At 31.5% G+C, this 72,089-nt stretch overlaps 2 protein-coding genes and 1 pseudogene across 2 annotated transcripts; 2 read left to right on the top strand and 1 right to left on the bottom strand.

Moving 5' to 3' along the window:
• Nucleotides 1-27,412: 27,412 nt before the first annotated feature.
• LOC124935853 lies at nt 27,413-34,147 on the bottom strand (annotated as a pseudogene).
• Nucleotides 34,148-58,978: 24,831 nt separating this feature from the next.
• LOC124922213 (MTOR-associated protein MEAK7) lies at nt 58,979-63,052 on the top strand. The gene is made up of 6 exons (XM_047462946.1): nt 58,979-59,118; nt 59,193-59,403; nt 59,476-59,561; nt 61,359-61,772; nt 61,855-62,038; nt 62,633-63,052. The coding sequence occupies exons 1-6, from the start codon at nt 59,066-59,068 to the stop codon at nt 62,939-62,941; spliced, it is 1,257 nt and encodes a 418-aa protein (XP_047318902.1). The 5' UTR covers nt 58,979-59,065; the 3' UTR covers nt 62,942-63,052.
• A 2,820-nt stretch (nt 63,053-65,872) lies between these two features.
• LOC124935863 (secoisolariciresinol dehydrogenase-like) lies at nt 65,873-68,371 on the top strand. The gene is made up of 2 exons (XM_047476299.1): nt 65,873-65,894; nt 67,707-68,371. The coding sequence occupies exons 1-2, from the start codon at nt 65,873-65,875 to the stop codon at nt 68,369-68,371; spliced, it is 687 nt and encodes a 228-aa protein (XP_047332255.1).
• Nucleotides 68,372-72,089: the final 3,718 nt, after the last annotated feature.

The raw sequence follows: 72,089 nt of genomic DNA on the forward strand, positions 1-72,089 counted from the left end.
AAAACGAACATTAGGTTAGAGGCAAATATTATGTTAGCACATTGACGGAAGATATTAACATTTTAACATAAACAACGAAATGGGCCTCAAAGGAGGATATTTTCTATTTATTTCGTTGAGAGATGGGATTTGTAACACTATGAAGAAAATTTTCTAAACTTCTTGGATTTTGTCATTTATTTATAAACAATTTTGCCTAAAACTTATCAACATATTCATATTTTAGTTATATTAAGAATGTGACATAATGGAATCACATCTACAACATTCATTTTTAAGGAAAAAGAAAATGAGATCCAATTGTAAATATTTAAAATTCTCAATTGATCAAGTAGTTTATATGAATTATTTAAATTACATATCTTTTATATGTCAATATAATCATCCTTTTTATTTTCTTTAAACCATATAGAAATGTTTATATAAATACATACTATTGAAGTTTAATAATCATATTTATCTATGCTTAATTTACTTTGAAAATGAAGCCAATATATACTTTTGAAGTAAGGGTCATTTCACAAACAACAATAGAGTTTAAAGCATGAATAATATGCACAAAACAAAGGAAAAATGAAAAAAGGCCCTCAACTCCTATACAATGCAATAATAGAAGAAACTAAAATCATATATCGCCTCAAATAAGTGTAATAAAGATTCAACTTAATATCAACCTCAAAATCCGGATATTATTTTCAAATATTGTTAGAAAATAGTTCATCACAAGAAAACAAAACTTATTGATTTACCATATCCAATATTAATCGTGTTTATTCTTTTAAAGAGATGTAGAACTGTTACTAATAAAAATTACTTTGAAATTTATTTGCTCTTAATTTTAATTTAATTTATTATTTTTTACTTTTCATAATTTTTAATTTATATTTTACTTTTTACTGTAGTCATCAATTGAGGGGGCAGAAAATAATTATTGAAAGAAGTAAATTGGAGCAGTAAATAGGGCAATTAACATAAGTTCAGAATAAGCATTAATTCATTGCTTAGTGAGTGGGTGTGACATGTAAGAGAAAGCATTTATAATTAAATACCTAAAAATAAATAAATATATTATCTCTTTTTTTTTTGGGGCACACAAATTGGGTATAGTTTTTAAGTTTTGATGGATCAATACAAGCATGCATTAACGCATGAAAATTGAAAAGAGTAGACCAACGGCCATTAAAGGTAAACCTAATTTTTTAATAAATCCAACACCAACCCTAATTAAATTCTTGACAGGTATATATTAATACCACCATCTTTTTTCATCCTCTAATTCTTTAATTCCTTTTAACCATTTTCTCATATTATTCTTAATAAAATATGTACTACTTTTATTTAGGATATGTTTGATATTTTTTTTGCAACCCATGTGTTTGGTCATGATTTTGTACAATGACTTATCCCACGAGTATGTAACACGTTAAATATTTTCATGATTTCCACTTTTGTTGTAATGTTTTAGTGATAATTTAGAATGAGATAGCATAATTCAAACTTCTTATCTTTGAAATACCTAAAGTAGGTATTTAATAGGTTTTGATAAAAATTATTATCATGAACATAGATAGATAGATTTGTCTTTGTAAGTTATCTTTTTACTTTGTTTCACGAGGTTCGGTCAAACTCTCTAATGCCTCTCCTCTCGATCATGTCCATATATTATACCATCAATAGTCCCATCACAATAGTTCTATCTTGCATATAACTTTGTCAATTTATTTTATTCTCAGACTTTTGTTTCATGCTCATTTATTTTCATTGTATTATCAATTTTCTCAACTTCAAAATTGTAGTGCCTGGATATTTTTGTAGAAAATAGAAAAGAAAAAAAAATAAAGAATTGAAACTCTCTAATTATAAAAACCCTTATAACTATCACAATACAAAATCAATTTGTCTAATTAAACTTCTATTAATACCATAAAATCAACATAATTGTCTAAGAAAATAAAATTTAATAAACCAAAACCACGTCGTTTCCAACAAATATGAAAAGTCACTTGAACAACAAAAATATAGATTTGAGAAAAAAAAAACTGTCAAGAAAACCAAATCCCATTAGAAAAAAAAGTTCCACCTAATGTTAATTATGATAGTATAGATAAGATACTATAGGAAGGCTAGAATAAGAGCATTCAGATTCACATTGAACTTAATTCTTTTGAGAAACTGACCTTTTTATTAGTGTTTTTAGATGTTCTTCATGATTTGTTGTTTGTTTTTATTTTTTTGAATGTTTTGTGTTATACTCTTCCATTGAACTTGTCACAACTTAGTTTACCCCCAAAAAATGTCATTCACCTATTTCCTCTATGAATGAAAAGTGTCTCACAAGTAATGAAATATAAATTGATTAAAGGAAAATCCAAAGTGAGTTTATAATAAAACATACTTGTAGATTTACATATTTAGGGTAAAAATTATAAGAAAAATATTTTGTCTTTCTGAATATATATATATATATATTAAATATTAATACCAAATATTTAAAATAGTATTGAAAATTCAAACAAGATAGACCAAAAGGGAGGAAAGAGATATATAAATATATTATATATATTAATACTCACTCCAAATTATTGTTATACTTTTGGTTGAACAGCGAAAATTCTAGTGGAGAATCGCGTCGGAATCACGATTGTCGGCACGTATGGTATGTTCGACACAATCAGCATGATTGACATGTTCGGCACGGTCGAAACGGTCGCACGAAATTCAGTTGTTTGATTAGGTCGTAGGTTACAGGAAACGTGGTCGGAGTCACGATTGTCGGCACATTCAGCACAATCGACTTGTCTGGCACGTTCGTCTGGAAATTGTTCGCTTGTGTCGCAAATATTGGGTCGGGAAATCGGAAATACGGTAACTAGGATTGTTTGAAAACAGGTCGATTGGGTCGTGATTTCTCTCAATCATCGATTTCTTTTGGTTGTTAGGTCGTTGGGTTGTGAAACAGGGACACTAATTTGTTAGTCTACGGTCATTTCTAGTCGTATGTTATTTTCGATTGTAAGTAAATTGGGTTTGGTTGAGTTGTTTGCATTCTTGATTTCTTGTATTATCCAGTTCTTTTGTTAAGATGGAGAGAAAGAATATGAATAAGACAAAAGAATTGCATGACTTCATGGAAATCGATTCAAACATAAAAATGATAAATGAAACAGAATAGAAATAGAGCTCTAAGAAGCGGAAATGCCGAAATAAGTTCAAAGTAAGTTAAAAGTTTGATCATGTATGGAACTTTGTTAAAATTTTTGAAAAATTTAAAGATTGTTCCACAAGTAGTTCTCTTAAATTGGAAGATTTAAACACTAGTTCTCCATCTGAAAGACCTATCAGAGTGAAAAAAAGCAAAACTAAAAATGAAAAATGATGTTAATACATCATTGACCATAAATTAAATGCAAGAAACAAACAAAAAAGTTGTTTAAGAAATGAAAAGAGCAAATGACCATATGCAAACTCAATTAGATATGCAAAAAAACGTTATGAGTTGAAAAAGAATAAGGAAGACAACAAGACTTTAAGACAAGATTTGAGTAAAATAGAAGATCTAAATGATAACGCATTTATTCGGGCTCAACAAGTCCAAATTATGAAAGAAATAGCTCAAAATGAAAGTCAACCAGATCCTTCTACCCCGGCTACATTTTAGGACTATTTCAATAATCTTGGAGAAATTTGTGCTAATTTACCAGATTATTAATTACTATTTATCGTTAATTTCTATTATTTGTGAGCAATTTTAATTATTGTATTATTTATATTGTACTTTTAATTATTGTACTATTTATTATATAATGATAATTGTTGTTATTTTTAATGTATTTTCTATGTTTATTTGTATCATTTATAATTAGAAATTTATAATTTATAAAATTTAAGTTATCAAATATAGCGTAAAAATATAAAATAAATTAGATAAAATTTCAAGTTTAATAAATTTAATAATTTAATTATACATTTAAAAAAGATTATGGAACTGCCGAAATAGAGCTCTAAGAAGCGGAAATGCCGAAATAGAGCTCTTAGAAGATTGAGGAAAAATGCAGAATGAAACTGAAGTTTGAAGTCTGAAATAAAAAAAAAGGATGAAATATGGAAGGTTGGATGCAACGAAAGAGCAAATCTCTATGGACTCAAGAATCAAATTATGAAATTGTTGTTCCAAGCAAAGAAATGAGAGAATGTGTTTAGTAAGGAAAAACACAACATACTACTATCCAACTCAATATTCATTATCTTCGGGATTGAAACTTACTAAAACAGGAGAATACAAGAAGATAGTTAGTTGGTTTGTAGAAATAATGAGGGAGTTTATGAATTGCCCAAAAACTAAGACCTACACTATCAAAAGTAATTCCATATGAAAAGTCAATGAAGTTTGGAAGAAAAATACATGACAAAAAGATGAAGATCGGGAGAAGCAAAACTTACATGGGAGGTTTTAAACCAAAAGTTAAGATTCTTAAATCTCCTTTTGATTTTAAATTATCGGTTGAAGTGGAGGGAAAATGCATTAAAGAATGAGAAAATATAATTGTTGGGAACTACATAAATATGAATCGTGTATCTTTTCCAGTCACTAAGAATGTTTTGCTAAAGCAATGGAATCATATGAGACTGGAAAAGATATCAGCAAATATTCATGATCTATATTTCTTGAAATTCAAGTAAGGAACAAATCTAGAAAATATTCCGAAGTTGTGGCACACATATGTTGGGTCAAATTGTATGAAACTGGAAAAATGGTCAGAAGGTATGAACATACTCAGCAAACTGAATGAAACAACCCAAATTTGGTTCAAACTAAGGAACATTCCAACTCATATGTATAATACAGAAGCACTTAGTCATTTCACTAGTCTCTTGGAGAAACCATTGTATATGGACCCATTAACAGAGGAAAGCGAACACATCACATATGCTAGGATAAGCATTAAAGTTCATTTAGAAGCACTTTACCAGCAATGATGACAGTAGTTGAAAGAAGAGACAAACCCAAATAAATGGATATTACATATGAATGGAGGCCAAATAGATGCGCGTTCTGCAATACTTTTGAACATCCCAATAATAAATGTGCAAAAGCAATTGAAAAATAATAAGAAATGTTAAAAGTTTATGAGCAAAATGAGGGCTGAAACTGAAGAATTAGGAAATCATAACGAGGAAGCTAAAGATGAAGATGTAGAGGATGGAATAATAAAGAATCGAAGGAAATGAAAGAATCAGATGAAGAAAAAGGGGAAGAATCGGGGAATAAAAATAAAGGAAAATAAAGGAATAAAGTATTAATAATGTAGTAGAGGAAAGTGAAAAGGAAACTTTAAAAGTAGACCAAAGCAAATCAAACAAAAATAAAGCAAATGAATGTGTAGGTAAATGTGAAATTCTTACAATACTAAAACATAATTCATTTTATCAGAATAGTGATGGCTCCTTTAAAACAAAACTAATTCAAGGAAATGAGATCAATGCTCACAAATAATCATCATCAAATGTAATAGTTCAATCACCAATAATGAAGCCTAAAGACAAACAGGTGATTAGGTAAAGTAAGTGGGTTGCGAGAGCAGTAGATTGAGATCCGAAAGTAACAGAAATGATATTGGCTAAATTGAACAAAAATGTTAAGTAGTAGGATTAATATGATTTAGTTGTCTATAATATATGTTTTTTGGCTGAAACTCTAGTTTATTTGATTGTTTGGTTTTTTTTAATCAAAACTAGAGTTTGTCTAGTTTTGATAATTGACCATTTCTCCCATTTTTGGTTTTAATGAAATGACGTTAAACTGTTTTCCCAAATATATATATATATATATATATATTATCAAAAAGTTTTAAAATCAAATAAATTTAAAACAATGAATTTCTTTTATGAAACAAAGAATTGAAGAAAACCTACCATTTTAGAAATGATTATGTCACAATCAATATAATACTTTTAGCTCATGTTTAGTATCTTTAAATAATGCATCCCAAAATGCTTTGGAAATTTTGTTCGAAAAACTTATGCATAGAATCAACCATAGCTATTATAAAGTGGGAAATGATTGAGACAGTGAACGACAGGTAGCAGAATCTGACATGGCATATGAGAGAGAAAATAAATAAAATAAAATAAAAATTTATTAAAAAGGTTTTCCGTTCGCTTAAATTCTGTTAGCATCTTCAGAAAATCATCCATGTCCTCGTATTCCACTCTCTCAATGCGAAATGAGCTCTTCTGAACCAAAACGCTACAAAATCACTCCCCTATTTGTACCTTCGAACCCCGATTCAACTTTCGTGAAACGGAGCAAAACTCTTGTTGTCAGAATATGGTATGTTCTAAAGGAAGAAATCCTAGTTTGTTCTTAGTATTTTAGTTTGTTTTTTTCATAGTAATTAAATCATTATATGAACAAGGAAATCGATAACAAATATAAAATATATACTTTGTTTTTGGCATTCAAGTTGTTTTTAATATGAACATGTTTATAATGATTTGATTTTAGGTTAAAAGTTGTTATAATCATTTGAAATGTGCAAATACGACTTTTAATGTTTGAAAATCAAAATATATACAACAAATTTTCATGTAAATCGCTTAATAGAGCCATGTAAAACGTTTCACACACTTCTCAAGCGATTTACCGAAGTGTTTGACTCTATTGGAATGATTTATTTTTAGGTTAAAAGTTGTTACAATCATTTAGAATGTGCAAATGCAACTTTTAATGTTTGAAATTTAAAATAGATACAACAAATTTTTATGTAAATCGCTTGACAGAGCTATATAAAATGACTCATTACTTCATGTAAAGCGATTATCACCTTCATGTAAAGTATTTCACGCATTCATATAAAGTGATTTCCACCTTCATATAAATTGTTTGATAGGGTGTGAAACCTTTTACATGAAAGTAACAATCGTTTTACATGAAGTAGTAAATTGTTTTACACTATCAAGCAATTTATATGAAAATTTGTTGTATATATTTAATTTTCAATAAAATGTATTTTTATATTTAGATTATTAAAAGGAATAATGAGATAAATGAAGTGAAATAAGGTAAGATATTATACTTTGGATAAAAAAATCCAAAAAACCCAATATCAAACAAGCTCATAGTCTCAACCGTTTTTTACCAACATTAAGATAACTATCCCTAAATAACAGCCTCATGAAATTAATCATCACTATACGTATATGTGTATAATTATGAATAAAAATAGATAACTAAGTAGAAATTGGTGTATACCTGTATTGTAGATTTTGAGAAGTCTACAAAATAAACTAGAGAAGTATTGAAGAAGTGGAAAAAACTCAACGCGAAGGCATAATTTGTGTTGAAGAGGTCAATCTCCCACAATCTGTTTGAGCTCATCCTCAGTTGTGGCTCTTCTCATGAGATTTGGAAACGCTTGATTGTCTTTTTAAAAAAAAGAACGAGGCTCATCTCTAAATGTTTGAAAACAAGTTGGCAGCCGCAAAGTAAATTGGAATTATCTCGAAGGTCTTTCTTAAGGTAAAGAACATATGTCCAGAAATTTATTTACTGTACTTAGATGAGAGAATTTCAAAGGCTCAAATGGAGAGATATATTGTTCGAGGGCTTCGACCCAAATATACACCATTCATCACCTCGATTCATGGTTCGGCTCAACAACCTTCACTTGAGGAGTTCGTAAATCTCTTGTCATCTCAAGAGTTGTTGGCCGCACAAATGGCTGGAACAAGTATAAATGATATGAAAATTTGTTGTATATATTTAATTTTCAATAAAATGTATTTTTATATTTAGATTATTAAAAGGAATAATGAGATAAATGAAGTGAAATAAGGTAAGATATTATACTTTGGATAAAAAAATCCAAAAAACCCAATATCAAACAAGCTCATAGTCTCAACTGTTTTTTACCAACATTAAGATAACTATCCCTAAATAACACCCTCATGGGATTAATCATCACTATAAGTATATGTGTATAATTATGAATAAAAATATATAACTAAGTAGAAATTGGTGTATACCTGTATTGTAGATTTTGAGAAGTCTACAAAATAAACTAGAGAAGTATTGAAGAAGTGGAAAAAACTCAACGCGAAGGCATAATTTGTGTTGAAGAGGTCAATCTCCCACAATTTGTTCGAGCTCATCATCAGTTGTGGCTCTTCTCATGAGATTTGGAAACGCTTGATTGTCTTTTTAAAAAAAAGAACAAGGATCATCTCTAAATGTTTGAAAACAAGTTGGCAGCCGCAAAATAAATTGGAATTGTCTCGAAGGTCTTTCTTAAGGTAAAGAACATATGTCCAGAAATTTATTTACTGACCTTAGATGAGAGAATTTCAAAGGCTCAAATGGAGAGATATATTGTTCGAGGGCTTCGACCCAAATATACACCATTCATCACCTCGATTCATGGTTGGGCTCAACAACCTTCACTTGAGGAGTTCGTAAATCTCTTGTCATCTCAAGAGTCGTTGACTGCACAAATGGCTGGAACAAGTATAAATGAGGATTCGAACAATGCGTTGTTAATGAATAAATCGAGCTGAAAAAAGGAAAAGTCGAAGAATGAAGAAACATGTTATGATTATTCAAATATTTCTAAAAAGCCTCTTAAGTGTTTCAGGTGCGGCAAGGCTAGACACTTCAAGAGAAATTGTCGAGTAAATTTGGATGGAAATTTTGCTAGTTCAAATCTCGGAGAAAAGTTTGACCAGCGTGTTGAGGAGGACTAGGACAAGGCTTTTTATTTCGATGTGATGATTTCGAAGGAAAAGCAAACAGAGGTGTCTCATGGTAAACATGAGATTGATCAAATGTGGATCGTTGGTTTAAGATGCAAACATTATGTTACTGGAGATGATTATGTGTTCTCATCAAGTCGAATTCATAATGGGGCGGTGACATTATCATGGCAGATAACTCGATTCATGAAGTTAAAAAGGAAGGATCAGTTGTCATTAATAACAGCAAAGGAGAATCTATTACTATGAAGAATGTCTACCATGTTATAGGAGAATCTTTTCTCGGTGGCAAATGTTGTAGACGCTGAAAATCTTGTGTTGTTTGGTTCACATGATGTGAAGTTTTTAAGGAACATAAAAGAAATCAAGACGTATGTGGTTCACATTGGAAACCAGGTAAATGATCTTTTTGTCCTTTCAGCATCAACTTCGTACACTAAAAAGGTGAATGACAAAAGCACCTCATTTCTATGGCATGCAAGGCTTGGATATCTCAGTATGATTAAGCTTAGTGTTATGTCTCGAAATAAACTTGTTGAAGGTCTACCAAACGATTTGAGGATCGAGGTGGGCAATTTGTGCGAAGGATGTCAAAATGGGAAGGCTCGTCGACTTCCATTTAAAAACTCTGTATAGAAAATAAAGGGTCCTTTGGATCGAGTTCATAGTGACTTGATGGGACCAAATCGGACTGCCTCATACTCGAGAAGTAAATATATGTTGTTGTTTGTGGATGATTTTTCCCGGTTCACATGGGTGTACTTCATGAAAGAGAAGTCTGAAGTATTCTCTAAATTTCTCGAGTTTAAAGAAAAGGTAGAAGGAGAACGAGTTAGGAAAATTCGAGTACTATGGACAGACAATGTTGGGGAATTTTTCTCAAAAGACTTTGAATTGTTTTGTAGGAAAAATGACATAAAAAAAGAACTCTCATGTTAGAGACCCTACAACATAATGTGATTGCGTAAAGGAAGATTCGACACCTTATAGAGACTTGTAAGTTGTGGCTGCATGTGAAGAATATACCAAAGCAATTATGGACGGAAGGCATGAGTTGTGTTGTCCATGTCATCAATCGAGTTCTACTTAGCCCAGATAAGTTCAAATCTCCATTCGAGATGCTTTATGGTTTTAAGCCAAGTTAACTAGTTTCAAGTTTTTTGATATACTTGTTATGTCCATATTCCAGACTCGAGAATAAGCAAATTGGATGCAAAGACTGTCAAATGCGTGTTCATCGACTATGACGAGAGAAGAAAAGGGTGATGGTGTATAGATCCATCAACCCACAAATGCATTGTGTCAAGAGATGTGGTTTTCAACGAAATCTCTTCGTACTACATCAAGGATGTTGAGGAAACTGTACAGACTAACATTCTCATACTCACGTCTACATGAAGCTCCTCTAGTGATAATAGTGACATGGGGTTCCCTAACTTAGCTCAAGATACTTCAGTTGATGAAATATTGAAAGTGAAAGTTTACCATGAAGTCCACATCAGGAATAATCTAGTCAACAACAGAATGGGGAATCTCGATAAAAAAGGAACATTGTAAGTGTAAGAATTAAAATTTGACTTACCCTATTTTCAAATAATATTATTATTTTTAATAATATTAAAATAATATTTTGGATTTTATATTCAAAATATCTTAAAGAAGGAATTAAAACATAATTAAGGGTTAACTATTGAGATAATTAAACCTTAATTAAGAAAATTATTCAAAATTCTAAAAATAATTTGAGGATAAAATATTGTATTTATTTTACCTAATTAGACCAAAAAAAGGGTTAAAAATATTTAATTGTGATTTATTCATGAATTATGTTTAATTCATGACTTAAACCAATAATATAAAATAACCCAAAATTCTCAAAAATACCAAAAAGAAATAAAATATGATCATCATTGTTATTATGATTCCAGAAATATTTTTTGTGAAATTTTTGGTGAAGAAATGAATTTAAAAGAAATTAAAAATCGATTTTTAATAACTTTTTAAATAAAAATAATATTGATAATCATGTGTAGCTGAAATTATGTTTAATCTCTGCAGCAGGATTCTGTATCATCACATGAGCGCCCAAACGCTCTCACGCAGCCGAATGTAACGAAGAAACGCTCGCGCGCCCGCGCTGAATTAACTAACGTGACAGACTAATCCCCGTCAGTCAACTAGGCTGACTACGGACGGAACCAGACGGAACTCGGCGTCCCGTTACACAAAACAATGTTGTTTGGCTCGTCTACTTCGCTGGAATCGCGACCTCGTCGGCGTCCAACCTTTCAGAAGCTCTAGCTTCCTCCACAAGCGATCAAATCCCTTGATTTTTCGGCCACGTGACCCTCTCGTTAGCGCCTATGTTTCCCCTTATCCTCCAGACTTATCCTGTTGTAGATAAGGCTGTTAGTTGTCGGATAGGATTTTAGGGATAAGCTCGTTGGAGGTTAAAATTGTCTCAAATTAATCCTCCTCAACCTACCTTCCCCTACTATAAATATTCCCTTAAAGTCTGTAGGACAAATCATCAAACAATATCCAAGAATTACTAATCAATTCACCCTAAACGGAGATTTGAAGATTTCGGCCAAGAACAATTTTTGTCGAACTTTCTTCGGTGATCCAAGCTTCAATCCAGAATTTTGGATAGCTTCCAACACCTCACAAAAGTGTTCTCCAATTGTTGGTATGAATCCAAAACCTTGAATTACAATTTGTAATTTAAAATTTAAATTTTTTTCAAATTTTCTTGTTTAATCATTTTGATCGTGTTCGATCATTTTGATCGTGTTCTTATGCTTGATTATGTAATTTCTTTATTGAGAATAATTATATATATATATATATATATCATGTATGAACTTTTTGTTGAAAGAAAACCGATAAAATCAACCTGAATCAAAAAAATTAAAAATCAAAGCTTGAAAATTAATTTTTTGAAATCTTTGTGTTCTTGGTTTAAATCTGGATTTTTTTTTTATCCAAATAGTTGTTATACATGATTGTAAACATGTTTAAACCATTTCTTAACAAATGTAATCATATTTTATCATGTTTGATCAAAATGAAATTTTGGAAAAAAAGCTTGAAAAATTGGAATTTTGAAATTTCATGTTTTTGCTTTTAATCTGGATTTGTTGATCCAATTAGTTGTTATACATATTTTTAACATGTTATGATGAATTTTAAGCAACTGTTTCATCACTTTGATCATGTTTGATCAAAGTGAGTTTTTAAAAAATTTTGGATTTTGATTTAATCTTCAAAAAATGTTCTAATGATGTTCTTGTTTTGGTTTAGATCAAATATATTCATCATTTCAAAGCTAATGAAACAAAAAACACTCCTTGAAATGACCTAATTTGAAATATCCCAAAATTTGACCTAGAAATAGTGTTTTAAAATTGATCTTTGTAAGGGCTTCAAAATCATGATTTGTGTTAGGGCTTTTGTTCTTCATGATCATATGAACTTACTGTAGCTTATGGATCATGATTATATGATCTAAATCAAAAGTTATGGACTTCTAAAATTTTGAATCAAAAGAATACCCAGTCCTAAGATTTTAGCATATGACTAAGAAAACAGACCCATGACTATGGAGTAGGACCAGTGATTTTCTACTAGGACCGACGGTTTTCTGTCAGAACCGTGGAGCAGGACCGGTGTTCTTTAGCTAGGACTGAGGGCTAGGACCAAATACTCTAACCATAAGACCGAGGACTAGGACCGATAAACCTAACAATAGGACCTAACCCTCACTTGACCTAGGAGCGGTAAACTTGACTATAACCCTAAAGCTATGACCGATAACTACATAATCTTAGGACCGAGCACCTAGACTAGTAGACTTCACCCGGCATCGAGCCTCCCCGGTCTCCGACCGAGGAAACCAAGTTTAGGACCGAGCCTCCTGAGCCTAGGACCAAACTCTCTGTTCCCTTGACCCATACGACCGAGCTATTGTCCAAATCCCACGGATCTTGACCAAGCCTAGATCGGCCAAACTGAACATAGACCTTAGGACTCCGGTCATAAGGCTTGTTTGGTTTCACTTTTCAAAATCTAAAATTATTTTTTAATTTTAGAATCCGAACCCATTTTCAAATATTTCCGAAAGGTCAGAAAATGATATTTTATATTTTCGGGATATTTCCTAAACCAATGTTTTGGATAAGGACCTTTTTGAAATTTATTTTTAAATTCTAACATTCTCCTTTAATATTTTCAGGTTTTGCTAAATCTAAACGTCGCTGCAACAGGTACACATCACTTCTTTAAATAATTTTGTACAATTATTTAAAATATATCCTCATTTAGGACCTCTAGACTACTTATTAAAGATAAGAAATGTTATAATTATATTTATAAAAGTCAGACTTTGTTTATTTTAGAAGGATTTTGAAAACGATCCTTAGGCGGGCGCAAAGGACATAGCGCGAAATCCCTTTCCCGAGCGTAAACAGACAACGAACCACCCTTTTTCAGAAACTCTAGTATATATACGTTTGTACACGTATCATTTTATTGATTTTCATAAAATCTCTTGGCGACTCTGATTTTCAAATATATAATCTTTAAATTGATTATGTTTAATTAATTTAAATCAAGTTCAGGTTAAATTATTATTTAGCCTTCTAGATTATTAAAATTGGAGCAAACAATTATTTATTTTTACATAATTAATTTCATACCGCTCCAGGTATTTTTAAAATCTTTTAAAAACTAAATGTTTCATTTTAAAAGATGTTTAACACATAAACCAAGGTTGAAACGCATCAAACCTCGAGCTTCCTCGCAGTAGTCTCTCCATATTGTCACGTGTTTCTTGACATGTGATAATCTATGGAATGGGACATAGATCGGGATACCCTTATAGTAAGTCCCTTTCAATTTAGAGATTATAATTTTGTAACAACCTTCTTTTGTTTCTTGGAAAACATAATAGACGACGAGAACCCCCTTTTTATAAGGAAGCATAGAATGTCAAGGAATGGGTGGCAGCAATGGAGGAGGAAATGAACACTCTCAAGAAGAATGAGACATGGGACATCGTTCCGAAGCCTCCTGGTACTTATGCAATCACATGTAAGTGAGTGTATCGAATCAAGCAAAAGGTTGATGGAAGCATAGATCGATACAAAGCTAGATTGCTCACTTGAGGATTTTCGTAGAAGTATGGAGAAGATTATGAGGAGACATTCAGTCTAGATGCGAAGATGACATCAATTCACACTATGTTGGATTTAACAACAAGTTCTTGATGGAAGTTGTGCCAATTGGACGTCAAGAATGTATTTATCTATGGAGAACATGATCCCCCAATATTTATGGAACTACCACCTGGATTAGAGAAAAAGGATGGCCAGCAGTTGGTTTGTAGACTTAAGAAGGAACTATATGAATTAAGAAAGTCACGCGTTCTTAGTATGGAAAGATTACATAATATCTTCAATTTTATGGGTACAAAGTTTCAGAGTCTGACTCAAGTCTATTTATAAAGAAGAATCAAGAACAAATGGTGGCAGTGCTTTTATATGTGGAAGACATAATCTTGACGGACAGTAACTATGATGAGGTTGCTTGGCTATAATATGAGCTCTCGCTTCGTTTTGAGATAAGAAGCTTGACAAACTTGGAGCTTTCCTTGGTCTATAAATCGAAAATTTTGAGAAATATTTATTTGTATCGCATATCAACTACGCAAAGATGTTGGTAGATAAATTTAGTATGACATATGGAAAAAAGAGGGATGGCAATGGGTACCCGTATGCCCGATACCCGTGGGTACCCGATGGTCGGGTTTGGGTATTTTAAATCGGGTTCGGAGTTGGGGTTGGGGATGGGGATGGGAGAAGGTACCCGATCGGGTATGGGGTCGGGGATGGAGAGTGTGCGAAACCCAAACCCGATATTCGACTATATTAATATTAATATATATATATATATTTAATTATTACTAAATATTAATGTGACCTTTTACATCCCATCATTATCTTTATAATAATTACATCATTTAATTTGATCTTATCCACACTCCACTCTTACCCACACTTCATCATTTTCCGTACTTCTTTTTTTATTATAAAAAAATTATTTCCTCCTTAATCACTCTTTTATTTTCTCTCTTCATCCTCTACTATAAAAAATTATCTCTCTCATCCTTCTTTATCTTCACCTCTTATTTCAATTATAATAACAACAAAATTGTTATGTTTTTCGACATCTATAACATCTTATATAGGTAAATAATATTTCTATTTTTTGTATTTCGATATTACTACTTTAAAATTATTTATTGTTTAGTTATTCATCAATGTCTTTTTTGTATAGTAAAATATATAAATTTAGACTTTATTCGGGTAATGTGGTATCTATTGGGTATCGGGTACCCGACGAATCGGGGATGGGGAAGATATAGAGATACTCGTCGGGTTCGGGGTCAGGGTCGGGTAGTAAAATGGAAATTGGATACGGTGATGGATACTTCACTACCCGGTGGGTAGGGTACTCGTTGCCATCCCTAGTTATATTCCTCTCGACATAAATCCTAGACTCAGACGAGACAAAGGAACATGTTACTAGATATTCGTCTGTATTGTGCTCTTGTCGGAAGCCTAATTTATCTGACTATAACAAGGACTCACGTTGCTTATGCAGTTGCAGTGGTGAGTCGATACATGCAGGAACCAAGAAAATCACACCTCGAAGAAGCGAAATTTTTTTTGAAGTATATTGACACCTCACAAGATATAGGTATACTCTACAAAAAAAAAAAGATGCAAAATTTGCCTTAAAAGGATTTGAAGATGCTGACTTTGCTGGAGATCGAGACGATCGAAGGTCCATATCTGGGTTTGTTTTTCTTTGTGGAAACACTATCATATCTTGGAGTAACAAGAAACAAGGATCGGTATCCTTGTATACGACTGAAGCAAAATACAAAGCATCAACTCACGTAGCACAAGAGTGCATATGACTTCGTAGACTCTTGGAGGATCTTAATGTGAAGTTTGATCAGTCGGTTCTATCTATGGAGATAATTTGGGTACTATTAAATTGGCTTCAAATCATGTGTTTCATGCGAGGACAAAACACATTGAATTGGAGTATCACTTTATTAATGAAAAAGTACTAAAGGAAATCATTGAGATGGTTGCAGTAAGGAGTGAATACAATGTTGTTAATATCTTCAAAAAAATCCTAAAGGTCCTTTCGAAGATCTACGATCTAAGTTGGGACTAGTTTATTAGACATCACTTTAAGGGGGAGTATTAGAAATAAAACGAAAGGAAGAGAGTTTGCGATCAAACAGAAGACATAAATAATAAACAGAAGAGACACGACCGAGTGTAGAGAGAAAATGCTAGATGAAATAGGAATTGTGCGAGCGGTAAACCCTTTTTCATTTAAATATTTTTTTATTTTCTCTTTGATCCGACGTAGCTTGCACGTGGTTTGCCACGTTAGATTCGTTGTCTTTCGCTACCCTAGCATATATCTAAAATATAATATTTTTAGTATATATATAATTTAAGAATTTAGCTTGATTTTTAATAATAATTATTCTTACTTTAATTTAATTTAAGAAGTTTGGTTATGGTTAGAATAGGTCAAATCCAAACAAGCTTCAAAAATGGAAAATTTTGAAAAAGTAAAAGTACATGAGTTACAGAGATATACATCAAAATGGATGAGAGGAGTTTATATGTCATTCACCACCGACCTCATTATTCTCATTATTCAACATAGAGAAATCCTTCTAATTCAATCTTGGACTTTCAATTTTCCTATTCATTTTAAGGCCTTTAGGTTTCATTTTTTATTCAATTGATTATATTCACGTTTTTATGTAAAAAATAGTTACCGGATTACAATAAAATTTAATTATTTAAGAACATTTCATGTCAAATATCAAAAAGTCTAGATTATGCGAACTAGTCCCAACCAATACAAAACTTGTATTAAATAGAGTTCTTGATAATTATAACTAAGTTTAGAATATATATATATATAGCTGAATTTATTATTTTTCCCTTTATTACAACAAAAAAAAAAATAGTTAAAAGTTTTTTTATGAAAAAAATTTCACATCGTTCTTTCATTTCTTAGATTGAACAAATTGATCATTTGCTTAGAACTTCAATGCACCTTTAGATTATTTTTCGTCAACTAATCCAGTTCTCATGAGTTGATTTTATGTTTCTTTCAAAAATGTATTTTAAAGACTAAGTTGATTGATACGTCTGATTTCGAAGCAATAATAAAAGAGAAATTTAAACACATTTTTATTAAACTACTTGTGATGTTTAGAAAAAAGGATAACTAAAACAAAGAAAATATGGAATTAGAGACAAAGAATAGTAAGAGGCATTAAAACAGAGATAAGACAATAAAAGGTCATATTTTTTTATCATTATTATTGCTCTATCTTTTGTTATTGGTTTATTATTTTGTGGTGTTTGCATACATATAATTGATTTTTGATTTGTAATTAACAAATTATTTTATAACAATAATTCTGTTTTTTTTAAAGGAACTTGATTTGTGTAATCAACTCTAACTATTTTATTAGTTTTTATATATACCAAGAGTTGGTTTGATCTTGAGTTATTTGAAAACAATTAACTTATGAATTTAAAATCTTATTTATGAAAAAATGAATTATATAAGATTAAATTATTAATATCTATTTTGTATTTAAAATATAAATAAAAATTAAAAAAATGATGAATGAAAAAAGTGCTTAGATAATTAAAAAGATAGATTCTTTTGCAATTCTTTTGAAACAATCATCTAATTTTAGGCCTTGTTTGGTAGTGATTTATTTAAAACTTATGATTGGTAATAATTTTGATGAAGTGTAGTTTTTTTATAAAAAAAAACTTAAAGGATATGAATATATAATAATGAAATAAAATAAAATTTAAAATAGATGTTATTTTAATACTTTAATAAATAAATTGAATGATATAATAAATGAGAGTGAAATGATATTTGATTAGGTTATAATAATTTAAATAACTCAAATCGAAACAAGACATAAGATTAAACAAGCTCCAAGTTGTAATCCTATTTCCCATTGATTTTCTAAATTCGAGTTATTTTCTTGTTATCCATGCATCCATTTCCAGCCCATATTTCATTGCAAAAGCTTTAATTCTTGACTCAAAGTTGTGAATGTCAAATAAATGATTTTATTTATATGTGAATTGTGAGTTGTGACACATCTAATAGCAATAAATATGGAGTAGAATTGTTATGATCAAAGAGTGGACATATATATTGAGCAATCATTGTCTTAAAATTATGAAACGTGTTGCCATCTATCCTTTCTATTCTCTCCATCCACTTTGTGGACAATTCTTGGTTTCAGTCATTCAATGTTGAGCTACTTTGACCCTTCTCTATTATCCTTGTTAGCAACTAATTATAAGCATACCACATCATCAAAACTTTATTTGCATGAAAATAGCATCATTTGTTGGAATAACAAGATTAATGATGCTTATTGTCTCCAATTGGGTGAAATAAGAACCTTATAGTCATGTGTATAGTAAAAAACAATTAAGAAAAGTGTACATTTGATAAAAAATTTAGCGATAGTGATATTAATGACTTTAAGGGTTTTAAAGGTCAATGCGAAAAATACTATTACCATCATACATGTGACTTTTAACACTTTCTATTTCTTCACAATATTTTTGATGCGTTAACTTAATCATCGATATAATTTATCGAGGCATCCAGATTAAACGTTGTATCAATGTTTTTTTAACTTTAAGTTACTCTAACTCAAGCATTTGTGCTCATTTTCACTTAATATAAAAACAATTTTAAAATTAAGACTATGTATATATATGATTTGCAAATTTAAGAATATAAGTTGTTTGCATAAATTTTGTGATCATACAAATATATATATATTTTTTTAAATTATATTATTTTGAACGTGTTTTGAAATATGAAAGCGAAGTGTGATAAAAATTTAAGATTATGTCAATTGTATTTTCTTTAGTATCTTTTTGTTATGTTTCAATATTCAAAACTTGCATCTTTTAAAAGGTAATTCCTAACCAATTGTATTGACTTTCTTTTTCCTTTACATTTTCATTTGAATGTTTTCTCTTTAGGTTATTACTTATTATATTGAAGTCACATTTTCTATGAAAAGTCACCTTTCATTCATTAACATTTCACTTATTTATTTCACCTTAATTGAGATTCATAATGGTAATAAATATTGTATACTAATTAAACTCGATATATTATGCATTTTTTTAGAAGAATTTAGTGCTAGATAATTCACTCGCAAAGATTTTGTCACATTTCACTTGGGTTGTTGAAGAAAGCTCTATAGAGATGGATAGTGATAGGATTCCCTTGTCATGTTTATTTTATAGTGCTTTGAATTTTGTTTATGTTATTCTTTTTTGTGTTTCCTTTGAAAATATATTTGCTTAAAATAATGTTTATTGTTTTATTAAGAAGGAGGGATTATGGAATTAATTGCAATTATATTAGGGAAAAAAAGTCAATTCTGGCATACAACATAATTGCATTATAAATTAGCCATCATGAATGAATGGCCACATAAAGAGAGCATGTGAAGAAATTAACTAGGGTTCATAATTATTGAGGGCTTAATGAGGGGTTGAGAAAATGTGTTATTTTTTTTGCCATTATAAGGGGAAAGTTGGACTTTCGAGAGAGAAAAGAGCTCTTCAAGATGTACTATTAGCTTGCATTTGCATTGCTTAACCAACCACATAATTTTTTTTTTTTGTTATACAAATTTATTTCTTTGAAATTCCTAATAAAATATTTAATTTACCCTTATTTAAATCAAGTGATTTGAGCGAGACCTAAAAAACATTATTTTTTTTATGTTAAAACTCTTTCTACAAAGCTATTATCAATGGATTCTTCAAGATTTGTTCTATTTATTTTTTTTAAAATAAATTAAAATTTGTATAAATAAACAATACAATTTCTTATATATATATAATAAAAATCATATATATCATAAGCAAACAAAAAAAAAAACAATTGAGGTGTATATTTGCACATATAGACAATATAAAAGACTATCACCACCCTTCTTTCAAGAAATCCTTCAATTTCTTCTAGAAGCCCAAAACATTTTGGGAAAATAAATTGGCTTTTTTTTTCAAATGAAATGAAAATTGAATTTATATAACATGTTTTTTCTTTTGATTAGATTAAAACATTTCTTGAACCAGATATAAACTCCAAGGATGAATCTAAAAAATCTCATTTTCAAATTTTTTATAACATTTTTAACTTTAGAACATATATTAACTAATGTTTTCATTTCATTTGTTGCAATTCTAATTCTTAAATTAAAATATATTTGATCAATTAGAGTGAAAATAATCAATTTTATAATTGTAGATTTCAATTATTGAAAATCAAATCTTATATAGAAAAAGTCAATGTTCTAGGAAAGACCTATATGTTAATAGTTATTAATGATTTCACATGAAGATGATCATAACACTACAATTGGGAGCATTGATGATATTTGTTTGTGCTCGCGTAGAGTTTGATATACAATCTTTATTTTATCAAATGATTCATTATATTTATCTTAATTCTTTAAGCCATTTATAATCAAAGTCAAACTATTTGATGGATTTGATTAATATATTTCTTATTAAACAAAGTCATCATCAAATTTTAAGATCATTACTAAATCTTATTTACTAACAACACGTCTAGATGGGTTGTACTTAAAATCATATGCATATAGAGAAATGTTATATTAGCCAATAATTTTATTAGTTTGTTTATATAGATTATTACTTTAATTGCCTTTTTTCTTACAATATCAGAAACAATATTAATTATCCTGTGTCCAACAAACTAAGTGCCTAAATTCAAGTTTACATATCTATCTTCAATCATTCAATTACAAAAATGGGACCGATTTGAGCAAAATAAAAACAAAAGGAAGATTTCAAGACTTTATAATTCGGTCGACTAAGAGAAAATGAGTTTTTCACAAAGAATGAGGCTGGAAGAATCCTCGCCTAAATCATTTATTTGATCAAAGTTCTATACAATTCCGTCTCACTTCCAATTATATTTTCTGCATTTGGTGGACAATGCAGAATTAGGCAAGAATTTTATAAGATTAGCTATGGTTATTCATTTATTTTTATTCTTGGAGCTCATCGATGTTTTTATTATCTCATTTGATTGAATCTTGAACGACCTTTTACAAACTTTAGCATCTCATATTTAACGCAAACAAAAGTTTAGAAAAATATCTCATTGAGGAGGGCATAAAATAGCACTTAGACATAGAATCAATCTTCCCATTTAGCCAAAGGGGCGAACAAAACCCCTCTAGCTCTTTGACCAAATGTGCTTCCAAACAAGAATGTGCAAACCTTAAAAAAAATAAAACCAAATTTTTATATGTATTTTAAAATGTAGCCATAATTTACAAATATATATAAGTTTATTTTATTTTATTTCACTTTAAGTATTTTAAATTAACAAAAATATATATCGGAATTGTTTCTTAGCTGGATGTCTACAACTAGCATTCACTGTCGAAGAATGTAAAATCATTTCACTCGTTTCTCTTATAAGTTATCATCTATTCAAAAACTCAAATTTATTTTGAGTATGTTCATCGTATGAATTTTCTATAATAAACTATCTAGACAAAAATACCCTTTTGGAAATATATTGTTCCAAATCTCTCTTTTCATGGGTAACTTAGATTTTGTTGTTGGAAGAAACAAAAAGATAAGTCTTTAGAGTTTGGAAATGTTATCATTATGCATGAGATCAACCTAGCTAGGTATGATGAAGGTCCTCAACTGGCCTTCTTTTGCGAAATTATTCCTTTTTAAATAATACATATTTATGTGTGAAAAAAATGTATCTTGATAAATATCCAATCTATGGAGTAAATACATGTACAACTACAAATATGTAAATGAACCTAACAAAAAAAAAACATTTAGATGATTTCATAATTAGCTCTATATTTATGGTGTTAATGAAAATAGAAGATGGAACACTTCATTTGTGTCAATAGGTAACATAGTGAACTTTATCAAGATAAATTTTGAAAAGATAATACTTTTCATTATTCACTCGATCTTAAAAATCACGATTTTGTGGTAAGAACCAAAACAAGATTTGAAGAGAACACTTCATTATAATAAAAATCAACTACAATTAGGCAAATGTGTATATTTGAATGAAAATTATAACATAACATTTTTTATATAATAGAAAAGAAAAAAAGTTGAAAAACTCACATGCATTGTAATTTACAAGCCGATATGGAACCTTCATTGCCATAAAATTCAAATGTCAAGTTTTATTGGCGCTCATACAAGTTTCTAGCGCGTGTAGGAATAATGGTTGATCGGTCCAATCAAGTCATAGGACATACAATTTGTAAAACTTAAGGAAATTTAGATTCAAAATCAACATTTAAAAGACCCAATTCACTCATGAGAATGATGGTCCCCAAATCCCAAAAAGATGTCACCACCAAACTGCCCATGGTTTGCAAACCATCACCATACAATTTTTCTTTTTTTTTATTTACTTGAGGAATTCAGAGTGTAGATAAAAAAATCTAATTTATTTTGTATTTTGTTTAAATTTACTCTATACAAATGAAGATGTCATAGTATATATTCTTCAATATTCATGTAGTACTTTTTAGAATTTTGCAAGTCTGTTTTTGAATATTTTAAGTGGAGATTTTTTATCAGGTAAATTTTTTTTTTCATTGCATCAATAAAATTATTTTAATAAATTTTCTCTATAAAAAATATTGTTTTTGGAAAAGAAAGTAAAAAGTATAGAGATAATTAAGAGTTGGGCCCAATTAATTGCAAGATAAGTAAGTATCATTAGAGCTATTAAATATATGTGGCCTGTCCATATTGATTGTTACATAAATGAATCTAAACAATTACAGAAATTGAAACATTTAAGTTTTATAAAAGTATAATTTTTTTTCTTCTCTTTTCCATAACTATTTGAATAATTATTTCATGAAATAAAAATATTGATAACAAAATTGTATACAATTGCCAGTAATCTTTGAAGATACTCAAAATCACGATAAGCAAGCTTTCTTCCCAGTTCAGATATTAGTTCATCTGCGGGACCCCTCAAGTCTTCCAGGGATAAAAAGAAAAGTAAAAAAAAAAACGATCTAGTTCTAATAATTTAAAAAAAAAAAAACAAAATCCTTTCTAAATCTCTTAAATAAAAGGCAGTTTTCGAATTCAATAAAAAACCTTAATAATTGTCATTGGAATGCAAATTTTATAACTTTTTCTTCTATTTTTCTATAACCATTTGATTGATATTATTTTATTAAATAAAAATATTAATAAGTTTTATTTTTTTTTTACTTTAAGTAATGGTTCGATTCTCACTCAAACGTTTTAAATATAAATAAAATTATTTTAAATTGAATTTTTCAAGTAACAATAACTCAAGTAGTATATTAAGTTAAGTTATAAATATATATATATATATATATATATATATATATATATTACTAAATTATCATTTATAAAATTATCTTATTTAAATTCAAGCTGAGACAAAAATGTTTTTAAAAAAAATCTAGGTATTTTTTTAAATTCAAATTCAGATTCATAACCAAATTTAACTCAAGAAAATATTTCAAAATTGGCCATATTATATATTTTATTGGTTGTGGGGGTTGGATATTTTTTTTTAAGTAAACAAATATTAAAAACAATAATATAAAGAAAAATAGCATCAACAACTTAAAGGAAATAAAAACTATGAGAAGAATCCAAATATTATAAAGCGTTATGAGTTGAAACTTCTCCTTAATTTAAAATGATAATAACAAAATTTATATAAGTTATGATATACTTTAAAATGATCATAAAGACATTAAGACTAGGGATGACAATGGGGCGGGGAATGCAATTACCATCTCCGCCCCGTTTTAATTTCGGAGATTTTTTTAATACCATCCCCGCTCCGTTCGGTTTTTTTCGATTTCAGGGAATCCCGCGGGGCACCGTTAATAATTTTTATTTATAAAAATAAATAAATATTATACAATAAAATTATATAAACCAATTTTTTAATATAATATATATTGTAATATATTAAAATTTTATATTATTATAAAGAAATAATTTTAATACTCTTATAAAATATAGTAAATAAATAAATATATTGATGATTTAATATATTTAATTATGTTTATGGTATTCGGGGCAGAATCGGGGTGAAAACGGGGTAAAATCGGGGCGGGTCGGGGCGGGGGACATAAATACCATCCCCGCCCTATCCTCGTTCGGTTTCGGGTAAAAACCGTCCCAAACGAGGCAATTCGGTTCGGTTTTCACGGGACGGTTTTAAATTGCCATCCCTAATTAAGACCACACATTTTGATAAGTCAATAACATGTAACTCATTAACAATTTCGAGTCTCGTAAATATGTCTATTACGTTTGAACAATATACACCAAAAATAACAATGACTTAAACTCGTCCCCTCTCAAACAACACCAACACCGGTCACACTTTCCAAAATCATTAGACATAATCCATTTCTAATTGAGTTTAAAGAGCTCCACAACATGCCATATATTAGAAACACAAGGACACTCTCAAGTAACTATAGACTTATAAGTTTTCATACTCGGAACATTTATAAAACTTACTATTCCATCTTCCATCTTCCATCGTTAATACATAAATAGTACTGAATAGCCTTATTGGTTCTTTATCTTTTTTTTTAAAAAAAAAAAGGTAAAAATGCTTCTACTTTATTGTTTATTATGAAATTAAATGAATAATAGCAATAATATTGCTACCATCTATGAAAATTAAATTGATCTTCAACTTCCCCTCATTCAAGTGCATTCATTCAAAAGACTTACAACTCTCTATGTGTGTGTGTGTGAGAGAGATGTCTTATAAGCATTGATTCAAAAGACGCCATTAACGGATCTGGTTAAATTGTGCCAGCCAAGATCCACCAAGAAGCTCTAAAGTCTACCATTAAGAACACCATTATAAAAGATGTCATAAACAAACTTTCCCCACAAATAAACATACTAAGACTATTAAATATATATAGGTGAGGGAAGAGAAAAATAAAGGTAGATAACCTCATTAAATAGTTCGAATAATTTCTAAGGGATTAAAAATTACGAGTTTAATTATCATTTAAATCGTTTAAATTAGAGTGGAAGATAAATTAATGATAGAAAAAACATTTTTTTTTATTTAAACTAGTATGAAAAGATGTTAATATATTTATAATTTATATTGACTAAAATATGTCTCTAAATTATATAGAACTTAGATCAAGTTTTTTTTTTATATAATTATTATTGTTGTTTTCAATCAATTTAAAACAGAAAAAAATTATTCTATTCCTTTTAATTTTTTCTGGTATTTTATTAGAAAAAAAATTACATTTGTTTAGAAATTCAATCTTTTCAAATCTATCTTATTTGAACCTATAAAATTCAACTCGAAATTTCTATAACATATATTTATTTCTCTTGAAAATTAAAGATGGTAATCCAGCAATTTTATTAAACAAATGTCTCATTCAATTACTTATTTTAAACAAACAAAATCATGATTCAAAGATAAATTACATATTATGAAATCTCTATACAATCAAACTCTTTTCTTTTTATTTTGGGTTGAGCTACACCCAACAAAGCCCTAATACATAGATTCGTTTATGACCCGCAAGTTCTTATGAGAACATTATTTTATTGGATAATTATTGAATGAACACTCTCTAAATAAAAATATGACAATGAAATATTTATAAATTATAATTTGAACCATTAAAATAGGAGAGGACCGTTCGGACGTAACATTATATTGAAATAAGTCTTATCAGTAATCAATTATATATATTTTTTAGTTGCATTTTCCTATGAGTTCTTTAAATGCCACATTAATAACACATTAATTCGTCCATATTTAAGCCCCCGATTTTCTCCCAGATCCGATCACGTGACCCGACCTTCTCTCACGTGATTGATCATTCATCTAACATTCCAAGACCTTTTTAATAATTTAATTTTTAAACAATTCAATAAAATTATTAAAGAGAAAGAACTAAACTGCAACGAAACCCTATATATATTCTATGAGTTTTTTTTCATGATTTATATGTTATTTGAATTAAAATAATAATATTTTTAATATGATTTTGATCTTAAAGTTTATACTTCAAAAGGCTGATGAGTCATTTTTCTTTAGATGGACTCTTCACAATGTGGGCTTGGGCCAAGGTTTTTCACAATACAGCCTTGTTGCTACTTGCTAGCAAGTTAATTAAATTTGAGCATATTCTATAACAATTACTTCTCTTTTTTCATCTTCATATAAATATTAAATTCCACTATTACTTAAAATAATTATGAAATTTATTTATTTTAATTTGTAAGTTTTAAAAATAACTGATCAATGGTTTTTTGGTTAAAATCATAGAAAAAAACAAAAATTCTTAAAAACTAGGTTGTTGTAGAATAATTCAATCAATTAAAGATATTACATTTTCCATTGAAGAAATCAATGTTTAAGTAATGATGTAAATTAAAATAATGTATAAATGGACAAGAAAAATGCATTGCAATTTTATGATAACAAAAGTTATCGAAAATTTGAATGACTTATCACATACATAATCTTGGTTTTGTGACTTCATATATAAATTGAAATAGTTCAATACCATTCCTACTTTAACCAAATAATGATTTAATATTATACTTGGTAACAAAAGAAAAAAAAAAACATTAGGGTTGTATTTAACTAAGAAGATAACTAAAAAAATGAAGTTAGCTTATTTGTATTAATATTAACATTAAAATATTTTTTATAAATATTATTGTAACCTTAATATTAAGGTAATAAGTTCAATTCAATTTTAAACCTTTTAGGTTGAAGGGTAGGTTTTAAGGTAAAAAAAAATATTAGCTCTTTTTCACATAAAAAAGAAAAAAACTAATTAAATTGACATTAAATATTATATATTTTTATCTATTTAAAAAAATATTAAATTACATATCATCCAACAAGGATTAAAAGAAGAAAACACAATAAAATTACATGTAATCACGTTCTCTGTCTAATCACTTTCCTAAAATTTGTCAACTAAAATCAATAATGATGATATTATAATTAGCACACAAAATTCAAAATCTTATTCATCTAATAAATTAAAGCTTGTATTAACAAATATTATGAATGGCTAGACAAGACATATCAAGGATTCGGTGGTGGGATGAGCTTAGATCATCTCCAATCCACAAACTTATTATTAAACTCAAAATGCCGTAAATATCAAATCAAATAATAATTCATCTCCAACCCAAAAACTCATTTCTAAACAAAAAAAATATTCTTAAAATATTCATTTCTTACACTAACTTTTTAACTTTATTAATATTATATATATATTTATCAACTTTACATATTTAACCACAATCTTTTTCATTCATTTAATAATATTAAAATAAAATTAATTATATATAAATACTTCATAAACAATAAAATAATTCAATAATACATTTAAATAAACAAACATATTATATTAAAACAAACATTATTAATAAAAAAACACTTGGTACACGTACACATAGCATAAACAATGTATCAATTCTTGGAATTGATGTACTCTTCCCTTAGATGATTGATTAATGCATTACGAAGTTCAATGTGTGCATCTTTATTTTTTATTTTTCCGTACCGAGATATGAAATCTTGAAACCGAGTATTTTCATCTATCACCATCTCGACCTCTAGTGAATGCGTTTCCATTTCAATTTCGATATGTGCATTAAAGTCACGTTCATCCTCAACAATTATATTATGCAAAATTATGCACGTAATCATTATCATGCAAGACTTTTTTTCTCCAATATCGTATCGGTCCTGTAATATAAAAACGTGATTGAAGAACTCCGAATGCACGTTTAACGTGTTTTATATATGCCACTTGTTTCATTGCAAAGTATTTTTTCTTTCGACTGATGGAAATGCACCACAACAGTAAACAACAAATGCGAAATTTATCCTACGTTTGGCAACACTTTCCCAAACCGTTTAAACCTGTGAGGAAGCTAACAAATAGGTATGCAAAATGCAATCAACACAGCCCTAAAACAGTGAGTAACACACCAAGCAAGCACACACAAACAACACAAAATTTTAGCGTGGAAAACCCCTTAATGGGTAAAAACCACGGGACACCTAGTGCCGCTTAAAATCCACTATCACCAGTAAGAAAGCAATACAAAAGTCTTCTCTAGACAATACTAGAGGCATACAAATTCATAACACCCTTGGAAACATGCACATCAAGGATATAGAAACAATCAAAGAACAATAAAGGAAGAATATCACCAAAAACAACTGCTACTGTTCCGGCAACAAAACTCCGACCTCCAGACCTCAGAATCCGATCTCCACCGTTCAGAATGTTGGCCCAGAAGTTGTGAAGCTGCTGTCCAAAAATTAGAACGATCCAACGGTGCAAACTCTGGCAATCATCAAAATACTAAGGCTGCTAAAATTGAAGTTTTTCCCTTCTTTTCTTTCTTGATTTTCTCTCTCTTTATTTTTGCTCCTATTTCTTGCAAAAGAAGATTTCTCCCCTTTTATATTGCTCCCAAATAAGTGAATAAAGTGGGGCCCAAATGGGCCTATTTGCTGGGCTTTTCCTCATGGACTAAGGAAACAAAAAACCCAACAAATCTCCCCCTTTTCCTGACTATGAGGAAAGGTTCGCCATCCCGGCGATCGAACAACACACCTTCAACTTTTCCCTTGCCAATGCCTTTGTCAACATATCGGAACCATTATCATCAGTGTGAACTTTATCAAGTTCAAACAACCCATCTTCAAGAGATTCTCTAATCCAATGATACCGCACATCAATATGTTTCGTTCTCTTATGAAACATGGAATTCTTAGCAAGGTGTATTGCACTTTGATTATCACAAAGAACTACGTAGCGCTGTTGCTTGAAGCCAAGCTCCTACAGAAATCTTTTCAACCACAATAGTTCTTTGCAAGCTTCCGTTGCTGCCATATACTCAGCCTCTGTTGTCGATAAGGCCACACACTTTTGCAATCTTGATTGCCATGAAACAGCTCCCCCTGCAAATGTCATCAAATATCCAGAAGTGGATTTCATGTTATCCTTATTTCCATCCATATCAGAATCTGTGTATCCCATAAGCACCGGCTTTTCATTTCCAAATGTTATACCCAATTTGGAAGTACCGCGCAGATATCTGAGAATCCATTTAACTGCTTCCCAATGCTTCATACCAGGATTTGACAGAAACCGACTAACAACACCAACTGCATGAGCTAAATCTGGCCTTGTACATACCATAGCATACATCAAGCTACCAACCGCTGAGGCATATGGAACCTTATTCATATCTTCAATGTCCTCCTTTGAAGTAGGACAATCTTTATCTGTTAGCTTAAAGTTGGTAGTAAGAGGAGAACTAACCACTTTAGCTTTGTCCATGTTAAACCTACAAAGCACCTTCTCAATGTATCGCTCTTGTGACATATGCAACTTCTTGGAAGCTCTATCTCGAGTGATCCGTACCCCAAAAATTTGTTTCACAGGCCCCAAGTCTTTCATTACAAAAGACTTGCTCAACTGCTGTTTCAACTTAGCAATTCTTCCTGCATTCTTGCCAACGATAAGCATGTCATCAACATAAAGCAATAAAATGATGAAATCATCATCACCAAACCTCTGAAAGAAAACACAATGACCTGAAGTAGTCTTTCGGTAGCCTTGCTCCCCCATAACAGACTCAAACTTCTTATACCACTGTCTCGGTGCCTGCTTTAGCCCATATAGACTTTTCTGAAGTCTACACACATAGTCTTCTTTACCTTCTACCTGAAACACTTCAGGCTGCTCCATATAGATTTCTTTATCCAATTCACCGTGAAGGAAAGCAGTCTTGACATCCATCTGCTCAACCTCAAGATCAAGACTGACCGCTAAACCGAGAACCACCCGAATAGAACCCATCTTCACAACCGGAGAGAAAATCTCATCGAAATCAATACCCTTTTTCTGGCTGAATCCTTTGACTACCAATCTAGCTTTGTATCTGGGTTGTGAGGTGAACTCATCAGTCTTCACCTTATAAACTCACTTGTTCTTTAATGCTCTCTTGCCTTTAGGCAACTTCACCAACTCATAAGTATTGTTCTTATACAAGGAATTCATCTCATCTTGCATAGCTTCAGTCCATTCTTTCTTATGCTCATCTTCTATAGCTTATGCATAACACTCAGGCTCCCCCTCATCATTGAGAAGAACATACTCATTTGCAGAATAACGTACAGAAGGATGACGATCTCTCGTAGACCGTCTGAGTGGAACACATGGTGGCATGTCTGGAACTGGTAACTCTGGATGATCAACTTTATCTACATCTTGCTCTTGAGCATCAACATCATCAGTAGCATGGTCATCAATAGGAACATCATCTCCAACCTGTGTGTCAACATGTTGTAGAGGTACTGGACCCAAATTAATAAGATCATCACTATGTCGAGGAACTGTCTCTATCTTCTCAACATCCTTAAAAATCTGATATTCAATAAACACAACATCCCGACTTCGAACAAGCTTCTTCTGAACTGGATCATAAAGCCTGTATCCAAACTCATCATCACCATAGCCGAGGAACGCGCAAAGCTTAGACTTCACATCAAGCTTTGACCTTTCATCTTTTGGAATATGCATAAATGCCTTGCATCCAAAGACTCGCAAGTGACTGTAAGAAACATCTTTGCCGCTCCAAACCCTGTTAGGAACATCAAACTGCAAAGGAACACAAGGGGTTAGATTAATAACATGTACCGCCGTGTTCAACGCTTCACCCCAAAAGGAACGCGGCAACCCTGAATGTGAAAGCAAACATCTGACTCTCTTAACCAATGTTCTGTTCATCCGCTCTGCTAAGCCATTCAACTGTGGTGTCTTTGGAGGAGTCTTTTGATGCCGAATACCATGCTCTCTACAGTAAGCATCAAATGGCCCAATGTATTCACCTCCATTGTCTGTCCGAATACACTTGAGCTTTTTTCCAGTCTCTCTCTCAACTGAGGCATGAAACTGCTTAAACACATCTAAAACTTGATCTTTAGACTTTAAAGTATAAAGCCATACCTTCCGGGAGTGATCATCAATGAATGTGACAAAATATGAGCAACCACCAAGTGTTTTTGTCTTCATAGGACCACAAACATCAGAATGAACAAGATCAAGTATGCTCTCTTCTGTAGGGAGGATGGCTCTTAAAAGAAACTCTGTTTTGTTTACCTGCAAGACAATGAGAACACCTCTTCAATTGGACATCATTTACACCTGATAACACTTCCTTCTTTGACAACAAAGCCATGCCCTTTTCACTCATATGACCAAGTCTCTTATGCCATATCTCAGTCATGTCAGCATTCTCCACAGCATTAACAATGCTCTTGGAGATCTTCGGTTGTACCACATACAACTTTGAGCACCTTTTACCTCTTGCCACAATCAAAGAACCACGAGTGAGTTTCCACAAACCATTACCAAAGTAGTTGTTGTACCCATCATCATCAAGTAAACCTGTAAAAATCAAATTTAATCTCATATCTGGGACATGTTTTACATTTTGTAAAACCAACTCCATTCCAGTATCAAATTTCAAACAGACTTCTCCAATGCCAACAACCTTTGATAGCCCACTATTACCCATCTTGACATCCCCAAAATCACCTGGAGTGTAAGATGAATAAAAATCTCTTCGTGATGTAACATGACACGAAGTTCCACTGTCAATCACCCAACTCGCCTCATCATGTGCAAAGTTCACCAAATTATCATCACAACAAACAAAGAAATCATTAGTGATAGTATTCACTTCAACCTTGTCACTGCCATCGTCATCTTTCCTTTGATTGTTGTTCTGGTTGTTGTAGTTTTTCTTCTTGTTCTCTTTCTTTGCCTGTCTGCAGAACTTTATTGTGTGCCCCTTTTTACCACAATAGTAACACTCAATATTAGCATACTTCCCTTTACCGGAGTTGCTAGTACCACGCTGATTTCCTTTGTTACTCGGACCTCTACTCTGACTTCTCCCCCGCTTTTCAAAGACCAAGACATCTGATTGTGAAGAGGAACCCTGTGACTTTTTTCTCATCTCTTCATTCATAACACTGTCCTTAGCCAATTCCATGGTGATAATACCATCCGGTGCAGAGTTGGACAAGGATGCCCTAAAAGTCTCCCAAGAATCCGGTAATGTACCAAGTAGCCATAGACCTTGAATCTCATCATCAAACTTGATACCCATTCCTGAAAGCTGATTCACAATGCCCTGAAACGCATTTAAGTGATCTGTAACAGGAGTGCCATCTTTGTACTGTAACTTGATCAATTGCTTAATCAAGAACAGTTTATTGTTCTCAGTCTTCCGAGCATACAACTATTCAAGCTTGTTCCACAAAGTACGAGCATGTGTCTCCCCAATAATATGATTCAGCACATTATCTTCCACCCATTGCCGAATATATCCACAAACCTGTCTATGCAAAATAGTCCATTCTGCATCAGTTTTATTCTCAGGTTTATCAGTAGCAAAAACAGGTAAGTAATAATCTTTCACATATTTTTGCCTTCCAAACATGATAATTTGAACCATTCAAATTAATCATCCTACTTGTATTAGTTTCTATCGTTCAAACAGTTCAATTCACAAATAAGCAACCAAGGCTCTGATACCACTTTGATGGAAATGCACCACAACAGTAAACAACAAATGCGGAATTTATCCTACGTTTGGCAACACTTTCTCAAATCGTTTAAACCTGTGAGGAAGCTAACAAATAGGTATGCAAAATGCAATCAACACAGCCCTAAAACAGTGAGTAACACACCAAGCAAGCACACACAAACAATACCGAATTTTAGCGTGGAAAACCCCTTAATAGGTAAAAACCACGGGACACCTAGTGCCGTTTAAAATCCACTATCACCAGTAAGAAAGCAATACAAAAGTCTTCTCTAGACAATACTAGAGGCATACAAATTCATAATACCCTTGGAAACATGCACATCAAGGATATAGAAACAATCAAAGAACAATAAAGGAAGAATATCACCAAAAACAACTGCTACTGTTCCGGCAACAAAACTCCGACCTCCAGACCTCAGAATCCGATCTCCACCGTTCAGAATGTTGGCCCAGAAGTTGTGAAGCTGCTGTCCAAAAATTAGAACGATCCAACGGTGCAAACTCCGGCAATCATCAAAATACTAAGGCTGCTGAAATTGAAGTTTTTCTCTTCTTTTCTTTCTTGATTTTCTCTCTCTTTCTTTTGCTCCTATTTCTTGCAAAAGAAGATTTCTCCCCTTTTATATTGCTCCCAAATAAGTGAATAAAGTGGGGCCCAAATGGGCCTATTTGCTGAGCTTTTCCTCATGGACTAAGGAAAAAAAAAACCCAGCACCGACCACGTGGCTCATGAATTGTTTGCACAAGAGTAGACCATTTTGGATATATGCCATCAGCTAAATAATAGCCTGTGTTATATTCTTTTCCTTGAATTACATAATGAGCTGGAGGATAAATACCTTGAGTTAGATCCGAGAACAGATGAGATGAATCTAACACGTTTATATCATTGTTGGTGCCTAGAAAACCAAAATATTCTCGCCATATCCAAAGATCATAATCTGCGACAACTTTGAGAATGATAGTAGGCTTTTCACTACGGCCTGCGTATTGCCCCGCCCACGCGGTTGGACAATTTTTTCACCTTCAATGCATACAATCTAAACTGCATAACATTCCAGGAAATCCACGTTACTGACCAATATTGAGAAGTCTAGAAATATCATTTGGTGTTGGCCTTCTAAGATAACGTTCGCTAAATATCTCAACCACCGCGCAACTGAATGTTTTCATACTTTTAATTGCAATAGATTCTCCAATTTTAATATACTCATCTATGGAATCTGCTGGAGCACCATATGCCAACATACGGAAAATTACAGTTATTTTTTGTATTAGAGATAATCCAAGTCTTCCCGCATTGTCCAATTGTTGTTGAAAGTAGCGATCATGATCTTTGACTGCGTCAACATTTCGAAAGAACAATGAGCGAGACATTCGATATCTCCAATGAAACATGGTCTCATTATAGATTGGATTATCTGAAAAATAATCATTGTATAATTTACCATCAACATTTTCACAATCACATTGATGACAATATGTCTATGAACTAAACCACGATGTAATACTTGTTTTCTTTGTTGTTCAAGAAGTTGTTGGATGATCATGTTGTTATTTTTGTAAAGACGACATAAATTTTATTGTCTTTGATGAATCATCATATTATCATCATCTGATGAAGAAGAAGACGATGATGATGAATCACTAACGTTGAAATTCATTATGGAGACTTGTGAAAAATATATGTGATAAGTTATGAGATTTAACAATATCAGGAGGATATGCTATGTATTTATAGTAGTGTAATTGAAATAAGATGGTAATATAGTCATTTCAATTAATTTTATGTGGAGAAATATGACAAACTTTTCATTGTATGGTCATTTCAATTAATTTATGTGGAGAAATATGACAAACTTTTCATTGTATGATCATTCCAATTAATTTTATGTGGAGAAATAGGACAAGCTTTTCATTATATGGTCATTTCAATTAATTTTATGTGGAGAAATATGACAAGCTTCTCATTGTATAGTCATTCCAATTAATTTTATGTGGAAAAATATGACAAGCTTCTCATTGTATAGTCATTCCAATTAATTTTATGTGGAGAAATAGGACAAATTTTTCATTGTATGATCATTCCAATTAATTTTATGTGGAGAAATAGGACAAGCTTTTCATTGTATGGTCATTTCAATTAATTTTATGTGGAGAAATATGATAAGCTTTTCATTGGATGTTCATTCCAGTTAATTTTATGTGAAGAAATAGGACAAACTTTTCATTGTATGGTCATTCCAATTAATTTTATGTGGAGAAATAGGACAAGCTTTTCATTGTATGGTCATTCCAATTAATTTTATGTGGAGAAATAGGATAAGATTTTCATTGTATGGTCATTTCAATTAATTTATGTGGAGAAATAGGACAAACTTTTCATTGTATGGTCATTTCAATTAATTTGAGTGAATGATCATTTTTAATTCAATGTAATAATCATGGTAAGTGTTAGGATTTTACCTATACATTGACATGGATGGTAACATATAATTCACTAAATCTTACCATATGAATTCAATTGAATACATATTTACCTTCATCCATTGTTAAGAATGTTTGTCCGATCAGCAACCTATAACATATATGAGGATATCATCCTATGTTGGGTTTATATCAAAATTTCTAAGGACCCAATTATTGGAATTAATCAAACAAGTGACCGATTATGGTCTCGTATTGAAGAAGCTTTCAATGGAGAAAGGCTGGAGCATTGGGAAATTCGTACTAAAAGATCTATGCAAATCCGACTAGATACTATCCAAAAAGCATAAAGGAGACTTAATGCATGCATAAAACAAATTGAGAATATGCATTAAAGCGGTGCTTCAAATGAAGATATTGTGAGTATTAACATATTATTTGATACACTATTACTTATGCATTTTGTATTTAATTATTTGAACTTCACAAATGTTCAAAGCTAAAGTGTTATTCACGAAAGATTCTAAGTTCAAAGTAAGTTAGAAGTTCGATCATGTGTGGAACATTGTTAAAAATTTTGAAAATTTTAAAGATTGTTCCACAAGTAGTATGAGAAATCAATTTGTCAACTATGCCTCTTCTGAGTCACAAAATCCAACTCTAGATTCTGTTGGACAAGCATCCCCCAGTATCTCCTCATTTTCTCTTAACTTGGAAGATTCAAACACCGGTTCTCCATCTAAAAGACCTATCAGAGTGAAAAAAGCAAAACTGGAAATGAAAAATGATGTTAATACATCATTGACCATAAATGAAATGCAAGAAACAAACAAAAAAATTACGGAAGAAATGAGAAGGGCAAATGACCATATGCAAACTCAATTAGATATACAAAATAAACGTTATAAGTTGAAAAAGAGTAAAGAATACAACAAGACTTTAAAGCAAGATTTGAGTAAAATATAAGATTCAAATGTGCGTGCATTTATTCGAGCTCAACAAGCCCAAATTATGAAAGAAAGAGCTCAAAATGAAAGTCAACCAGATCCTTCCACCCCGGCTACATTTTCGGACTATTTCAATAATCTTGGAGGAATTGGGGCTAATTTACCAGATTATTAATTATTATTTATCGTTCATTTCTATTATTTGTGAGCAATTTTAATTATTGTACTATTTATTATGTAACGATAATTGTTGTTTTTTTAATGTATTTTCTATGTTTATTTGTATCATTTATAATTTATAAAATTTAAGTTATCAAATATAACGTAAAAATATAAAATAAATTAGATAAAATTTCAAGTTTAATAAATTTAATAATTTAATTATACATTTAAAAAATATTATAATTTTCTATCTTAAAAGTAAAAAAAATATAAATTGAAGGATTAATTTATATGTACAGAAATTAAAAGTTATTAAAAAAAAATTTAAGGGATATTTTTGAAAAATGGCCAAAAATGGTGTAATGAACCGTCATAACGCATACATGCGTTTTTTAAAGGGAGAGTGAATTCCCATTTTGCAGTTGCGTTTGTCGGACGGTTGGAGCAAAATTTGCTAATGCGTTTGCGTATCCAAGCCGGTTGGAGATGGCCTTACAAAAAAGATTAGGGTGAACTTAAATAAATAACGAGAAAATTTTGAATAAAACGAATAAATAAAAGTAAGTTTACCATTTTTTTTAACAATTAAATAAATAAAATATTGAATTCTATTGAAATTTTTAAAAATATTAGGGGGTAATGTCACATTTTAACCGTAAAAAATTATTATTATTTTTTATTTTTTCAGGGTGTGTCGAGCGAGCCCCTACACAAATCCGACCCTATTCAAAAATTAACTTTAATTTTCTTCCATACAAACAATGTTCAATAACTGAAATTGAAAATGAAAGTAAAAAACATAAAACATAATCATGCCAAATAATTTTTTTTAACTATATATAGATTATGATTACAAAAATAAACACAAAATAACAAATAAAAAAATCAAAGGTTCTTTCTTCTTATCCTGGTTTGATTGAAACAACCATATCCTCTTTTCCCAGAAATCAAAGACATGAATCCAGCCCTCTCTAACAACACCCTTCTCATCGATTTCGAATCCGTTCTATCTAGTAAAAATGAAGAAATCGTCTCCATGTTCAAATTCCTAGAGGACACGGGTCTGAGACCATTTCTAGAAGATCATCATGTTATATAATATATATAAATATATCATTTATACCTTTTCTTTAATGACTTTAATAATATTATTATCATTATTATTTTTTATAGAGCCATACATTTACAGATTCATTTATTTATAATAATGATAATATGAACCATTAATTCATTAATTTTTTTTATATTATAAATATATATGTGATAAAATATTTTTAATATAAATAAAATATTTATATATAACATAAACTCTGGTTATCGAAGATTCTCCAAATGTGATAGCAACAAAGATTTTAAAGATATAATTTTTTTTTCAAACCACATAAACTTTTAGAATATAATTTTTGACACCCATTATTATCGTTCAGTATCCACCACCTAAAAAATTAAACATAAACCGATCAACCGGGAAGGAGATATTAGGGGGAAGGACGGGTCCAAAGCAAGTTGGGTTGATGTATAAAGCCGTAAGCCCGATGGGATGACAAAAGACATGCAGTTCATAGAAGGATATGATCAACCCGAAAATCATATCTCTAAAGCTACCGATGCAACCAAGCTCTAACACTTTTCTCTTTATTGAAGGGTCTCATCTTGATCTTCTTCTCTAAAGCAGCGGGAACGCTCACTCGTAGCTCACTCGTAACTCGTACCGACATATACTAGCACAGTTAATTAAAGTGCTAGTACAACAAGGCTAATGATTCAATTGTCAGTTCTCTACCACGGGCTATAAGACCCTCAACACAGACATATGTTGCCCGACACACAAAAGGTATTGTGATTTATTAAATGCAGGCGCTTACTTAGAACCGATTATTTGAAGTCTTTTTCGGCAAGAAAGGGAATTTGAACTGGACACCTACGACTCTCTCATCTTTTGAACAGCTTAAGGCTGATCTAATGTCCACTCTAGTGTTGGCTTTGCCGAATTTTCTTTCCCAGAGCGGTGCCGACCGAAGGTCGGTACTTGACTGATCTGGAGTTTAAACCTCACCTCATTTTGTCATAAGGCTCCGACTATTCAAAGAAGAAATGACGAGTTATGTTCGAAATGGTGAATTGAAGTAAAGTAGACCGGTGATCCTGTAGTCATTTGTGTCTTTAATAATAAGTCAAGTCAAGAATAATAGAACTAGAGGAGTCAAAGGCACTCGCCTCATCGAATAAAGGGAAGAGCGAAAAGCCAGGATGGCTTGGTAAACAAGCAACCCTATAAACAAATGGTAATGATCGTCAATTACCAAGGCCAACTCTTCTAACTTAAAGGAATTAAGATTGCAGACTCTTGGCGAGGAGACCTCAGGATAAGTTGCTAAAACAAAGGGGATGGGATGATCAAAGGGCCTCTATTTCCGATGCTCAAGATGTTCGACGAAATTAATCCCCATGCCTAGTTATCCTGATCCGAAGTCAAGAGAAAAGTCTAACTTCTAACTCCATATAATAAAAACTTGATTAACAAGAAAGTATAAATAAGTTTAGACCAAAAAGCCATATTGGTTGTTAGACTCATTCTACTTGAGTTAAAATGCTTCATATACCGCAGAGTGTTTGGACACGAGTATCAATGAAAGAATGACATGGTCATTAAAGAAGATCATAAAAATAAGAAAAATTACCTTTCAAATGGTGCAAACTACAATTGAAAATGGAAGAGAGGTACTATTCTGGCATGATCCTTGGCTAAATAATATTCTCATTATATTCAAAAAAGAAATGTAAGGAAGTTGAGTTAGAATAGAATACATCAAGTACTCATTTACAGACGTCTATGAAGGTAAATGTGATTCACTTATTAGGCATTCTAGAAGGTGATAGAATCCTAAACCTAATGAAGCAGAAACAACTCAATAAAAGAAATGATGAAATATGCTGGAAAACAGAAAGCAACGAGAAGTTCATTACATGAAAGACATGGGAAATGGTTAGAACAAGAGGACATAAGGTAGATTGGCATAATGTGGAATGGTCTCCAATGATTATTCCTCGTTACCAATTTATTCTCTAGCTGATATACAGGAAAATGTTGACAACAAAAGATAGAATTCGAAAATACATAAACATTCCTAATATCAACTGTGTCCTATGTTCGGGAGTTGAGGAAAGCATAAACTATTTATTTGGGGAATTCTCTTTTATAATACAAATCTGGAGGAGATATGTTATAAACATGAACATCATCAACTTTCTAGGATTATGGAAAGAAATCCAAGAGTGGATGAAGAATAAAGAAAAAGGAATATCCTTCTATGTAAGTATGCTGAAATGCTAATTTGGTGCAGTAATCTACAATATTTGGAAAGAAAGAAACTCAATAAATCACAGTGGAATAAGTAGAAATGCTGAAGATATTTGGGGAGATATAATTTCAAATGGAAATGCACTCATTCAATCCTTGAGAGAAATCGAAAAGAATAAAAATAATAGAGAGCTCTATCAGATATTAGATATTTTGTTTGAGAAACTCACAAGTAAAATCAAAGTAAAAACGCTATAGGCGCTAATTGATTGTTGTTGTTGTCTGTAATTCAATTCTTGTTTCATTGTCAAATCTAGAAGTTGTCTTGATCTGATCTTAAACTTTTATATTTTCCCCTCTTTTGTTTTTTTAATGAAATTACACTAACCTGTTTTCCCAAAAAAAATGCTTCCTATATCACGTGGGTTCTAAAAGAAGAAGACCACACAAAAAGTTCTAAAGAGAAAATAGGTCTAGAGATTTTTGGTGGGAATTTTCCGGCGATGAATTCTTGAAATTCTTCTCCAAGAACGTGCACATTCATTCTATTCAAAAATAATAACAAATTAGAAATTCAATCGCATCACCGGTAAAGCAAGAAACGCCGTCCGTCGATTGAAATACGATCGACACGATTGACACAGTACAATCGACAACACGATCTCCACAAGTGGAACAATTGACACGAACAACCCGATTCTCGAAGTAAGTATTTCTAACCCTAAATCTTTCAAAATTGTGTCGGCAACTTTTCTGGACGCTTATTTCCTAGTCGCGAGCGTTAGTGTGTTTCTTAATCTTGGGTGTTCTCGGAAGGTTGACTTTCAAAGAAATTTAGTCGCTAAATCTTCAGGGTTTCTGAATTGCCCTATTTTTACATTTCCTCTAATTTATTGTTGTGTTCTTCTCTTCAACAATGGGGAAAAAAATAAAAGTAATAAAGTCAAAGAAGTCAAAGAGTTTGTTGTGTAATGTCTCAAGGAGATTGCTTAAGAAGTCATTTAAGAAAAATATGATAAAAGCAAGGGAAATCAAATGTTTTGGAAAATTCTAAAGAAAATAATGTAGGAAAACAGGGGAAGAAGAAGCCATTAGTCATTTTACAGGTTTATTAGGAAAACTATTATACATGGACCCAATTGTTGAGGTGTTCTTTTCCATTGGGTCGGGTTTTAACTTATGGGTAAATAAACGGGTCAGGTTTTTCTATTATGAAAACAGGTTAGGGTATAAATACATTTTTTAGCATTTTCCTCTTAACATAGTAAGGTTGAGAGTGAGTGAACAAATTTAGGATTTTCTGGTTCCTTCTTTGTTCTTTGGCTGATCTAGAGAGAGATGTTGGGGGAGCTTTTGATTGTGGAGTATTTCAATCGTTCCCAATGTAATCACTTCTTTCATTTGAGAGTAGGGTATGTAAGTTTCTACTATTGACATTTCTTTGATTTAGTAAAACTTATCCCTCCCGTGGACGTAGGTCGATTTTGACCGAACCACGTATATTGTGTTGTTATTATTTTGTTCTTTCAGTTCTGATAAATCGATTATTCGTCATAGACAATTTGGAAACTGATTTGTTACTGGTTTGATTTCTAAGAAGATCCGTAGTTTTGTTGTTGCAAAACCTAACAACGATATCATAGCAGTATTAATTGGTTACTTGTTTTAATATTAGAGCAGAGTGCTTTGCTAATTACCCAATAAAATTCAAAGAGGAGATCAACTGGTTTTTTTGCTAGGATTTTCGTTAGTTGTTAAGACTATAATAATGGGGAAATCTAGACCTGATATGGTGTGTCTTAATGGTACAAACTATATAGGCAATATAAACTGATGATTATTGATCTGTTAGTTTCAAATGATTTGAATGAAGCAATTGAAAATGAGGGTGTTAGACCTAAGAGTACAAAAGAGGCTGATTGAAAAAATACATATATAAAGGCGTGTAGCTTTATTCGTTTGTGGGTTGGTGTAAATGTTGTGCACCATGTTGAGAACGAGACTACGTCGTATGGTGTGGGGAGTAAACTTGAGGCTCTCTACGCTGGGATGTCAGTAGGGAATAAAACATCACTAGTACGAAGGTTGGTATATCTGAAGTACAATGATGATAAACCAATTGCTGAGCACTTGAATGAATTTTAAAATATTTTGAGTCAATTGAGTAGTATGAAGATAAAGTTTGATGATGAGGTGCAAGCACTTTTAGTCATTGGATCTTTTCCCACAAGTTGGGAGACACTTATTATCACTCTCAACTGCTCAACACCAAATGGTAAAGTCAACATGACATTTGTCACCAGTTCCTTACTTGATGAGGAGAATCGAAAGGGGGATAAACCCTCTAAATCTGATATGTTGGTGACTTATAGAGGAAGATCAAAGGATAATAGAAGTGGTTTGAGTATGTGCAAGTCTAGAAGTAAGTCTAGAGATCTGAAGAAGGATGGTGTTTTCCATTAATTTGGCAAAATGGGTCATTAGAAAAATGAGTGCTGGAAATTTAAAACGATAAAGCAAAGGGTACGGGAAAAATGAGTGCTGGAAATTTAAAACGATAAAGCAAAGGGTACAGTGAAGCCTAGAGAAAAGAAAAAACATAGTGCATATACATCTACTTATGCTTTAGATGGTGAATTAACATTTGCTTTTAAATGTCAAGACTCATGTCTTAGCACGTCTTCAAATGAAACAACATGGATTGTTGAAACAAGTGCCCCATTCCATATTATTCCAAACAAAGGTTACTTATAGTCCTACAAAGCTTGTGATTATGGTGAGGTTCGCATGGGTAATAGTGGCGTTTCCAAAATAAAATGTCTTGGTGATATTAGAATCGAGAAAAATATGGGATGTTTCCTAACTTTGAGAAATGTAAGACATGTTCCTGACTTGAGAATGAATTTTATTTCTACAGAAAACTCGATGATGGAGGCTACCATAATGTTTTCAATGGTAGAGCATGAAAGCTAAGCAAGGGTTCCTTGGTTGTTGCACAAGTTAATAAATTTTGTTCCTTATACAAGACAAATTTGAAAATTGTCTATGATGTAACATATTTTGTTATGATGGAGTCATCATGTGAGTTGTGGCACACGAGACTAGGTTACATTAATGAAAAAGGAATGAATGTTTTGATTAAGAGAAATGAGTTTCCGAATCTCAAGGATACTCATTTTGAAACATGTGAGCATTACTTGAAGGGTAAGTAAAATAGAGTCTCCTTCACTAAGTTGAAGTGGAACTGAAAACGAACATCCTTGAGTTGGTTCATACATATGTATGTGGTTTTATGAAGATTAAATCCATAGGTGGTGCTTATTATTTTGTAACCTTCATAGACGATGCATCTAGGAATGTTTGGGCATATATATGGTATAAAGTGCCAGGATGAGGTTGCAACAAGGTTCGAGGTCTTTCACAAGCTGGTTGAAAGAGAGACAAACATAAAACCAATGAGGGTGTGGTCAGATAATGAGGGAGAATACATAGACTCATTTTATGATTATTGCAAAGAGCAGGGTATTCGACAGGAACAAACTGTGCCAAAGACTCCACAACAAAATGAAGTGGCAGAGAGGATGAACATAACAATGTTGGAATAAATTAAGAGTATGCTCTCCCATTCCAGGTGACTAATAATTTCTAAGCTGAAGACATGAGAAATATAATGTATATGATCAACCGTTCTCCCTCCAAGCCATTGAATAATAAGTGTGCATAAAGAGTTTGGTCAGGTAAAGATGTTAATTATGACTATTTACGTATTTTTAGTTGTAGAGCCTTTGTGCATGCTCCAAAAGATGAGAGGTCTAAGCTAGATGCAAAAACCAAACAATGCATATTTTTTGGGTTATGGTGATGAAATGTGGGGATACAAGTGTTATGACCTAGTGGACAAGAAGGTTTTGAGAATCCGAGATGTGATATTCCTTGAAGATTAGACTATTGAGAATTTTGAAGATGGTGACAAGCTTGATGCACACATACATGATCTTCATGGTCTTGAGATGTCTCGTGTTGTTGAGAAGACAAGGTCACATGTAGCTTCAGACTCAGATAATAATGATGATATTCCTTAGAGTCAAGTTGTAGGCCATATAAATGATATAAAAGCCGACCTTTGTGATAATATTGAGGCTGACTTTAAAGTTCAACAAGAATATTGAAATCAACAGAATCAATAAACATAGGTACTTAGGATGTCTACTAGGGAGAAAAGATCAAGTTCTAAGTATCCGGCTACTAAGTATGTCTTTCTAACTGATTGTGGGGAGCCTATATGATATAAGGAGGCTTTGAGAATGCTCAAAAGAAAGAATGGCTAGCTTCCATGAATGAAGAGATGAAGTCAGCTGAAAAATGACACATATGAACTGGTGGAAAGACCAAAGAATAGAAAAATATTACAAAATAAATGGGTGTACAAGATCAAACAAGAAGGTGACGATAGAAATCAAGATATAAGGATATACTGGTTGTCAAAGGTTTTGTCCAGAGACATGGAATCGATTATGATGAGATTTTCTCAAAGGTAGTGAAAATGACTTCCATCTAGGTGGTGTTAGGTCTAGCTTCTTGTATGGATCTTAAGGTTGAACAATTTGATGTCAAGACTGCATTTCTTCACGGTGATTTGGATGATGATGTTTATATGGAGCACCTTGAAGTTTAAAATAAGAAAGGTGAGGAAAGAAAGGTGTTCAAGCTTATCAAAAGTCTATACGGTTTGAAGCAAACACCAAAGTAGTGGTATCTTAAGTTTGAGTCATTCATGATCATCCACGGGTACATGAAGATGTCTACAAATCACTATGTCATTGTGCAAAGCTTTTATTCTAATAATTTTATTATACTTCTTCTATATGTTCATGACATGTTGATTATAGGGAGAGACAAGATCAAGATTGCCAATTTGAAAAATGATTTAGCCAAGTATTTTGAGATGAAAGACTTGGGTCAGCAAGACAAATTCTTAGAATGCAGGTCATTTGTGATTGGGTGAAGAAAATACTAAGGTTGTCTCAAGAGAGAGATATTGAGAAGATTCTAAAAAGGTTTTGTATGGACAAGGCCAAGTCAGTTGTTTGTCCATTGGCTACACACTTGAAAATAAACAAGACAATGTTTCCCAAGGATGAATAGGAAATACAAGAAATGTGCAAGGTTCCATACGCTTCAACAATAGGCAGTTTGATGTATGCAATAGTCTATACAAGACCAGATATAACTCATGTGGTTGGAGTAGTTAATCGTTTCCTTTTAAATCCTGGTAAGATACACTAGGAAGCAGTTAAGTGACTAATGAGATATCTTCGAGGGACCTCCAAATATGTTTTGTGTTATGGTAATGGAAAACCACATACTGAAGGGTTTTCTGATTCAGATATGAGTGGTGATATTGACACAATGAGTTCAAATTCAGGGTATTTTTTTATCTTTAGAGGAGGAAATGCATCATGGCATTCTCATTTACAGAAATGTGTTTCTTTGTCTAGTACAAAATTGAATATATTGTCATTACTGAATGTTGTAAGGAAATGAGATAGATGAAAGAATTATTGAAGGAAACAGGTATAACACAAGACAAATTCGTGGTGTTTAGTGACTCACAATGTGTTATACACCTGAGCAAGAATCCAAGTTTCCATTAATATTCAAAACACATCCAAAGTAGGTACCATTGGATCCGTGAAGTGCTCGAGAAGGAGTTATACTTGGAGAAAATGCATACAAATGTGAACGAGTTAGATATGATGACAAATGGCTTGTCAAGAGGCAATTATGAGATATGTTATGCCAAAGCCGGAATGGTTCTAATAGGGGCATCATAATGATGAATATTTATAGCAACATTCTCCCATGGCTCGGAAGGGGGGGAATTACTAAGGTGTTACTTGCCATTGGGTCGGGTTTTAACTTCCGGGTAAGTAAACGGGTCAGAGTTTTCTGTTATGAAAATGGGTTAGGGTATAAATATATTGTTTAGTAATTTTCTCTTAACATAATAAGGTTGAGAGAGAGTGAATAGATCTAGGGTTTTTTGGTTCCTTCTTTGTTCTTTGGCTGATCTAGAGAGAGTGGTGGGGGAGATTTTGATTGTGGAGTATTCCAATCATTCCTAGTATAATCACTTCTTTCATTTGAGAGTAGGGTATGTAAATTTATATTATTGACATTTCTTTAATTTAGTGAAATGTATCCCTCCCGTGGACGTAGGTCGATTTTGACGAACCACGTATATTGTGTTGTTATTATTTTGTGTTATTTCAGTTTTAGTAAATCTGTTGTTCATCATACACGATTTGGAAACTGATTTGTTACAAGTTTGATTTCTAAGAAGATCTATAGTTTGCTGTGACAAAATCCAACACCAATAACAAAAGGAGGAGAGAATCTATCATTTGCTAGAATTAGCATAAAGGTGAATCATCGTAGCACATTGCCGAATAATATGACAATGGTCTACAAGAAATTAAAATCTATTGTTATGGGAATCACTTATGAGTGGAGACCAGACATGTGTTCATTGTGCAATACTTTCCAACATGCCAACACGAATGTGCTCAAGCAATGGAAGAAGAGCAGAAAATACTGAAAGGCCAAGAAACAAAAAATCAAGAAAAAGAAACAAATGAATATAAAAGCAAAGAGCAAAATGTGGAGAAACAAAAAGAAGCAGAAACTAAGGAGGAATCTGAAAATGAAGAAAACAATGAAATTGAAGAAAATAGGTTAAGTGGGTTTCTGTTGAAGAAGAGAATAAATGCAGTGATGAAATATGGAATGAAAAAGACGAAAGAAGTTGATTATCAAACAAGTAAACCTGTATTACATGAAATTAGAGAGGATGATACTCAAAATAATCAAGTTGAATTAGAGGTTACCCAAGGCTGTTGCAGAGGATACCATAGATGAAGTAAAAAGAAGCAAAGACAAGAATCCTGAAACTCAAGTTAAGAACAATAAAGATAAGAATCTTGAAATCCTAAAAAATAATATTTTTTTTTATTAGATTAGCACGGGTTTGTTCAAATAAAGATTTCACAATAAGAATAAGCAAGCTTCATCATCTTCTTCAATTCAATCTTCTTTCATCGCAAGAGAAAGGGGCAAGGGAAGGGGAAGAAGGCCACATGACATAGTAGGATTATATAAAAATAAATTCCCTGATTGGGATAATGAGGAGCTGTTATTTACTATAATCTTTTAATTTGTAACCTTTGTTGTATGGTTGTGTGAATATTACTAATCAGATACTTTAGGGTCTGTCAATTGTCATCATTTAATCATAGTTAGGGTCTGTCTAGTTATGATTCTTGACCCTTTCACTTTTTAGATTTTTAATGAAATAGTATTAACCGTTTTCTCCAAAAAATGCTTCCTAATGTTTGTCTGGTTTTAACTTTGTTTTAGAAGGAGTTGGCAAAAATATTGAAGAGTTGGCCTTTGAAGTTGTGCCATCTCTAGGAAGAATGCGCTGGTATTGGATTTCAAGGGCTAGGTAATATTTTCATCAAACAGGGACTGGAACATTCATTTTAGTAGAGCAAGTGGACTTGGAATGTTCACGTCAAGATACCGCTATGTGGACTGCCATTAACTCCGAAGGATGGGAAAGACTTGTCGCCCAAAGACTTTGAAACTGTAGTAAGATAAGCCCATTGAAATCATAATAAATAATACATTCGCTCTAAAACTATAAAACTAAATTGGGGTAATAACGAGCGAGTCGAAGATTTCCTCCTCATTCTTTGGACTAAAATCTAACGTTGGGCAAGATGTTTGTAAATATGAATGGAGACGAAAGTTGTATAAAGTCGTAAAGATCTCGATCTTCCTAGTGATATGTGGGACAAACATAGTTATAAGTTCTCCAAGTTTTCAAGAAAATGTGAGGAATACCTCATTCACGCCTGAGGGAATAGTCCCTGAAGAAATTAGTTATTGAGTGTCACACCCTGAAAATTGGTTTTGCTCGAAGCCAACTACTCTACTTCCCTATTTCTTGCATTTTCACCTCCCCTATTAGTGTCCCGAATTCAAGTTGATTCTATTTTGCCTCTTCCTCAGAGAAAGACGATCAAACAATTTCCAATCATGGTCTTTGCGGATATGAGCATCCATATAATATACAAAAAGAAACTCCTATTGAGAGAGAATTGGATTTGGTTAGACAATGTGTGGTTGGTAAACAAGGATCGGTTTTCTTTCCCCAATTCGTCGATAGGCTCCTTAGTTTCATTGAACACCACTTTCATCCGCTCTACAATTTTATTGAGTGTCTCCCTCCGTTGCCTTAGCTCAAGTATATATAGGGACAATCACATCTATGTTCATCTTGATCTAGTCCAGCCTCTTCCCCACGTATCTAACCAGCTCGCATGGAGTCTAGCTCGACTCGATCATGACCTTAGACAAAATTGGTCCTGGCCGGATGAACAAAAGATATCGACAAGCATAGAGAAGTTGTCCAAAGATATGGGACCAAGGCTAAGTAGGAATCAGTATGGGACAACCCCTCTCTCTTTTATCCCTTCCAACTAGACGAGCCAACTAGACTCAATCGTCTGACCGATAATACAGTTAGAAGTTTCCTTTCTAGCTTGGTTTCGGGATGGCTTTATATGAATCACGATAAATAAAGCCATCCCAAAACAAAATAAATAGGTCTAAAAATTATTAAGGTATCCACCACCTAACAAATTGTTCTAGGTTTGAATTCAAAACTTCATTTCTCAAACAAAGATGAGTAATATATTTAAGTTAGTACTACACTAATATTGTTACAACACATTTTAATAAATTCATAATTTTTTAAAATATATCTTTTTCGCAATAGCTATATTTATTTTTTTATAATTTAAATTTTCAAATAAATTGTTAATCTATTTAAATTTATAAATTAACTAATTTAAAACAACATATTTTTGATATCTTATTTTAAAATTTTTAAATATATATATTTTTAATTGTTTAAAAGTTAAATATTTTTATAAAATTAGAAAAAACATCTTACCACATCCTAATCAAATAACATTTCTTTTATCTTATTATATAATAATATAATTTTATAATTATAATTATAATTAACTAATATCTCATTAATATTTTTTTATTTTTTATAGCTCTTTAATATTAATTTTTACAACTCTTTTATCTAACAAAAAAATTATATTAAAAAATCATAAAAATCAGGCTCTATAATAATAATAATTATTATTATTATTATAAATTTTATAATTTACATCATATTTATTAATAGAGAAATGATAGAGAGACTCGGGAACTGTCCCAACGACTGGCTATGTGGCGTGCCAGCGTGAAAAAAATGTGCGCCTCTTCGACTTTCTTTTCAAACCCTAATCTTCCATTTTAAAATTATTACGCCCCTAACAAAGAAAAACAAAGTGTTCATCTTCCTTTTGCTTCAGCCGCGCGATCAAACCCAATAGGTTGCGCATCCATTATTCGTATTCCTTCAACTTCAAACAACCCACACGATCAAACCCTAACATCCTGCGCATCCATTGTTCGTCTTCCTTCCGTTCTCCGTTTCACGCGCTTCAAAATGGTAAACTCATCATTCTTTACTTTAGTGCGATATTTAGTGATGTAGTATAACATATGACTCTATGATATTAGGATTCAGATAAACAAATGGTCATTTATGATGCTAAGAAGAAAGAAGCGAATGCAAATGCAAATGTAAAGAAGACAACGGAGAAGAAGATGGTGTCTGAAGTTGAAAGGTAACCAATGTTATGATTCCTCTTAATGTTATAATTTTGTATTAAACTGGAATACTGGAATGTCATGATTTCTTTACAGTGTTAAGGTATATAAGAGAAAGAAAGTGAAGAGAAAGTCATACAAGGTTAAAATGAAACAAACGAGATACTGCGTTGCCATATTATTTGAACTGCGTTGTCATGTTGTTTGAACTTCGTTTCCATGTTTTATTAACAACATTGTTATGTTTTTAATACTACGTTGTCATAATTATTTTTTTTTGAAATGTGAAAGTATATAAGAAGAGGAAGTCTGACAAGGTTGAAAGATAACAAACAAGATACTACATTGCCATGTTGTTTGAACTTCGTTGTCATATTGTTTGAACTTCGTTGTCATGTTTTATTAATTGCGCTGTCATGTTTTTAATACTATGTTGTCATAATCATATTTTTTTTGTAATGTGAATGTATCTAAGAAGAGGAAATCTGACAAGGTTGAAAGATAACAAACGAGATACTGCGTTGTCATGTGGTTTAAACTTCGTTGTCATGTGTTATTAACTGTGTTGTCATGTTATTTGAACCGAGTTATCATAATAATACTATTTTTTAGTGTGAAGAAATCTAAGAAGAGGAAACTTTCTCCATATCCCGCTTCTTCAATTAATTAAAAAGGACGGAAATTGGCTATTATAAACATCCAAACCTCACTAAAAGGCCTTTACAAACTGGTCCAAGAACTAACGAATGTTCAGAAAAAGGCTATACAGACCATTGGTTTCGGCTCCCTACTCTCCTTGGGTATCTCAAGATGTCCTTTCCAAGTATCCAGTCACCTTTTACAAAATTTTAATGCTAGAAGGAATGCTCTTATATAGTGCAACGAGGAATTGTTGAAAATCGTCGAGGTGAATGTTTAGTGCATGCTGAACCTCATACGATATGACGTCAAAATAATAGAGTCCATTGTGCAGAACTTTGATGATGGACCAGAGTACCTCCAAATTCTCAAGAATTGGAGGAGAAGATGGGTTGGGAGTGAAATCAGATGTGCTCCTGCAACTCTCTACATGACTAATGAATTTTAGCAAGCAAATATGCGGATGCCGATTTTAAACAAGACTTTGTTGTATACGTTGTATCCAACTTTCTATGGACAAAACAAAATCTGTAGTATAGGAAACAACAACTCTTGTTCTTAAATATTAGTAATGTCATGTTATGAATATAATACGTTGTCATGTTATTTGAACTGCATTGTCATGTTGTTTGAACAACATTGTCATGTTGTTTGAACTGTGTTGTCATGTTATTTGAACTACGTTGTCATGTTATTTGAACTGTGTTGTCATGTTATTTGAACTATGTTGTCATATTATTTGAACTGCGTTGTCAAGTTGTTTGAATTGCGTTGTCATGTTTATTTGAACTATAACCAATTTTGTAGGGAGTTTCTTCATTATATGCCAAAGACAAAAACAATGATTGGTGTTTATAAATATCTTTTTGATAGCAATGATCATTGATCGATATTGGTCAGTGATTATTATCTTTGGAGCACGTCCGTGCATACATGCCAACCAGACTTTAAAAAGCCAAATAAATGACTCTAAATCCTACTAGATAGTAAGCCATGTCCTTGTAAAATAAATTGTCCATGATGATTAACCTCGATAAAAGAAGCAAAATGAATATCATAACGGTTTGAGAAAAATGTTGTGTCAAAGGTGATGACATCCGAGAAGTACTCATAAGCAGTCCTACATCTTCTATCAGCCCAAAACACATTCCTTATCTGGGATTCCTCGTCCAAATCATAAACATAAAAAATTTAAACATCTACATTACATTCTATAGAAATATTGACAAAGTGCTTCAGCATCACTATTTCCTAACCTCAACCTCTTAGCTTCTAAAATATAGTTTCTATAACTTCTCTCATCAAAAGTCAGATTATCATATCCTCCAGCTTCAACTACAAATGATTGAAATGTTTTTGTCAAAATTATTCCATCTTTGTTGTTTGATTGCAATCTTTTCTTCACAATTGAATCTAAAACCTTGTGAAATCTAAGATGTCTCGACTTTTCTAGGCTCAAAATATGGTTATGTTCATGGTAGACACTAGTAATCTCAACTACACTTTTATTCCTAACAACAATATTTATCTTATCTTTACAATTCGTCTTGGTGGAAGGTCTAACTTGTAAAATATTTTTCCCCTTTGAAGAAAATACACCACTTTTAGCACATGCAATGGAGAACCACTTTTGTTTGTCATCTTGACATTTCTTGCTCCTAACTTAAAAATTCTGAAACTCTTTGATTGGGCATAAGTCTTATAATACTCACGAAGCTCATTTTCGTAATTAAAAGTCAATCTAGAAGTGGAGATTGTAACATTGGGAGGGGATGATTATGGTTTTCCCATCAAGTTAAAGAATGAGAGATAAAATTGAATTGCAGTTTAATAGAAAAAAAATCAGTTTAAAACATGACATGACAACGCTTCGTTGAGAACTTGAAAACGAAGCATTGAGAACATGGCAACGCTTCGTTGAGAACATGAAAACGAAGCGTTGAGAATATTTTTCCCCTTTGAAGAAAATACACCACTTTTGGCACATGCAATGGAGAACCACTTTTGATTCCATATTGACCATTTCTTGCTCCTAACTTACAAATGTCGAAACTCTTTGATTGAACAAAAAACTTATAATACTCATGAAGCTCATTTTTTGAATCAAAAGTCAATCTAGCACTAGGGATTTGAACATCGGGAGGGGATGATGATGATTGATCCATCAAGTTAAAGAATAAGAGAGAAAATTGAATTTCAGTTTAATAGGAAAAAAAATCAATTTATAACATGACAAGACAACGTTTCGTTGAGAACATGAAAACGAAGCGTTGCGAACATGACAACGCTTCGTTAAGAACATGACAACAAAGCGTTAGAGAAAATGACATGCATATTAGATTACATAAATAATTTAAAAACGTTTCCAGAATTTTTAAAATTAAATGTATATGTTTTTTTAAGTTCTTGAACAACAAATGACTAGATTAAAAAAATAGAATAATAATTTAATTGAAAAGAAATTCAGTTTAAAATATGACATGACAATATTTGGTTGAGAACATGACGATGCTTCGTTGAAACATGATAATGAAGCGTTGAGAAAATGACATGTTTAATAAAAAACTAACAGTTTACAGAAACATTTTAAAAATGTTTCTAAAAACGTTTCTAGAATCTTTTAAATCAAATGTCTATGTTTATTAAAGTTCTTGAACAACAAATGACTAGATTTTGACATACATGTCTACGTTTCTTCAAGGTTAAAGGAAGGAAGCTTGTGTGTAGAAAATGGAGATGGTGAAAACATAACTTCATATGGTGAAAACTGAGAGAAAGGATCACGAAGCTTGCGAAGATGGAGAAAATAGATCATAAAGCTTACGATGGAGAAAACGGAGCACGAAGCTTGCAGGAGAAATCAAAGCGCGCCATTTTTTTTTATAGAGAGAATGGGTTAGAGTTAAAATTAGGCACAGGCGTGCGCAGTTCAAATTTTTTTCCACGCTGGCACGCCACGTAGGGAGTCGCTAGGATAGTCTCTACCCTAGTCGTTCCCTCTATCATTTCTCTTATTAATATCCATAGTTTTAAAATACGCGGTCCGACCGGTGGTTCAACTAGTCCAACCGCGAAACGGTTTATTGAGCGGTCCATATTTTGTCTTCAAAACGGTTACCTTTCGTACCGGTCAAAATTCGGTATGATCGGACTGTTCAATCGGAAAATTAAACCGGTTATTTCCAGTTCGAAAGGTTATATTATAAACGATTATTCTTTTCTATCTTTCTTGATCTAGAATCTCTCAGATATATTTCTTTTCTTCGATTCGAAAGAAGAAAGAGACAAATATGGGATTATCATATGATTCATATCTCTTCCTTAACTCACCATTGTGAGTTTAAACATTGATTGTTAGAAAAATGAAAGTTATGCTCCTTTATTGTCTTTTATACAATTAGAGTTTATTTAATTATTAATGATATGGGCTTATATGTATAAGTAATTTAAGGTTTCTAGGCTAATTACTCCTTTATAATGATTGTTTATAAAGGTTAATACAGATCACTTGAGAATAGTAAGACTTTTTCCTCTTCAGCAAATCTTATTGTCCTTCTCAGTTTTCCAGTATTTTCTTTCTTCGTAATCGTTCTTCAAAGATCCAATAGTCAAAAGCCAACATTTGGTATCAGAGCTAAATTTGAAGAACATGACATCGAAAAGATCAACCAGAGATGCGGCGGCAATGAAGATTGAAAGAGAAGGGAACGTGACACTCTCTTATCCGTTACTCACGAAGAGTAACTATTCGGTGTGGGCATTGAAGATGCGGGTAAACTTACAAGAACAAGGAGTGTGGGAAGCCGTGATGCTCGACGATGTCGACGAACAGATGGATAGAATGACTCTCGCCACCATTTATCAAGCACTCTCTGAGGACGTTCTTCTCATGGTGGCTGAGAAGGATTCCGCCAAGCTAGCGTCGGAGACACTAAAGACAATGCATGTTGGAGTGGAGAGAGTCAAGGAGACAAAAGTGCAAACCTTGAAGACACAATTCGAGGCGATTCACATGAAGAATGGGGAATCGATGGATGATTTCGCCATGAAATTGACATCCATCGTGACTGGTATTCGCTCGTTAGGAGAGAAGGTGGAGGAGATCTCTATTGTCAAGAAGTTCCTTAGAGCCTTACCACAAACATACATGCAGATCGTTACATCGATCTAGCAATTTGGTGACCTCAAGAATATGACCTTCAAGGAGATCGTCGGTCGTCTCAAAGTCCACGAAAATAGACTTTGCGGCTATGAAGACCAAGAGGAGGAGCACATATTGCTCACACATGATGAATGGATGTTACGAATGAAGAAAAGTAGAGAAGCCAATTTTTCTTCTGGATCATCAAGTCGCAACGGCAACGGTGGAGATAACCGAGGTCGTGGCAAAGAGCAAGGTCAATGGCGAGGTCGTGCAGAAAGCTCATCTCGACAAGAAGATACCAAGACCCACAAAGACAAGAGCACAATGAAGTGTTATGCTTGTAAAAAGTACGGGCACTATGCATTTGAGTGCTCTAACAAAAGGTCTGACGATGAGGCAAACCTCACTAGCTTCTATGACGAGGAGCTAACATTAATGTTTGTTGAGATAGTGACGAATGCTTTGCCCAAAGATGATGATGCAAACCTCATTAGCTTTTATGATGAGGACCAGTACTAATGTTTGTTGAGGGAGACGAGAAGACAAACCTTGAAGAGTTCATGCAAGAACCGTCCAAGGAGGAACCAAATGTTATTTATTGATTATCTAACTGTTTTTCAAATCTTTAATATTTATTAATTATTTATTGATTTATTTGTTTAATTATTGATAGGTAATTGTTTAAATTATTAGGAATGTCTAACTCGGGAGCTACCCGTCCTAAATTAGAAGCTGAAACTCCAACAATACAATAAAGCGCTATTCCAAATGTCAGATCTAAATCGGATGCAACTTGGGAATATGCAATTATACTCGATCATATGGGTAAGAGAACAATTCAATGTACATTTTGTGAAAAAAAAACTATTTCTAGTGAAGGGATTTCTCGGTTCAAGCAACACTTAATGTGAATAAAAGGAGATGTTGCGTAATGCAAACAAGTTTCAAGTGAAGTACGGGAAAAGCTTATAGGCATAAATTTGAGAATCTCAAAGAGTTGAAGGAGAAGTCGGTAAACTTATAGAGTTTTGATAGTGAAGAAGTTACAATGCCAATGTCATCTTCAAAGAAAAGAGGTGTTGACAAAGTTTTTCAAAAGTTTTTCAAACATGGTATTTTTTATCATTCTCAACCAAGTATTAAAGCTGCATTGCAAAGTAAGGAAAGATAGCATACCATTGATTTAGCTTAGGCAATGTGGTTTTATGATGTTAGAATTTCATTTAATGTCTTGAACTCGCCTTATTTTCAAATAACGATTAATAAGAGTATTGTAATGGGTCATGAATATACACTTCCATAATATCATGTTATGCGTGTTGGAGTGTTGAGAGATGCCAAAAAATCAGTGGAGTTGATTGTTGAGGATTATATAAAATGTTGGAAGGACACGAGATGCACAATTATGACAAATGGTTGAATTGATGGTAGACAAATATCTTTGATCAATTTTTTAGTCTTTTGTCCTAAAGGGATTATATTTGTCAAGTATGTTGATGCATCGGGTTTCATCTCAGATGCTTTAACATTGCGCAACTTGTTTTCTGAGATTAATGTTGAATGGACGAGTGTTGACAATGTTGTTCAACTTGTGACTAATAATGGATCTAACTATAAGACATCTATTAAATTGTTGAGTGAAAAGTATATGACTATTTTTTGGTCTCCATGTGTTGCACGTTGCATCAATTTGATTTTTAAGGACATTTGTGAGATGCCTTTGATGAAAATGACAACTAATTTGGGGTCTAAGATTACTATTTTTGTGTACAATCACAAATTGACTTCGAATTGGTTTAGGAAACGTCCCGATTGGAATGAGATTGTTAGACCCAGTGCTACACGCTTTGCTACTACTTTTATAGTACTTCAAAGTTTGAATGACCACAGGGCAGACTTGGAAGCTTTTGTCGTATCTCAAGATTACTCAAAATATTTGAAGATGTCGAAGGGTATAGAAGTGAAACAAATTGTATTGGATTACAAGTTTTGGATCAATGTTGTGATTCCTGTGAAATTGATGGATTCATTGACGTGTCTATTTCTAAAATTTGTAATGCTAATGATAATCCAACAATGTGATATGTTTATGAAGGCATGCATAGAGCACGTAAATCATTGAAGGATATATTTTTGAACAAAAAGAGACTTTACAATCCTTATACTGATATCATCAAGGCTAGGTGGAGAAATATGTTTTGTCAACCTATTCACATTTTAGCATATCAATTGAATCCAACCTTTCAGTATTATCTTTCAGTATTATCAGGACACTTACTGCAAGAAACAAATTATTATTCAAGTTATACTGATTTTGCAACCCTACAAAAGAGGAGATGCAAAATAGATGGAAAAATGTTATTTCATGAAGTTGAACCCTTTAAAAATCGTAGATTACCACATTTTGCACATGAAATGACATTAGATATATCGAAATCTCTAAGTCCAGGCACTTACAAATTTTGCATGTAATTCATAACTTTGGTATAAATAGAAATCATTTTATGTTTTATGTTTATCTATTATGGATAATTGAATATCATTTTTAACAGATGCATGGTGAAAGTTATTTGAAGGAAGTACCCCAACTTTGAAAAGTTACTAATTAGATTTTTCAGTCAAACCGCATCTTTATCAGGTTGTGAGAGTAATTAGAGCACATTTGATTGGGTTCATTCAAAAAATAGAAACAGACTAGAGCATGAAAGACTTAATGACTTGGTCTATATTCATTATAGTTTTCGTTTGCAGAATATGTATGAATGTATTGTCAAAAACTTAATGACTTAATGAATATCTTATATTATTACTAAACAAAGTTTTAAATTGTAGGTGCAACGTACAAGACAATCATATGATCATATTGATTATAAATCAATTGATAAGACATAATTTTGAATCATTGAGCAAGAAATAGAAGCAGATATTGATATAAATGAATTGGAAGCAATGCTATAGGAAGCACCCGTTTTTGCTAAAGAACAAAATGAAAATGTGGGAGTATCTTCGTTTCTCGTTACATGTTTGTAATATTTCTCATATTGTGAATTTGTGATATTAAGATGTTCTTCAATGTAAAATACTAACTTACTAATATTGTTAAATATTGTATAAAGATGATATTTCAGTGATTCGTATTGTTGGAACGAATTGAGAGAATGAAGATTGGCTAACCGTATGATTTGAATATTCAATATTGTGACTGCTGGTAGCTTTATGTTTGGATTAAACATTTGTTGTTGTTGATGACTTATTATAAGTATATTTGGTGTGATTGTTGTTTTGAACTTTTGATTGTAGGGAATTAAGGATATTTGGTTTATTGTTGTTTTGATTGTAGGGAATTATGAATATTTGGTAATAATATTAATTTAATTGACAAATTATTGAGTTTAATTAGCATTTATTTGATTATTTTTCATATGTCTAACTTATTATATATACAATTTATGTATTAATATATTTAATTTATTTTTAAAATTCGGTTCAGCCATGGTTCAACTGGTTGAACCGATCGGACCGAACTATGAAAAAAAAAAACCGGATTAATGACCTAAACGTTTTCAAAACAATGTTAATATCACAATTGTTCCTACATAAAAAGGGATAGTTAGAAACCCATATATTTAATTTTTTTACTAAACTCTTTAATATAACTTTTGTTAGGTAAAAAATTGTAAAAATTATATTAAATATTTTTTTAAAAAAAATTTAAAAAATAAGTGAGTGGTATTAGTTAATAATAATTTTAAAATTATATAATAAGATATAAAAATTCAATATTATTTTAAATTCCATTTAATATAAAATTAGAACGATTCCGCTTAATATTAAATAATATTTCACTTAATCTAAAATTATTTAAAAAAATCAATATTATTTTATATTTCGCTTAATTGTAAAAACTCTAAAGAGGTTAGGAGTCTTAGGACTATGAAAGTCTATATCCATTCAATAATATTAAAAACATAAGTTATATAAAAAAAAATCTTAACTTTCTATTTAATTTTTTTTATTAAATTTAAGATAAAAACTTATTTTAATTTTTATCAAACAAATATTATTAATTATTGATGATATTTCATCTCCTAGTATATATTTAAATTTGAACCATTATTTTATAAATTTGGTTGAAAATGTGTGTTTTTAAATCTATAATTCAAATATTAATTTAGATAAAATAATATTTTTATGATATATCTTAAATAATTTTAATAAAGAAAAATTTAGATCATATTCAACTCTATGTATTTTAAATAAAAGTTCAAAAAATATTTATAATATTTTAAAGTAATTTATTATCGATTGAAGAGTTAGTAACCTTCCTCTTGTAATATTAAGTTAAAACATTTTTTTGTTAAAACTAAAATTTGAGACCTATTCCTTCTTAAAATAAATTTTGGAGCTTGTTTGATGTGGTTATTTTTATTTTTATTTTTTTAGGATTTTATTCATTTTTTTTTTTTTAAAAATTATTATCATTTTAAACATTAAATTACTTATTTCATTAAATAAAATATTAAAATACCTTTATTTTACTTTTATAAAACTTAAATAAAATTTTTATAATAATTTAATAAATGAAAACTCAAATAATTATTTTTTTTGAAAGAAAAAAAATGAAGAGCCCTCAAATAAACAATATAAACAAATTCTTGAAGTATCTAGAAGGTGTTGGATTTAACATAAATAACTTTTTTTTGGAAGACAAAAAAAGAAGGGCCCTCAACTAAACAGTATAGAACAAATTCTTGAAGTATGTAGAAGGTGTCGAATTTAACCCTTATAATGGTAACTTAAATGAACAAATTTGTGTTGAACAAATCCATTACTTTAAATTAAGGTTTTGAATATTTGAATCTGTTTGTATGTAATCCATTACCTTATCCATAAGTTTTATGATTTCTATTGAGCCACTATATATCTTCATCAAAAGAAAACATATGAATAACCTAAGTTTTTTTTACAAGTGTTTTTTAATGTTTGTAAATATGATTTTTTTTTTTTTTTTTTTCCTATAATGGGTGTTCCAATGTAATAACAGTTTGAGAAAACATCAAGAAACTAAAGGAACGGAAGGAAATTGGAACAGAACGAACATCTATCTATACAAATGGGTAACTCCAATTCATCTTCTTCCGATCCTCACTTCGCTTCTGCCAGCAGGTTTTCTCACTTCCATCTTCTCCGTCTTTCTCAATCTCTTTTACATTGGTTATTCATATTCATTGCAATTTTAGAGCATTTACTCAGAAGGAACTCGAAGATCTCAAGTCTTTGTTCGTTTCCCTATCCGCCCAATCCAACGCTGATAGCAGCCAATACGTTTCTCCATCTGTTTTCAAGGCTTGTTTTGGCATTGATGGTCGCCTTGGTGATAGATTGTTTGATTTGGTCTCTCAAAAACGAAACGATCAGAGACTTACTTTCGAAGACCTAGTAATTGCTAAAGTGAGTGAGTTCCTAAATACATACGCATTGCAATCACAGTAGATGTATTCATATAATGTTGTACTGTGGCAGGGGATATATGAGAAAGGAACAAATGTTGAGATTGAAGAGTTTATCTATCAATTACTGGATGTCACAGCAGATGGCTTTGTTAGCAGGTAAAATCATCAACCTGCTGTTTCTTTTCTTACCTGATTTAGACTTCATCTTCATATTGTTTGTTCTGATGTTTTTGAATTTGTCTTCCTTCTGTTCTCTAATTTATAATGGATTACATGCTTTTCTTGATTCATATCTCCCTTCAATGTGATACATGTTCCCATTTCAATTTCTCCACTCGGGCCATTTTCATCATCCTCTTGTGCACTATATTGTTCATTCTCAAGTTTTATTTTTGTTTTCTTTCATTCCTCAAGGCCTTTTCACCAATTTATAAAGGATTCACATGATTCCTTTAGACCGTGTTTCGTATCACCCTTCAATTTGATATCTGTTCTATCTTCTTGAATTCTTATCATGAGCAATATGTTATCTCATCTGGAACGACCATACTTTGAGGTTTCTATTCTTTTCTTTGAAGCTTGTTCTCTTCTCCAGATGAACCATAATAGAAGTGTTTTCCCCACCTATGAGGAACAATATCACAAGCTTTGTTCGATAGGATATCAAAGTGGATGATTGACTGATTTCATAGTATGGTAGGAAGTTATTTGATATTACATGATCCTATTTCTCAATGATATTACATGATCAAGGCAATTGGCTTAATCCTATGAAACCATTGCATACTTCAAAACGACTCCTCTGCTCAGAAATGCAATATTACTGTAAATTATTGCTCCTGTCCGACCATTTATATACTAATCTTGGGAATGAAAAATAACAGGTTTTTGGACAAATAATATTTTGTATGTTTATTTTTTTGGGATTCGGAAATATGTTTAAAATCATTTGATTGAATAATTGACCCAATCCCTTGTTGTTTGAAGAAACCCTCCACTTCAATTGGTTCCAAACAATAGAAAACAAAAGAAATGGTTAATGTATTCGAGCTAATTACGAATTTACAAAAATACGGTTTCAATTCATCTTATTTCATCATATTAGTGATGTGAGAAGGTTCAACAAATTGTCATTTTCCAGGTCATTTGTGCAAGCAGATCATTTTATGTCTAGGAGGAGGCTTCCATCCATATTTGTTTCCTATCTCCAATCAACTCATCTCTTCTCTCTACACCTCAACTATCACCAAACTATTATATAAATTAAACTTTGGTGCATCTTGATGATAGACATCTTGCACTGAAGTCACATAAATGCTGAGATCCACAATATCACTTACAATATAGTCATTTTCACTTCTCCCTCTTTTTTCTTTGTCATAGTTATTGCCACTATGCCCGCTTTCCTTTGTCCAATTTTGATTTTTCAATCGTCGTATTCTTTTTAGCCTCACTACAATGAACTAAGCTCTAACCTTACTAACCTGGAAGCTGTTATGTGATAGTGATTTGTATTATACTTCATGAACATGTAAAAGAACTTTATGTATTATATCTCCTTTGATATTCTCTTCCAAAAGAACATTAGTGACTGCAGACTTACTAGTTCCTCAAAATATAGGAGATTTAATGATTGTGAGTGACCATTGGAATACTGGATCCCCCACCTTTAGATCTTTGTTTTAACTCTTAACAGTTCTTCTATGACTTGTACTCAACTGTTTTTTCTGCAATAAATGTAACTTTTACTGTAGTATAATGAAAATCCTAGGTTTTCAAAAAGAATAAAATTGTATATGGAGATCTTAGATGCCAAATGATTGTTATTATTATCCTTAAATTGACAAATTAATCTTCCAGAATCACTTGTTGTTTTCGGCTATGTTGAATGAAGTTTTCCCGGGATTTCTCTGTATTCTCATATAAGTTATCTTAGCCATTCTACATTCTCAGGTCAGACGTGGAAGTTGCATTGTCAGAAATGCTTGTTCATATATTTTCTCATGAGCACGGATCAAATTTTCATCAACATGCTGTCAACATCTTTCTTGAAAGTGCAAAGTTTTCTGGAAAGGAAGAAAGTTTGGCTGAAAGTATTATGTCGTTTGATGATTTCAAACTATGGTGTTCACTTATTCCGTCAATCAAAAAGTACCTAGGAAGCTTATTGATTCCTTCGGGTTCAGATTTTCAAGTTCCCGATCTTGTGATTCCTGAGAGTATTGGCAACCAATCTGTATTGCTACAAAAAGAATATGCTTGGCACATAGGAGGAGCCTTGAATCAGCATGATTTAGAAGAATGGAGGCTTTTATATCACAGTTCATTTCATGGTCTAAGTTTCAATACATTCTTTGGGAATATATCGTGAGATTTTTCTCTTTACACAAGAATTATTTTTATTGAAGTTTGATTTGATAAATTAATAAAATTGTTGTTTAAACTGCAGAAATTATGAAGGGCCAACTCTGTTAATTGTTAAAGATAAGGAAGGGTATATATATGGAGGTTATGCATCTCAGGCATGGGAGAAACATGCTGATTTTTATGGTGATATGAAATCTTTTCTTTTCCAGTTATACCCAAAAGCATCAATTTACCGGCCTACAGGTGCTAACAAAAATTTACAGTGGGTAAGTTTTGATCTCTTCTTAATCAAAATCTTATTATTATAGCAGCAATCTCTACTTTTATACCATTATTACCGAGGTTTAAGGAAACCGAAAACCAACCTAACCGAATGACGGTGATACTACAAATTTTAAAAATATACATAATTCCGTTTTAACTAAAAGTTGATACATAAACCTTCATCTTAATAACTTTTGTGTCGTAAAAATGTCTCAAATTACTTATAGAGATAATTTATAAACTTAACCGAGTTAATCGAGAAACGGAGATTAGTAATTTGAGTCATTTTTAAAAGTACATGAAGCAAAGAATTTGGTTGATGAAGTAAAATGAATTTCAATCCAAAATAATAAACTGAACGTATGGTTATTGTTAGTAGATGGTGTTTACATGGAATGGTAAATTAGCCCCTGAAATATATATGTTATTTACATTTTTTTTTAGTTAGTTAGGCTAGTAATCTTTCTATATCAATCTCTATATTTTATAAATAGAGGTGGTTGCTGATGCAATGGATTATCTAATGAAATAATGAATGCATTGATAAACAATTTGCCAAAAATATTATTTAAATTTTTTTATTTTGTATTTCTCAGTGTGGAGTGAATTTCAGTTCAGAGGACATCCCTAATGGGATTGGATTTGGAGGGCGTCCAAACCACTTTGGTTTCTTCATTTCCGCAAGCTTCGACCAAGGACATACCTTCGCTTGTACCACGTTTGGTAGTCCTTCCCTTTCGAGGTCCACAAGGATAAACCCGGAGGTGATCGAGTGTTGGGCAATAGTGCCAAAAGGAAACCATCAAGAGAAGCAAGAGGCCGCAATCAAGGGCACTGTTCTCGAGAGATTCAAAGAAGACCGACACATGCTTAACATGGTTGGTCTTGCAAATTCGAGTGAGTGAACTTCTTATTGTAAAATTTATTACTTCACAAGAGTGTATTGTTTATGTGTGTTATAATGTTGTATATGCATCTTGATTACTTTTTTCCAATAAGAGTACATTCTACTTAAATTATTTATGAAAAATAACATGAGATCTTTAATCAGATTTTTTTCACTTGAAAGAGATTAAGATTTTAATATAAACTAATTCTTTAGATTTCATTTTCTGTGGTATATATCATCAAATCATGTTGTAATTTTGTTAAATTAGTAATTCTCTCGACATTTTATATAGCAAAAATAAAAATAGTTAGGGAAACATGAGCAAATAAATTTTGAACAACCGTGGATGAGCTGAATATTTTATTGAAGTCAAAAGTAGTTATTTGATATAACAGTTAAACAATATATTGAGTTTAGATAAACATTAACCAGTATAACAACCAAAAATAAGTTTGAAATAATAAACGCCGGTTTGGAACGTTTTTGTCCCTACCAAATTTATATATAGGCATATGGTTGACCAGATACAAAATTTATTCCAACACCATATGAATGATTTCAATTAATATTTTGAATTTTGGATATTTCATTATTATTATTTTGTTTATTTTATGTATTTCTGTAAAGTTTTTATTTTACCCAGAAAATTAATATATATATTCACTTAGTCATTTCAGATTGGGCTCAGACTGAGTTGACAAAATTATCCAAAATTTTGGGTCCAAACAATGTTGAGCAGGTCTTCACTTTAAAATCATTCTTACTACAATATGAGAAATATAGTCGAATTGGAGGTTTTTTTTTATTGGAAACTAGAATTTTCGAATTTTTTTTTTAAAATTTCACAATATTCTTTATTATTAAAATTATACAAAATAAAATTTTGTCTTAACGATTTTAAATGTTATTAACTTTATTATTTACACGTAATTACTAATTTAGTAAAAAGAATACGATGAAGCAACTCTCTACTCTCTAGATCTCCACCTCTATCCATTCTTTTTTTCCTCCACCAAAGATTCTGACATCTTTCACTCCTTAATTCTTCGGTCATCCTCCCCGTCGTTCATTTATAGCTTGCCCAATAGATCAACTTTTCTGCCCGATATGTAAAGGTTAATTTAGAGTTTAGTCTATGAAATTAAAATTATGGTTTTTTTATTTATTAATTTTTTTAAAATTTAAATAAAGGTTCTATGATTAAAATTAAGACTTTTGTAGGAGTTTTATAAGAAATTTGATTTAGGGTTTTGGTTTGTTAAATAAAAATTAGATTTTTTTATTCTTTAAATTGAAATAGCAATTTTGTTAGAAAATTGTCATTTAATATTTAAATATAAACCAAGTTAAGTTAGAGATATCCTCCAAATAATATTTTGAATCCCAACAATAAGATATTCGAAACTCGCTTCTCATGTTCCTCTTCCTCCTCGGAAAGTCCTATCGAATTCAACTACTCGTGTTCCTCTTCGGACATCACCATCAACTCTCATTCATTGTGTTCCTCCCCCTTCTCTTCCTCGGACAGTCCTATCAAATTCATTTGCTTGTGTTCTTCCTCGGACAGACCCATCGAATCTAACTACTCATGTTCCTCCTCCTCGGATAGCCCTATCGAATTCAAGTGCTTGTGGTTCTCCATATCCAAGTCAATTCACTAGAAAATAAATATCGATAACAAACAATGTTGCATGCTCAACCTCTTCATCATACATATTAAAGATTGGTGTCACTCAATTATGTCACAGAATCAAGTCACCTAAACTAATGTTCAATGGAAAATTAGAAATAACAAGTAACAAACTATAAGAGATGTCTGCAAAGAAGAAAATTAATATTATTAAAAAAAAATATTTATTTTCGTCTCGAGAGAGATATGAACAATGAAATGTGTTTCTTTTTAGTATTTTTTACTTGAACAAACTTGTTATGGTTTATGGTTTTTTTTTATATGGATAATGGTTCTTGTTTATGGTTTATGTTTTTGGTAAGTTTGTAGATAATGATTTTTTCTTATGATTATGTTTTTAGTTTGTTTATGTATAATAGTTATCCAATGTTATTTGTTTATGGATAATAGTAATTTAAAAAAATAACTCTCTAAATTAAGTTTTTGTAAAAAAAAAATAAAAATCCTGATTTTAGTTTTCAAAAGAACTTATAACCTTTATTTAAATTTTATGAAAAAAATCGTAAATCACATCAAGGAACAAAATCTTAATTTGAATTTTAGAGACTAAAACCCTATATTAACCAATTTTAGAATATCATGTAAGAAAATTGAGGCGAGCTATAAATGGCGAAAATAGACGACCGAAAAATTACGAAGTGAAATGAAGCATGTTAGAATCATTATTGGAGACAGAGGGAAGTGCACACATGTGAAAATCGAGAGCGCATAAAATTGCTTTCATATCATACTATTCACTTTTTAATATATAATATATATATATATATATAATCGTGAAAATAATTTTTTTTAAATCGTGAAAACATTTTTTTTCCAATTATAGATTATAATTGAATAATCTTTAAAATCGTGAAAATAATTTATTTTTAATAATTTTAACAATTATAACATTTGAAAAAGGGTTCCAATTCTAATTGGCATCATATCCAATTTAACCCTTTGACATTTGTAAAGTATCTTTACCTATAACTTTTATATAAATAAATTTGTCTCCATTTAAAAAAAATGTATAAGAAAATAAGATGCAATAAATAAATTTATAAGTAAAACAAACAAATATATTGGGAAAAAATAATTATAGTAACAATTTATACAAACCACAGTCTAACTTATATATAAATATATTTTTAAATTTATGGTTTTATTATATATTAATAGCATTATCTCTTTTTATATTAAGTAATTTTATTTTTTTATTATTGGATAATTTATTTAAAGATGAGTGATAGAGATAATTTTGAGAGGGAACGAGAGAAAATGACGATCCTCTCATTAGTTGGTAAAAGAAATGTGTAAGTTTAAAAAAACAAGATTTCATTTTAGTTTTGCTGCCAAATTGTGTAATAAATTGCGACATTCTCAACTTCAATCATTTTTCATGTTTAAATAACCGAACCTCAATTCTAATAATATGTTAAATTAAAGGTGGCATAGATGTATAACTTCGCTCCGATGTATATAATGTTTTTTATTTTCGTTTTTTATATAAAAAAAACTTCACATAGTGGCTAATATAAAAGTATAATAATAATAATAAATCACCTGAATTTGCATTATTGTCAACTATTGTTACAATAAGGTAGTTTCAGTACTATTTTTAATTAGTTTTAGTATTGGCCCTCTAAAGAAGAGAATTTATAAAATATGTTCACGTAAACATTAATTTAGATATAAGTCAACTTGCGTCCGGTAAACTAAATAATAAATTTGAGTTATTTTTTTTTATTTTTAATAAAAAAAAAATTTTATTTAAAAAAATATAAATATATTTTCTATTTATTTTTCTAAACAAATATTTTTAATTAAATATTAATACCCACTTTTCATAACTTCAAACTAAACAAAATCATTTAAATAATCTCAAATAAATTATTTAAACAACATTTATCACATTTAATCCAAATTTAACTAATAATATTTTGTCACTTTAAAATAAGTTTTTTTTTTCACTTGAGCAATTTTAGTGAATTATTGTTAGTATATATATATATATATATATATATATATATATATATATATATATATATATATATATATATATATATATATATATATATATATATATATATATATATATATATATATATATATATATATATATATATATATTTTGTATACAAATTAATCTTTTTATAATGTTTTTTTCATCTGCTGTGTTTTAAATTTTTTTCCACTATATTCAAACCTTATTTCATCAATTCTTCTATTATTATATCAATTAATTAATTAATTAAAATATCTTTTATTTTTATTTTATCATTATATATTAATATCTTTAAGTAATTATATATATAATAAAACTCATTTTATTAAAAATAACACTAATCAATTTTCTTTAAATAATTCATAGATTATTCTAATAAACCATGCACTACAGAATTCTCTTATTGTGTAATTTTTTTCTTTGTTAGGCTTGTTTGATGTTGATTATTTATGTGTATTTATTATAATTAAAAATATATATTATTTGATAAAAGAATAAGTTATTTAGGTTTTTAATTAATATTTTTTAATAAAAAAATATAATATTACATCGTTATAACTCTCTACTTCTATTTATAACGTTACTCTATAAATCAAACTCCTAATTTTTTTTCTCTTAGATGGACTCTGTGTTGAAATAAGTAGTGAAATTATTATAACATTTTATTATATTTTAAAAACTAAATTTCATAAAAATAAATAAAGATATTGTAATACTTTAATTAATAAATTTAATAATTAAAGGATAAATACATGAGTTGGATTATTCCCCCAAAAGTCAACGCACCAAAATAGTTAGGTACAATTTTTTTTTCATTTGTTTATTTTGAATTTTTATTTATTAAAAATGTATTACTTATACTGAATAAAACAATTTCTTAAGACATTAATAATTAATTGATAGATCATCAACTTTTCATTCTTATTTAAGGATCATCAACCTACGCAAAAGAACACCACTTTAATTACATAACCATGGAAGCCTCTTCATTGCAAACTTCGCTTCCAAAAAGGTAAGGACACCACATGATTTATTAGCTATAATTAGAAGACCTAACCATCATTAGTGAGGAGACTTTCTTTTTTTTTTAAGAATGTTTCACCATAGTTAACGCAAATTTGTGTTCATTTGAAATAACTATTTGCAGGCTAGAAGGTAAAGTAGCCATAATTACCGGAGGTGCAAGTGGCATAGGAAGAGCCACCGCGAAGATATTTGCACAATATGGAGCCAAAGTGATAGCAGCCGATATCCAAGATGATCTCGGCCGCTCTCTTGAGGAGGAAGCTTTTTCATCGAACCAACCGATCTCGTTCATACATTGCGACGTGACCAAAGAAGATGACGTCAAGAACCTAGTCGACAAGGTTATCTCTATGCATGGAAAGCTCGACATAATGTATAGCAATGCAGGCATACTAGGCGACCTTACCTACAACATCCTAACCACAGATGTTGAGGAACTAAAAAATGTATTCGAGGTCAACGTGTTTGGCGCATTCTTCTGCGCCAAACACGCTGCACGGGTCATGATTCCCACTAGAAAGGGAAGCATCATATTCACCGCAAGTTGTGTTTCGGAGGTGGTAGGTTTGGCGTCTCACATATATACTTCAACCAAGCATGCATTGGTGGGACTGACGAAGAACCTATGTGTGGAGTTGGGACAACACGGAATTAGAGTGAATTGCATATCGCCTTATTCTGTCTCTACTGGGATACTCAAAGGGGCTAACACTAGTGAAAAAATAAGTTTCTGTAACGATGATTAGTAACGGTGGTCGAACGCCCACACTGATGATTTTTATCGGTAACGGCTTTAAAAGACCGTTACTGATAAAAACATATCAGTAACGGCGATTGAAGACCGTTACTAATGCAATCCAACTGTAACGGTTAAATAAAAGAACCGTTACAGATAGTAGCTCCATAAATTTTTTTTCCGATTTAAACGTATCGGTAACGGCGTTAGAAAGCCGTTACAGATACGACCTCACTTTACAGTTTTTGGGATGGGTTATTTGTAACGGTTGTCTGATTAAGCCGTCACTGATATCTTATCTGTAACGGTTATTCATAAACCGTTACAGATATGAAGCCGTTTTTCATCATCTCTTACACTATCTGTAACGGTTTATTCATAAACCGTTACAGATATGAAGCCGCCTTTTCATCATCTTCCACTATCTGTAACGGTAGTTGGAAAAACCGTTACAGATAGTACTTTATTAGATGTTTTTTGGGGAAGGTTATCTGTAACGGTTGCTTCAAAGACCGTTACTAATGTGTTATCTGTAACGGTTTTATCAATAACCGTTACAGATAGTGTTAAAAGAAGTTGAAAAGATAGTTTGATATCTGTAACGGTTTATGAATAACCGTTACAGATAACTCATTAATAAACCCGCGAACTTCTTTCTCTTCTTTCTTTTCTTCCTCCGCGCTTTCTCCTCTTCTTCCCGATCAATCGTCGCCCGTCCGTTCCAATCGCCGCCAGGTCCGTTCAAGTCGTCTCTCTCCCGTTCAAGTCGCCGTCCGTCCGTTCCAATCGCCGCCAGGTAAGTTTCTTCTCTTTTTTCTTCCTCACCGATCAATAGCTTCCTCCGTCGATCATCGAATCAAAAACTGCCACCCGCCGCCGATCAATCTTCCTCCCAAGTACTAAACTCTCTTCTCCCTTGATGAGTAAACTCGATTGTGAATGATATTGATAAATCATTGTTACATTTGGTCATCCTAGGTTAGTTCTCTGATTAGTCATCCTAGGTTAGTTCTCTGATTATAGTCATCCTTGTTAAATTTGATGGATTGTTATATTGATAAACAGTACCTAGCTAGGTTTGATATTAGAGATCAAAAAATTAAAAGTGGAAGCGGTTTTTGAAGGGATTTCGAAAGTTTCTGAAGCAATTTGAATTTTGAGGTATTTAGATCTTACATATACTTGTAGTTGATGAATAGACTTAATTCAATGTAGAACCATGGATTATTAGATTATCATATGTTATGATTCTATCTGGAAATCATTGATTTAGGTCTTTGTGGCTACAGAATAATCTTGAATTTGCTTAGAACTGTAGTTTAGTAGGTTAAAGATTCATGTCACCTGTCTTTCTGGTCTGATTTGTTTGATACTTTTACTACTGCAATGCAATTGAGATTGAAAAAGATTGTGATTTTGTTGAATTATTGCATATTCTCTTAGGTTGCGTTGGTATGTCTTTCATTTTTTGCGTTTGAACTGTTCAATCAGGTTGAATCCATTGCAATTTTATCGGGGTTTGAATTTTCCATTGTCTTTGCTGCCGCAGATTGAAGTTTGCACTTCAAAATCCAGGTTAGTTCTTTAATGTTAGATTGTTAGTAGATTATTGATGTTAGGTTAGTAAATAATTTGTATGTTAGGTTAGATAATATTGAATGCTAAGTTAGATTATTTGATTGTTAGATTATTGGATTGGTAGATTAAGTTAGATTATTTGTATGTTAGATTATTGATGGATTGTTGGTTTATTAGATTATTGCATGTTTGGATTAATATAGATTAATAAATGATTTGTATGTTTAATTATTGATATTAGGTTGTTGGATTGGTAGATTAATTAAGTTAGATTATTGATAGATTGATGGATTGTTGGTTTATTAGGTTATTGCATGTTTGGATTAGTAGATTAATAAATGATTTGTATGTTTGAATATTATTGATGTTAGGTTGTTGGATTATTAATTTGTATGTTAGGTTAGATGGAAATCCCAGACAAAACATGGATGACTATACTTCGTACTGATCCTAAATATAGTGAGGGGGTTGACAAATTCATAGAATTTGCTGAAAAGTCTACGGGTAGATCATCGATTGCATGTCCTTGTGTAAGGTGTGCAAATCGAGTATATGAGAATAAGAGTGTGGTTAGATCCCATCTGATTGTATACGGAATAAGACAAAATTATGGTTTTTGGTATTTTCACGGTGAAAAGAGATCAATTGAACGTCAACTTGTAAATGTTGTTACTGAGAATGTGGAGGAAGATGAATTAGATGATGAAATTGAAGACGAACCGATCAATGAAGCACCGAATAACGAGACTAATATCATGGAAGACGAACCTGCTGAAGTTTGTGAGGATCATCTAATGGAAGATATTATTGCTGAGGATCATCTAATGGAAGATATTATTGTTGATTTGTACCCTAATGTCAACATTGATAATGAACGGCCGAGTGAAAATGAGCCTCCCGTTGATGATGCTAATACGTTTTACAAATTGTTGGACGATTCGAAACTACCTTTGTATGAAGGTTCTCGCATTTCCAAAGCCTCAACTCTTCTTAAACTTCTTCACATCAAGAATGTAGGTCAGTGGACAAACACGTCATTTGATTTATTGTTGAGTTTATTGAAGGAGGAAATACTACCAAGTCATAATCAACTACCTAATTCGTATTATGAGTGCAAGAAATTCATTAAAGACATGGGTCTATCGTACGAAACAATTGACGCGTGTAAGAATGATTGCATGCTTTTTCGTAAAGAGGATAAGGATTTGCAGCAATGTAAAGTGTGTGGGCTTTCTAGGTGGAATGTCAATAAATCTAATGGTGCAATTCGAACGAAGGTGAATGGTAAGTATATACCCAACAAGTCTCTGCGCTATTTTCCATTAAAACCGAGGTTGCAAAGATTATACATGTGTTCCAAAACTGCTCCACACATGACTTGGCATAAAGATAACAATCCCGAAGATGATGTGTTGAGGCATCCTGCTAATTCAATGACATGGAAGACCTTTGATAACTTGTACCCAAATTTCTCAACAGAACCTCGAAATGTGCGACTTGGTTTGGCTAGTGATGGTTTTCAACCTTTTGCTAGCGGAAAAACATCGTACAGCATTTGGCCAGTTATTCTCATCCCTTACAACGTCTCTCCTACCACATGTATGGATAAAAACAATTTCCTTCTTTCAATGCTCATTCCAGGTCCAAAAAGTCCCGGTGATTGTATTGACGTATTTCTAGAGCCACTTATTGAAGAGTTGACGGAATTGTGGAATACCGGTGTAAAGACATACGATGCAAGCAGAAAACAATATTTTAATTTACGGGCAGCTCTTATGTGGACTATTAATGATTTCCCGGCTTATGCAAATTTGTCTGGATGGAGTACAAAGGGTAAATTGGCATGTCCGTCTTGTAATCAGAACACCGCGTCTTTGAGGTTAACAAATTACCAGAAGGAGTGTTACATGAATCATCGACGATTCCTCCCGTCTAATCATCGATGGCGCAAAGAGACCGATACGTTTGACGGGCATACGGAGCATAGAGATCCTCCTGTACTATTATCGGGTTCCGAAATTCAATTGCAAGCGCGAGATCTAAAGGAAATTTGTTTGACAAAGTACTTGCCAAAGAAAACGAAAGTTATACATGAATCCCGAGGTGATAATTGGAACAAATTCAGTATATTCTTTCAATTGCCTTACTGG

Source organism: Impatiens glandulifera, chromosome 1 (assembly GCF_907164915.1).
Source record: "Impatiens glandulifera chromosome 1, dImpGla2.1, whole genome shotgun sequence".
NCBI lineage: Eukaryota > Viridiplantae > Streptophyta > Magnoliopsida > Ericales > Balsaminaceae > Impatiens > Impatiens glandulifera.

Excerpts from the sequence above, each read along its gene's own strand:
- LOC124922213 (XM_047462946.1), top strand. The coding sequence starts at position 59,066 with ATGGGTAACTCCAATTCATCTTCTTCCGATCCTCACTTCGCTTCTGCC. Across the intron at positions 59,404-59,475 it reads AAGACCTAGTAATTGCTAAA|GGGATATATGAGAAAGGAAC; the intron begins GTGAGTGAGTTC and ends GTACTGTGGCAG. Across the intron at positions 61,773-61,854 it reads ACATTCTTTGGGAATATATC|AAATTATGAAGGGCCAACTC; the intron begins GTGAGATTTTTC and ends TTTAAACTGCAG.
- LOC124935863 (XM_047476299.1), top strand. The coding sequence starts at position 65,873 with ATGACGATCCTCTCATTAGTTG. Across the intron at positions 65,895-67,706 it reads GACGATCCTCTCATTAGTTG|TTAACGCAAATTTGTGTTCA; the intron begins GTAAAAGAAATG and ends GTTTCACCATAG.